The sequence below is a fragment of the Harpegnathos saltator genome, unplaced genomic scaffold, assembly GCF_003227715.2.
Source record: "Harpegnathos saltator strain DR-91 unplaced genomic scaffold, Hsal_v8.6 scaffold25, whole genome shotgun sequence".
Classification (NCBI taxonomy): domain Eukaryota; kingdom Metazoa; phylum Arthropoda; class Insecta; order Hymenoptera; family Formicidae; genus Harpegnathos; species Harpegnathos saltator.
The window spans coordinates 405,409-477,497 of NW_020230039.1; the positions used below are offsets into that span (position 1 = coordinate 405,409).

The 72,089-nt window shown below is 40.0% G+C and overlaps 1 protein-coding gene across 1 annotated transcript; it reads right to left on the minus strand.

Moving 5' to 3' along the window:
* Nucleotides 1–10,529: 10,529 nt before the first annotated feature.
* On the minus strand, nt 10,530–15,608 carry LOC112588589 (uncharacterized). Its single transcript, XM_025298976.1, has 10 exons — nt 15,152–15,608; nt 14,699–14,915; nt 14,403–14,570; nt 12,830–14,259; nt 12,592–12,750; nt 12,305–12,478; nt 11,937–12,143; nt 11,393–11,738; nt 11,057–11,176; nt 10,530–10,823 (listed from the first exon to the last, which is right to left on the minus strand). The coding sequence occupies exons 1-9, from the start codon at nt 15,383–15,385 to the stop codon at nt 11,145–11,147; spliced, it is 2,967 nt and encodes a 988-aa protein (XP_025154761.1). The 5' UTR covers nt 15,386–15,608; the 3' UTR covers nt 10,530–10,823; nt 11,057–11,144.
* Nucleotides 15,609–72,089: the final 56,481 nt, after the last annotated feature.

Here is a 72,089-nt window from a genome sequence, read left to right on the forward strand (position 1 = left end):
TGTGTGTGTGTGTGTGTTTGTATACCACAAGGATAAGGACCCCGTGGTTCGTCAGCTCCACAGTATTTCAAGATTTCACACCCTCCTTGTGGTGTGTGTGTGTGTGTGTGTGTGTGTGGTGTTACAGCAGAGATAAGGACCCCGCAGTTCGTCACTCCTGCAGTAATTAATGTCTCCAAACCCTCTCTGCTGTGTGGTGGTGTGTGTGTACTAATAGTGGGTATGACTGCCTCGTGCGCGTATTACCTCATTCATACGATCAGGCATACTCCTTATTAGTCTTTTAATTTCATCCTGCGTAATTGTATTCCATTCGTTTTCGAGAATTATTCGCAGTTCTCGCAGTGACTGAGGAGCAGGTACGTGATTTCGTACTTTCCTGCCGAGGTTGTCCCATAAGTGTTCGATTGGATTTAAATCTGGACTATTTGCTGGCCAATCGAGTTGATTTATGCCAACTTCATCGGAGAAATCAAGCACTCTTCTCGCAGTGTGTGGTCGAGCATTGTCTTGCATAAACAAGAAGTTCTCTCCGATGAAGGGTGCGTACGGAACAACATACGGAATGAGTATGTCTTCCACGTATATATCTGCGTTCATATTCTTGTCAAAAAAGTGCAGATCTGTATGAGCATTAGCTGAAATTCCTGCCCAAATCATTACAGAGCCTCCATTGTAGCTATGCCTCTCACTTACCGTACAGTCTGCAAATCGTTCTCCACCGCGACGATAAACTCGTTCTCGTCCATCTGGAGAATAGACACAAAAACGAGATTCATCGCTAAAGAGTACTTTGCTCCAGTCTGCGTAAGTCCAGTCTCTATGCTCAACTGCAAAATTGAGTCGAGCTACGCGATGGTGACATTTAAGCAAAGGTACAACTGCTGGCCTGCGCGAAAGCAGATTTTGTTCCTTTAATCTTCTCCGAACGGTGTTAACGGATACATTAATGTTGCGGACATCCCTTAAATTGTTTCTAATTTGAACAGATGTTCGATGTCTGTCTCTTAACGAATTTGAAACAATAAATCGGTCATCATTGTGATTGGTACATCGAGGACATCTTGAACCAGGCCTTCTATGGAAAGAATTGGTTTGTAAGTACCTGACATAAGCACGTTGCACAGTTGACACTGACAAATCAAGTGCCTGAGCAAAGTACCTTCGACTTCTGCCATGTTCAATTAAAGCAATAACTTGAGCAGCCTTTTCAGGATTTATCGTCGCCATAATCGACGCAATAATTTCGATGCGAAACAATCAATTATGGTTTAAATTGATGAAGTTGCACGAAGCAACGCGCCTCGAAAGGAAAAGATCACGGAAAAAGAAAAGTCGCGCGAGGCAGCGCTTATCGGAGTGAACACGTTCGGAAAAGGGAAATTGTTTGTCTTTGTTTATTGTCTTGGCACATACATTTAAGAAAAATCCAGTCAAGCCAGGCGTTAAAGCCCGGCGCACCGACAGAATCTCAGTCAAGCCAGAACGTAAGCCCGGCGTACTGACAAACTCGCGAAGTCCAGTGTACAAGAGATAGTGCCACTATCGGCGGTGGACCGTACGAAGGCCAAAAGCTGTACGAAGGCAATCTCTGATCGTCTCCGCGGGCACTCTTATATGCCCTGGACAGCTCGAACTCGCGTGCGAGCCGAGGGGCTCGCGCGCGCGACAACCCAGATCGCCGCGTCGCGGCGGCTCCGTGGACTAGGAGCGCCAGGGAATTTCGACGTTCAGGTGGCGTCTAGCGACTCGGCATCCCGCACGCCGGGTCACCGCGAACTCAGGCGCGATCCTGAACAGCATATTCAAGCTGTGTACCATAATGGCCAATCGTACAGAGAAGGTAGTGAGCTAGGGACAGCTTCGCGAACTAAAGTGTATACCACAGTGATCATGCGTAACTGAAGGGTAAAGAATGATAACTTTTGATAAAAATTAAATTTCCAATTCGCAAAATTGTGTAAATTATTGTATAGAGAATAATGAACGCGGCTATTGAAATTATGAAAGAGCCAAACGAACCGCAGAGCCTCTTAGCCCCTTAAGCCTCGCTGAATCGACATTTATTGCAAATTCGAAATTGAATATCTCGACACCTAAATATCCTAGCAGCAAATTTCAAAAACGGTTTGAAAGCTTTGAAACCGTACTTTTCGAAAGATCTATAGAAATTGTGCGCAACGATATTTTTTCAAAATGGCGGGTGATAAAAAGGAGAACATGAAAAGTTGCTAAAAAAAGGTTCGAACGTGCGACGGCGCATGGAGCAAAGTAAGTGTCGCAGCTCAATTGGACGAAAAGTACCTAAAAGTATAGAATGTTTTCTTTAAAATACTTCGTTATAGAGCTTGATGCGATACTTATTCACTGAATTATGCAAATTTAACAAGAAAACCGCATTTTTAGCAAAATTTGGAACAACTCAGTGAAAAATGATCACATCGAGCTCGGTAAAGTAGCATTTTAAAAATAACACTCTATACTTTCATGTGCATTTGGTCCCATTACGCTGCGATACCTGATGCACACCATGCACCATCGCAAACACGGACTTTTGATTATCAATTTTACATCCTCTCACTTTATCATTCGCCATTTTGAAAAAAATGGCCGAGCATAATTGCCATTCAGATATTCTTAAAGAGGACGTTTCAAGCTTCATTCTGCATTTCTGCGCATATTTATATCTTCATTATTTACCAAGTTATTATCATTTGAAATTTTGTAATTTTTTCCCAAATTTTTAGTGTACCGGGTTTTTTGCGTTTGAGTGTATGTAAAGATATATTTCATATGTAAGCAGTAGTACAAGCTAGTGTCGCAGTAAGTATCCATCGTTTCACGACGTATCATTTGTGAGTGCAAGTTTATAAGTACATATTGCTTTCTCTCTATATGTGTGTTTAAAACTTATTTTAATATATTCTTTGTTAAATACATAAGTATTTATTACTAACTGATATTATTATTTTATATGTATTATTATTATTTATTATTATTACTAACTGATATTATTATTTTATATTTATTATTACATATCTTGTCACTCTCTATTTTATATTATTAGAATTGCAATAGTTTGTCGAGTTATCAGTAATGTGATAATATACGGAAAAATGGAGCGAAATTGAGAGTTAAATTATAAATTATATATAATAATGATTAATAATCAAAGAAAATTTTACTAATTTGAAGAAAAAATATATGTAGTTATTTCAATTTCAGAATATCTACATACGTAAATATAGAGCTGTCTTTCCGTTTTCACGACATTAATTTATTCTGGATTCACTACATATATTTGACAGAGACAAAAAGCGGCATCAGGATTAACATAAGAAAATCACTGCATTAATTATAAAGCGTGTTTTATTTTATATATTATTTTATATATCATGGTTCGAGAAAAATATTTCATTTTAATATTTTTCAGAATGATGCAATTTAATCCCTTGAATGTTATAATGTTATTCTATACAACTTTCATTGCTCTTAACTTTCCACAAAGTCCGATAACTCCAAAAGAAGTAGAAGTGAAGGAGAAGATTGAATATTTGTTAAAAGAAATAGAAAATGAAGAGGGATTTGAAATAGAAGAGGAAGAAACTTTAGATCTTTACAATACATATGAAGTTCCAGAAGCGGAAAATATTGATTTATTAGAGGAAAATGAAAGAAAAGAATATCTCTCGGAGAAAGTTATTTGTAGCTCCGTCGAAGCAGGAATATCAAATGATTATGAAAGGCAAGCTGTGGAATACTGGAAGAGCGGCAAAACAGGAGCAAGATCGCTTGAAGGAGTTAAAAGAAGATACAGAAAAGTAACATTGATGCGACAATTATGACGATGGGAAGACCAAATCAGTGCAGGTGGCAGCAGAGATGAAAAATTAAAAAGAATTTCTGAATATACAATAAACCGTTTTAATGAAGCGCTTGAAAATAGAATAATTATTCATGACATTGACATTGCTCGATGGGCTTCTCAAGCACAAGAAGAGGAAAATGTGATAGGATTCAAAGCTTCCGAAACGTGGGTAAAAAGATTCAAAACTTCATATATCGTCTCTCGAAAAATAACAAAATTTGTAACAAAAAAATAATTGTTATTGAAAACAGATTTAGAAGATAAGTATAATACATTTATTGAAAATGTAAAATATTATATTGAACGATACGGCGTAGATAATGTTTATAATTCGGATCAGAGTAGATTCTAACTTGAATTTCACTCTGGTCGTACTTTATCCCAAAAAGGTCTAAAAAATATAGAAGCTGTAATACGATCTACATCAGCAACCACACACAATTATACTATGCAGCCGACTATTTCTGCAGATGGTAGACTTTTTTTTTGTTCACGCAGGAGAAACCCATCATGGGTACCCTCGACCCTTGGAGGGGTCGAGGGTTATGTCGGACTCTTACCGACTAAAACTCCTGCGGGATGTCTACCGTTTGGATCGGTGTGGGGGGAGTCAGGGGAACTGCTCCCGTATTCCCTCCCCAACACCCCGGCCCCAGGGCTCGTTATGGGAACCCCACGCCCTAAGTATCGCGCTTCCAAGCTCCCCTCCGCAGGGAGGGGGTCAGAGCGCGGTGCCCCGATCAGTGACTGATCGGGTTGGCCTTCTGGCTCCCGATTACGAGAGAGAGAGGACATCCACTTTCCATCCCCGCCCCCCTCCAGTGTGCACACCGGTCGAGGGGGGCGGAGGAGTGAGGCCCGTCCCCAAACGGGCCTTCACTCCTCCCTTCCTTCTTGTCCGAGGCGCGCGGGGAAGGTCAGTTACCTCCGACCTCCCCCGCGCGTATGGAGTCGAGCCCGAGGCGGCCGAGGGAGTTGGGGACTCCCCAAGGAGTTGGGGGCCTCTCCTCGGCCGGTGCCACCTCTGGCTCGCTGCCCAACCCAGGGAAGCGCCGCCCCGTCCGCCGCTCCCTTCGACGGACTCCCGGGCGACGCTCCCACTCTGCGGTCTCCTTCCGGGACATTACATCCCGCGCGAAGGAGGCCACAGCTCCCCACCCCTCCTCGTTCCCGCACATAGTCCGGACCAAGTGCGGGAGCGAGATGTCCCCCTCCCGGCACCCCACCGCCCGGGAGAGGACACTTGCGGAGCCCACTCCTGACAGTGCGTCAGGATGTGCTCCACAGTGTCCTCAAGCACCGGGCAGTGGTGGCATCGTGTGGTGGGTTCCTTTCCGATCCAGTGCAGGTACGACCCGAAATAACCGTGTCCGATCAATACCTGCACCAGATGGAACGTTAATCCACGCCCAGCCCTGTCTGCCATCTCGGCTAGACAGGGGCGGACAGCTTCGGCCGTTCGACGCCCGAATCCCCGGGGATCGGACAGCAAGTCCGCCCACTTTCCCAGGGTCCGGGCTCTGGCTTCGGACTTCAGGGCTCTCACTCCCCTGGCCGTTAGCTTCCCCTTCTCGCGGAGCTCACGCACCCGCCAATAGAGAATATGTCTCTCCTCGACGATGAGTTCCACGGGAGGGGAGCCGGCCAGGGCTCCCGCCGCCATATGGGGTACGGTGCGGTACCCCCGAATGGCCCGTATGACCACCGGCCGCAGCGCCTGGCGCATCAGGCGCGCAGATGGTAGACTATTATTTGCCTCTTTTTATTAATTTAAAGGAAGTAACAGGAACATTCGGTCCTAGAGTAAAAGAAACTATGTTCAAAGCACCTAATATTTTTGTTACGGCTTCTAAATCAGGCAAATTAACATCGAGTCATATAAAAACTTGGTTGAAAGAAGTATTTTTTCCGAATGTTGGTCCACAATCCGTATTATTTTAGTCCGTATTATATCCGTAATAATCCGTATTAGATTCTTGGAGTGGATATTGTCCCAACATAATTGAGGAGACGAGAACAGATTTTGCAACAGATATTGTTTTCCTAACAATTCCAGCCGGTGCAACAGGAAAAATACAACCGTTAGATGTATACGGCTTCCGATTATGGAAAAATTTTATTAGGCATTTTTCTGATACTATTATGTTATTAAATCTTGCAATTGATCTTCATGCTAGAAATAATATATTGAAATTGCAATCATTAACGCATCATCAATTCTCGTCGCCCAGATTTCAAAATTTATTTAAATATGCCTGGTTTAAAAGTGGATATATACAGACTAGACCAACAGAGTTTCGAACACCGGTTGAATTTTGTTTCCAAAGTGATTTAAACATAAAATGTGATATTTGTGGCCAAATTGCTATAATTACTTGTTCTTGGTGTAAAAATTCATTGTGTATGACACATTTTTTCCATAATCATCACCTTTGCAACGAATGAATTTGTATTATTTTTATGTACCATAAAAATAATACAAATTCATTATTCGCGCATGTGTTCATATGCAAATTGTGTACAGTTTCTTTATCACATATATTGTTAAATATATATTATTGCCAGTATTATTCTTCAACAATTTATTATATTATTCCTCTTTATCCTGTTCTTCTACATTATTATTCCATAATTAGTATTAAGCTCTTCGTTATATATTGTTTAGCAATTGTTAATACTGTGTTATATTTTCATATCGCACGCTTGTTCTTTCTTGCAGAGGTAATAGAATCTGTGTTTCCTTATTTCATGCATTACGACTTTATTTTAATTCGTCTTGATCGTGTGTCGACTTGCCATTACAATAAACATACTTATTTCAAGAAATATACAAATATACATTGGAAATTTCTGTACAAATAGCGACGCTGCACACGCATTTACTACTGTTGCCACATATGCACATTTATCTGTACTCACTGTTTTTCTTGTATAATACATGGCATATTACAATTAATTCGTTTTCATCTTGCAGTAGGATAAATTATGCACAGATAGTTATTAAGCATAGCGCAACTGAAGAGAAAGAACGCCACGTAACAGTACGTACCTACTCGCACAGTGCAGTGCCTACCACGATGTCATCGTACTGTTTTTCTAAAAATTAAATCGAGGAATCATACTATTGTTATATATGGATGGATTCGAAATTCAATGCTCTTTAATTTTTGTTCTTACAAAATTTTTAAAATTTGCGAAAATAATGAATGGAGAGGGAGGGTAAATTTGATATTTTGAAAAATTTGAATTGACAGGTACAAAGAGCATCAAATACTGTAAAATTCTTACATTTACTATGTTTTCATATCTCTCATATTTTAGAAGATATTTGATAAAAACGAAAAAATTTTTTCAAGGGGTGATTTCAACCCCTAAACCTCGAGATAAGCACATATAAAAAAATACGTGTCTAATATTTTTTAATCTTCTACAACATATCCAATGCCCATTCAAATCGGTGAGGGACGCCCCCGACAGTTCCCTTGTAAAAGTATGAAATTTCGAAATTTGAACGGCCGCCATTTTTAATGGGGGGATGTAGCGACTTAAAATTTTAAGGGTGTGTTTGTTATGAAAAGAACTTTCAAATGAGCCCCCACTCGACCCTTAGTCCAATTTAAAATTTTCAACCCCCTTTTACCCCCGCGTACCAGGGAGTGGGGAATGGTCGGTATCCATGTCATAAGGTAGCTTTTATGAAAAATAAAAATACGTGTTTTACTGTTTTTTGACATTTTCATTTTTACAAAAATTATTTAAAGATTTCCACATTTTTGACAAATCCTGTATATTAATTAATGATATTGGCTATAAATAAAATGTTTTCTTCTTCAAAGATCTCTTTGTAATTTAAATATAATAATAATTCTTTTAAGTTCAAGTCAGCTAGACATTTCGGATGTGAATGTCAAATTAACTCCGATTTTATTTTTCAGTTAATTTTCCTCGGAAGGCAGTCCTTTCCGAGGTAGAAATAAAAAATTTTATGGCGTAGATCGAGCGCGAAGCGCTGTCTTAAACGAACATAAAACGTTTCAATTACGTTAGTTAAAAAATCGGGTATGATTGAATTTGACACGTTCACAATTTTTCTCGCAGCTCTTCTAAATTTTCGGACCTAGTCTCATAGACCTTTATTTTCAAAATTATTGCAATTTGCTAAGAAACCAAGTGATTACCGGCTATTCAAGATATTGCTGGAGAAGCTTTCCACAATGTTTGGTTTCAGCGGGATGGGGCACCAGCTCATTTTTCTCTGCAAGCTCAAAATATTCGAAACAATGTTTTCACTGATCGATGGATTGATAGAAGAGGCACAATAGAATGGCCACCGAGATCACCAGATCTGATCCCATTAGACTTTTACTGGGGGTATTTGAAAACAAAGGTCTATGAGTCTAGGTCCAAAAATTTAGAAGAGCTGCGGGAAAAAATAGTGAACGTTTCAAATTCAATCACACCCGATTTTTTAACTAACGTAATTGAAACGTTTTACGTTCGTTTAAGATACTGCCAAGTTGTCGAAGGACATCAATTTGAACATTTGATTAAATAATTAGTGTTTTTATTCCTTCACATACGCCAGTGTTCCTATCTCGGTCTTGCCTTAGTTGGCCGAACACGCGCGCATACACACACACACACACACGCACGCACGCACGTATGCACGCACGCACACATAGGAACGCGCGTGCCCGCGTGAAGCCTGACCTTTCTTCTGTTGTCGCTGTGGGCCCTCGCAAAATCTCAATGTTCAAATGATCATAACTCTGTGAAAGAAATCGTAGAGACCTCAGCGACCTTGCGTTGTTTTCGTCTCGGAAAGCCCTTTTGAACGAGTCCTCACTCAACCCAACGTGCTATTTGAGATTTTTTGGCTCCCCCCTCCCCCCAGCCCCCGGGGGTGTGGAGGTGGATGTTTTTGTGATTAAATAATAGACTTTGTGATCCCATTGAATCCTTATAAATTTCAATCCTATATTTCAAACCGTTCAAAAATTATTTAGGTGGCCCCGAACTTTTGGTAGGCACTGTATATATACAATATTTGTATTTATGTACAAGTGTAGAGTGTGTCAGTTTAGATTTAATTTTGTGCGTATTGCGTTCCTTCATATGCGGCGACGTGTGGCCGCATTCAGAAGGTGCCTTGGACTTCTCTTATTGAAGCTGACCGGCCCTTGGCGTTCCGCTTTCGATAACGTCCGCACAACCTTTGGCGATGTCTGCGTTCCCTGTATGTGTGCCGTGGAGTGATCATCGTCGCTAGAATAATGCGGGGATCGTCCCATGCAAGAGCCGGCCCGGGCTAGCCGGAACAACGGTGGTCGAGTTAATCGTGGGAGTGCTACCTTTAGTCGTGGTGACATTCACGGTGGTGAGGATAACCGAGCCTTTTTCAGTAATGCTACATCTAGTACCGACATCCGCCAGCCTTCGGGAGACGAAGCTCCTTTTCTCGTCGGCGATAGGATTAGAAGACGTGGCGACCTCCTAACGATCGTCGTAACGGATTCTGGCGTCGATGATCTCGGCTTGTCCGGAAAGTCGGGACTGAACAACTCCAGTAATACTCACTTTACTCTTTGTCGCTTTCTCGTCTTTCGTTCCGCCGCTTTTTCTTGTTCTTACTCCGGGGAACCATTGATGCTTGGCCGCAGGGTGTCTTCCGATTGACCCTCTCGGGGCCGCTTTATTTGGCGCTTTGCAGCGCGTACAGCAAGCGCTTTGCAGCGTGTAGAGCGCGTGCGTTTTGCAGCGCGGACGCTTTTCAACGTCGTAGAGCGTTTGGTACCACGGTCTTGAATATAGGTCGGGAAACTCCTACCTTTTTTTGGTGGTGGGGGTGACTCGCTTAGTGACGATATTTTTGGTTCGCCTTCTAACCGCGCACGCCGCTGCGTTGCAAGAACTTTTTGTCACGCATGCGCGTTATAATAAATGTAAAATGAAAAAAGTATATGTATCTTGTTAGCTGAAAAATGTGAATGAGTGGTAGCATGAGATCCTTGCACTCTTACCGTTTTTAGTTCGATTCCGGTTACTGTATTTTTAACAAATATTTTACGAAAAGTAAGAAAATGTGTTATTTAATTATTACGTATTGTAATTATGTAAAAGACATATATTATGTTTACGCGAGCGTTACTTTTGTAGTATCTTACTTAAATTATTGTAACTTATGATAATTTACTCTGCATAAACGGGATTCTATTCAATAAATCTCCGTTTACGCGGAGTGAATTATCGTAAGTTGCGATAATTCGAATAAGTTATTACAGAAGTAACGCTCGCGTAAACATAGTAGTAATAGTACTATCCCGCGATATTCGTAAAGTGAAATAAAATAATAAATCATTCCCGTTGTACATAGAAATAATGTTTATTTATCATATTGAGGTAAATGCAGAGGTAATAAATGTGAATTAATGAAAGATGTGATTACTTTTTGAAATAGCAATCCGTTTCCGCTTTTTATTCACAGAGTAAATGTTAACAATTATAATTACATTTATTTATCATGCAATGTTATAAACTTATCGAAATAGTTCATTGATTTGTAAGTTTTGATAATTTTTTTTATGTACAAATACTTTTTTCTTCTTTTCGTTTTCTTGAAATGTAAACTGTCTCATTCTCATTCGAATGTAATATTGGAATGTGTATGACAGGAGATGTGAGGCATGTGTTTTGCACGGGAATGAAAAAATGTATGAGTCCAAAACTTCATCTATTGTTTCATCAAAGACATGTTTGCTTGCAGCATGCTTAGAAAAACAATCCTCGATAAAACGTATCAGTTTAAAAAAGGTTGTGTTAGGATGAATCAGCCTTCCGTTTGATTTAAGGTCGACCAATTTCGAAAGCGAACTGTGATTGTTGGGATCTTGTATTAACGCTGCATGACAATTTACACATTCACCATAGCACCGCAAAACTTGTTTGCATACGTAGCCTAGAAAAATGTTAATCATAACAACATACTTAAACGATTGGTTTCATATAAACGAAGAATGTGAAATGTAGAAAATAAAACGCTTTGCACAACTATGTAAATAACATATAACACATGCTTTTCAAACTCCAGGCGTACAGCAACCGCATGCAAATAAGGACAGGACAGCTGAAAATTTAAAATAAGTGCAATTAAGTGTGCAAATATATTTTAAAGTATTATTAGGAACATACGATTTTACGTAACCGGATACCAAGTCATGGGCATAGTAAATGCCCAATATTATCGTACATGTAATCTTGAAGAATGTTTTATTATTTTTCACCGACTTGATCCAAAGATTCCAGCATCACCTGCTCAATGTCAATTATTAGTAGACAAGTAAAACAACACATGTGCAATTTTCATAATGGTAATCTAGAATGTTCATAATTCACATTTCTGTTTATGCATACAGTAGTGTGAAAGTTGTTTCTGAAGAATGCATTTCGTGTTGTTTTTTCTTTCAAGGACAAATTTAGGGGCGGAAAGAATAAAATCGGGAGATGTTATTTGTTAGTTTAGGATACCTGTTGCATAATAAATGATACAATCGACAACACTAGGAAGGGTGTAGTTATGGTCGTCTGCGAAAATATTTTGATCTTCGACGTATTCGCTGTTTAAAATCTCGTCCAACCTATTTCTTATTTTTTCACGGCTTTGTGTCATTTTTGATTCCGGTTTTCCGCTTATCTCTTTGAAGTCATTTACTATAATTAGTATCTTTTGCTCAGGTTCAGATACAGTACAATTTCCGTACTTCGGCGGCTTCAAAATACTATATATCGAAAGTAATTTGTATATGTGCAGAAAAGTCGAACAAGTCGGATGGTCATTACAACCCGCCGCTTGGCGGATGGTGCCGAAAAAGTTCTGAAAGAAACATATTTATTTATTTATTTTTCATCGCCGTGTTATATAATGATAAAAACCAAATATTTTATGAATATAACTTTGATTATGTTTTTTTTATTTAACTTTCATTATGCTTAATTTTTATATGGATCCAGCGGCCCTCATATAGTCATCAGGAGTTAAACAAAGTATTAAAATATTATTGAGCAACTTTACCTCCAAATTGTCCAAGTTCACTTTCCCAGTTAATAGATATTTGAAATCGTAGCGCGCCTCCAAATACTGACATAAATCCATCGTAGATTGGAGTGACAAACGAAGACCTCTTGCGGTCTCCTGAGTCAAAAACTCATGCTCGTTAATTTCCCCCATAATTTGAGCGGTCTCCCAGTCGTTCAGCCATTGTATTGAACTTCGCAGAACCTAATAATGAAAACGTCTCAAATTGTATAAAGAAGATAATAAAAACTGGAAGTAGGCAAAGGTCTTGAACAGAAACGTCTATGAATTCAAACTGTGGACGCTACTTATCAGTTAAATGACGAAACCGAGAACTACATTGGATGGTGTGATAGAACGTTTACCTGGAAATCGTAAGAATTAGAAGTAACTCCTTGATTCTGAACTTTCCGATTTAGAGCGTCGAACAAGTCGTTCATTCGCTTACAAAACTCAATAGTCGCTTCACAGCCTTTTAATTCTTGACACTTTTCAGATACGTATAACTGAAGCCCATTCGCCACTGAATTGCTGAATATCTGATAAAAAATAATAAAAAAATCTATACCACAAATAATATCATAATATATCATAATATATCATAATATGTCATAATAAATATTAAAAATTATTCGAATCGTATCATTTACACCTGTGTTGCGAGCCTAACACGCATTTTAGCTGTGCTATCTAATTCTACGTGTCTCAAAGTCAGCCGAGGACATGCTCGAGCGTTTCCTAATTGGTTACTGTCCAATTTGTGTAGAGTTTTAAAATATTCCCATTTGATCGGATCATTCCTTGCGTTCATCTACAACAAAATATATATGCAAAAGGAGACGTAGTAGTGAGAATTCTATCAATGCATCAATATAAATTCATATACATACTCGTAGTATTTTCTTGTTGTATAAACGATTTTTCACATTCTTGACAAGATGAGGAACGTCAGAGAATATAAACACGCGGCGATCATTATCCAAGGGATGGGTAAACCATATTCGAGTCTCATTGATCGTGCTTTTTATACCCAGATTTTTTCCCATCTTCGTATTTGTCGCAGCTCCATCGGAAACAATTCCATGCACTATGGCCCCAGATTCCTCCAACAGAACGATTGCTTTAACTGCTATTTTTGCTAGTTCGTCGCCCCTCACGGGATTTTTTGATGCAAAGACTGCCACTGGCTGCGTGTAGGTGTCTGCGAGTGGTTGAAACATTAACACAAGTCCGTGAGTCGCTTGATCCTCTATACTCGTCGCTTGAGGTCCTTCGTCACCAAAATCAACTAATCCAGAATAGGTGAGGGTTTTCGAGCATACAGAAATCGATTTTAGGAGATTGATTTCATCGAGCAACAAAACTCCGTGGCGTTGCATCGGTTTTTTGGAAGCAAAACTTTTTTTGAGCAGTTGTAAGAAATTGCTATCGAAGCCACATTTTGTGTTGATATTTGTAAAATAACTTCGAATAGTTCGGGTGCACGGTAATGGGATAACGTTGTTTTTACGTAAAAATTCGTAATATTCATGCGAACGTATGTTCATTAACATACAGAGCATTATCCATTCTTCTGAATATCGGTGACCTCTCTTATAGGTTTTTGCTGAAGTTATTATTTCCATCAACGTATTTTGCATTGTTTTTGGTATATTCAAGGAAACACATTTTTTCTCCAATGTTTCGTCCTGAATATTTGCCAGCTCGTTTTGTTTAGAGATAAACTGATCTTGCAATAAGGCGATTCGAATTTTTGATCGATTTTTCATTCGACGCGTTACGCTCAATTTTTTTCTCAAGGCATTTATTTTCTTAAGATCAATTGGATTTGTGGTTCCCACGACTCTTTTTACTTGATCACGCTTTTTAAAACGTGCCTTTTTTTGCAGCAACGTGTTTTTCAATATTGTGCAACGTTTGCACCTTTTCGTTTTGGTGGTTAATTCACAATCGGTATGATGCCAAACATTGCAAGAAGTTCGATACGCGATGTCTCGTTGAATAAGACATTCTTCAACTGGACCAACTCCTTGACAAACTGGCATGCTTTCGAATTTCGACAAAACGGCATGTAGCGACGTTACATCGTTCATATTTTGCAAGATCTTAATTTCTTGAATGTCGACCGATTTTCCAAAAATCTTGTAATCAATTGTGCCGTCTACGTCGTCGATTATGACACTTTTGTCTATAATAGGACCATCTGTGTCATTATTGGTCATCAACCGTACGTGTGAGAATATCAAATACCGTTTTGTTCCTCTGTACGACTCGGTGAAACTCCACGACTTTGGTATTGTGATTAACGAATCTTTGTACGCTAAAACATATAAAATATATATGTAATGATATTATTCGTATTATCAGACCCTAAATCTTATAATCCTGCAAACGTTCGTACCAATACTATATTTGTTCATTTTTATATATAATTAATGTAGATATAATAATAGCAACACTTACACGCCATGCTGATACTTTTCATGAGCTTTAGGTCAACCGAGTCCGATATTCTCTCACAATCAGTGAAACCATTTGTTTCTTTTTTGCTTTGCTGGCAATCAATTGCACTCAAATTCTCTGTATTGACATTCGTGCTTTCAGAGAGCAAAAACTCGTCAATGTCATCGGCTGTAACAGAGTGTATAATATAATAGCTATTACGAAAATAGCATCATGGAATGGCTGCATACAGTAGGAATCAATTGCTGGATTGCTATTTGAATTCGTGGAATACAATAAAGCATGATAATATTTACTTGTCACATCAACAGACTGTGGAATAGGCAATGTGATTTCGATGGATTTTGATAGTGTATAATGCACGTCTGAGTTAAGCGATCCATTACTCGCAGCATCTACACCCAACTTTTCTTCCTGCAAATCCTCGTCCTTGGAAACTAACGTAGTCGAGGAAAACTCATAGAAAATCGTGGGCACAGCAGATTTAGATAAACGAGTTCGTAGGTACTTAGCCTGAACAAATTACATAAAATCAACTTATACAAATTGGGTATCTGATTTTTAAAGTCTGGAAATCGAGATACACTGAGACTACTATATCTAGCTCTTAATTATCTTTTTTAAATTTCTTTAAACCTCAGGATAAGATTACTAGTCACATAAGTCTTGAATTATAGTGTCAATACATAGATATATTATTAAAATTTCTTTTGATGCGACAGAATATTTTTTTTCATAACTGAGCTTACCTCGGTTACCACGTTTCCTTGTGCATCGCGCATTACGAGCTCCCTTATTATACTTGCTTTATCAAAATGTTTTTCATATACGCATTGGTTGGGTTTCAGGTCCTTTATGCCAGGGATTGCAGATATCCATTTTTTACGCAATTCGTCGCATTTTGGCACTTTAAAAACTGAACACTTCACTGCGACACTTTTGCATCCAGTCTTGCATTTCGGCACGACACAATACTTTGTCATTGTTAATTCACTACGACTTTGTGCGCTTGTTACACTATATTTCGCTGGGTAAACCCAAGTTTGCAATGACCAAATTGCGATAACCTTCTATATAAATTATCATTAACTCCGCAATGACAGCCGCTCACGAAGTTAGCGCAGCGAGATAGCACTCTTAACTTACAGCGCTCCAAGTGGTGATAGTGTCAACTAAAAATGCCTTCACTAAGCGGGTCACCCCCTCCATAGGAGTTTCCCGACCTGTATTCAAGACCGTGTTTGGTACTTATGCAATGCTAGGGAGGTGGCTCTCAATAGATCTGGGTTCCAAGTCTGTAAATCCCCTGTGGTGCTCGCCTTATATATTTTTCCGTCGGATTTTTCACTTCGGGGGATATCGGGGGTTGTTGCTTCGCCGTCTAGCGGCGCGGCGGCGAGGCTTCTTATGACGTTGTGGGTGGCTCCTGTTCTCGTGTCGCTTGCGTCGGTATCGATCCGTTTGGTGGTGCTACTTGGTCACCACACTGTACGCTATTTACACTGGGGAGTTGGATAAAATCAATTCTTGTAAAATCATCCAATATGTTGATGATATCGCCTTATTCACTGATATCCCTCCAATATTTTCTGAAACTAGGAATATAGAAGAGGACTTAGTCGCCACTACCAAAATCTTGAGCGACCTTGGTTTGGGGTTTCCCTGACCAAAGTTTTATATTTTTAGAAAATATGTACGTCGCTCTCAGGGAGATGTCCAATTCATTAAAATCTGTTCAGTAGATATTCTTCATAGTGCGGCGGTGAAATTCTTGGGATTAAATTTCTTCTCAAATTTAAACTAAGATACCCGGATCTGACATATAGTCAATAGCTGTCAGAATCCTTTCAACGTCATTAGGTGTTTGAGAGGCACTTGGTGGGGAGCTGACCCGGAAATTCTCATTCGGATTTATCAAGATTTGATGTAAGATGGAATATACAGGTTGGCTCTTTCATGACTTGAGCATTGAACTCACGTCGAAACTAGAAGGGTAACAGTACAAAGCCTTGAGATTGGCACTTGGTATGAGACAATCCCTCCTGAAGAATGTAATTTTGGCAAAAGCTGGCGAACCTTCTTACTACCTGAGAATGGAATATCTAGGCAGGAAATATCTAAGCTCAGTAATTACTCAGGAAGGTCATCCTTTGAACGAACATTTGGGGAGCATTATAGATCTTAATGAAAAGTCCACTTTCGTCCCTCAGATTGGGGATCCTTCTCTTTTATCACATTTCAAGGTAGTTCTTCAGTATAGAACCCATCTGAGGGTAAACGAAGGCTCTTATATATTCAACTATGACTTCCAAGCTCTGACATTCCAACTAGATATTGACTTAGAGACGGGCTACGCTCTTCGAGATTCAAAGAATCCGAACCATAGCTTTGATGAGCTCTACAACGGGGAAACATTCGAAATCTTCCATATTTTCACAGATGGGTGAAATCCTCAAAAAAGGAATACACAAGGATAGGCATCTCTACTGCTAATGTAGAAATTTCTCGCTCTCTCAAGACTCCTGGATATCTGTCCATCTTTCTTGAATCTATGGTCATAACGGAAGCTCTAAATTAGTTTCTGACATGACTACCGCAGTTATAAGATTTTTACTGACTCTAAATCTGTTCTCAGTGCCTTGCTATCCATTGATTTGAAAGGTAAAAATAACCATCACGTTTTGTTTTTAGGAGGGGAATTTTTCAACTTTTACAAAAAAAGGCATTAAAATCGAACTCATCTAGACCTCTGCTCATGTAGGAATCCAAAGAAATGAAAATGCAGACCAACTTGCTAAGGTTGCATGTGATTCAGGTAGAATTTCTCTTTTTCCACTCTTCCTGGAGGAAGATCTCACCAATATCTGGAGCGAGGAATTGCGTAAGAATACTCGGAAATGGCTCCTTGAGATGGCTACTGGAAAGGGAGTTTATTACTTTAAACTACTACTCCAACGACTTCCGTCCTTGCTTTAATAAATTCCATTTCAACCGAAAAGCGGTTGTGTCAATTTGTTGACTGAAATCGGGACATGCTTCTCTCAGGGAAAGCTTTCACAGATTTAATATAGTCAACTCACCCAATTACGAACTTTGTAAATTTCCTGAAACGCCAAACCATATTTTCTGGCAATGTGATAGGTTTAAAGAACAGAGGAAAAAGCTTATTAGTAGTGCATTTACTTAATGCTTAATTTTGCTGTTTCCCGTAAGATCAATAATTGATTTAAATAATTCCGAGTTAATTAAAGCTTTAGCGTCTTTAATCAACAATATTAATATATCCTTTTAGTTTGTATGACATCCTGATTTGAGACGTTGTTCGCGCAAGATCGAATTTGCGATCGGCTCGCTTGGTCAGCGAACGCACGTAAGATAGGTGTGCTTTCAAGCTCGCTAGCTTAAACGCTCGTTAATATTTTGGGTCATAGTTCAGACCAGAGGTGATCACGGCTTGGCGAAACCGCCGTAAGAAGCGTGTGCCAAACATGTGCGCGTAAGCCTAGTGAGAACAATTAAATTTATACGCGCGACATAATATTCGAAACTATTAAATCAACTTTCGAGTCGTCTAGTGTTGCGCAGGGGTTAACGTTTGTGACTCGTATGTTGCCAACTTACGTTCAGGTTTCGTTACTTTTTTTATTAAATAATAAACGTTCAATTAATAAATTTTGATATTCTCAACAAATACATTAATAGTAATATTGATTCAATTTGTTATTAATCAACTTTTACAGTATAGCAGTCGATTTTAAATATAAATTGTTTTATATTCAATGTTTTTAGCATTGTTTTACTCTTCATATTTTGATGGAGACTTTATGCTAGAAGTTTTAACTTATTTCAATTTTCTTGTTGGTTTTTTGTTCAAATTCGACCTGAAGCTTAATAATAAATCTTAAATTACGAGAATTTGACTTTGAGAGACTGTCAGCTTGTACCACCAGGTACAAGTAACAATGCCTCTCTCTGTAGTCGCCGTGCGCTCGGGATAGCACTAGAGATGTCGCTTCCGAACGACATCTCTCAACGTTATCTGGGGAGGGGAGAGTGTCGTGAGCGTGGAGCGTCAGATAGCTCAGTGGTCTAGAGCAGTCGCCCGGCAAGCGAAAGACCCGGGTTCGATTCCCAGTCTATAGCGACTACCGCGCTCTCGATATTTTTCTCTCTTCGGAACGAAAATAAGATGCGGCGTCCCGTCGCTACCTAGTACGTCCTCCTTCTTTCATGGTGAATACCCATAAATAGCCATGAATCATCATGAAAGGAGGGCGTACTAGGTGGCGACGGGACGCCATGCTTTCGGGACCTGCATCTTATTTTCGTTCCGAAGAGAGAAAAATATCGAGAGCGCGGTAGTCGCTAGACCGGGAATCGAACCCGGGTCTTTCGCTTGCCGGGCAACTGCTTTAAACCACTGAGCTACCTGACGCTCCACGCTCACGACATTCTCCCCCCCCCTCTAGATAACGTTAAGAGATGTCGTTCAGAAGCGACGTAAAAGACTGTGGTATTGCAGATATCTGATTTAAGGAAGAATGAAGACGTCTGTCTTTACTTATTATCTAGAAATTCGGTTGTAGACCTTCACTACGGCCACTCTCATTCCAGTCCTTAAGCCTTAATACAAGGGGTTCTATTGTCTTGCTTCCGCATGTTTAGTTCCTACAAGAGCCGGACATTTAGTTGCTACTGGATCATATGAACTTTGCTAGCTATTACAGCTGAATGCTTCATATTCACTTGTCATATCCTAACTCTTATTGATTCATATATATGTGGGGTATGTGAGCGTCTTGTGTGAAAACAAAAGACACGCGAGTGCAGGACTCTGGATTCGAGAGTCCTGCGCTATTAGCCAATGCGAGCGGCGAATATGTGTGTGTGTGGGTTTGAGGCGCGCTAGTGAGCGAGCCTAACGGCAGAGACAGCAAAGACGGCAGAGACAGCAGAGACGGCAGAGACAGCTAAGACGGCAGAGACGAAAGAAGCGAAAAGCGTATGTGCGTAAGAGAGTTCTTGAGAGTAAGTCGATTAACGAATAAATTGTTACTCGTTGTTTGTTTGAGACAGGAGTTGTGATCTTTCTGTGAGTGTTGTGAGCTACGAGGTAGGGAAGAGAGACAGAACCCTACATATATTTATATATAACATAAATTTGCAACTGTTCCAACGGTACAGAGGATAAAAGAAGTAAATTGACAATTTGCGTATGGGTTTAAAGATAGGCGGAACTAGTATCTAAATTATCTATTTTAATTTACTTCAGCTAGTTGACTGTCGGTATAAATACCCTATCACATCTATTAGATTGTTCGGAAAGTTTGCTTCATCTTTCACGCGCTCTATGTTGCTATTAGTAAGAGTAAGGTCGCTCTAGACGATTTTACGTTTGTGAACGATCTTTCTCGGATCTGTGAGCTCGCTAAAAGAACTTTGCAAGCCTTTCTAAGTGCAAACATTTCGGCAGAAATCATGTGACAAGATGGAAAACAAGAAGGTCCACTTCGCTATGTGATGCTCTATTATTTTAAGTGTAGCTTCATGGCTTTGCAACTATGAATGAGATGTCCTCTGTGTATAGAGATGCCTGCGTCACCCACTTGACAGTTCGGAAATATTATCGAGACTTCGAAATTGGCCATCTGAAGAACCTGGAATTTTCAACTCGACTAGATATTTGGGTGCCATACGAAATGGTTGGACGATAGTTAATAGAACGTTTAAGCATTTGCAATATGTTGCTTCAACGGCTCCAAAAGAAATCTTTTTTAAAGAAAGTCATAACGAGTGATTAAAGCTAGATTTTATACAATGTTGTCAACAATGTTGTCTGTAACAAATAATGCATGAGTAAGCAGCGCGTCTGTTTAAAAGTCAAACCAGGTCTTCTCCCAAAGAAGGTTCTTTTGAGTATCTGCTGGGATTTTACAGGTATAATGTATTATAATTGTCTTTAGCTGAATGAGACTATCAATGCGACGAAGTACAGCCTGCAACGGACGAATTTAAGCTATTATCGCACAGAAGTGTCCTGAACTGGCCAACAGGTGTAAAGTTGTTTCTTATTGTGATAACGTCAAACGTGATATTCATCCGAAATAGGAGGTTACTGGACTTTTAATAAGACGTTCTTTCTCATCTTTCATATCTTCCCGATCTTGTTTTATCTGACTATTATCTATTTCTCTCTTTGAAAAATTTCTTTGACAAAAAGTTCAAGTCTTTAGAAGTCAAACTTCACCTCGATCGATTCTTTGCGTAAGAAATCTTTTTGGAGAGAATTATGTTGCTACTCGAAAGATGGGGCAAGGTCATTGAACAAAATAATACATATTTGTTTCAATAAAGTTACTCTAATAAAAGTAAAATATTATGTTCTAAATTTATATAGAAAATTTGAAACGAATTTTGCAAAAAACCTAATATTTAAAACGATATGGACAGTTCGCGCAAAAGTTAGCAATTTGTGTTCATGTTCGGAAGTGCTGTTTGCTTTAGACACTTTTGAGCACTTAATGAAGTGCTTTTAAAGAAGCGAATGTCACCACGAAGCTTGTAATCGAGTACATGCGTGACAGAGACCGAAAGATCCAGCAGCTTTCTTATTTATTGTTCGTTACAACTGAGCACTCTTGACTTCTACTGCCTGATTTTGATATTTAAAGGATATTTCGATCCTAATGTGGAAAGGAGGTTGAGCGACGCAGAGCCATCATTACATCGCCAAATTTACAATCCCGAGAGCCAAGATATACCTGCGAGGTATATCTTGTGTAGATCCACGACGGCGCATTTTTATAGTTCTCGCAGCCATTTAGTTTTTGCCACAATATCTCCCACCTGGGCTTAGGACTTTTGGTGCCAGAAAAACTTGCATAGGAAATAGCATAGATTAATAAACAGTTGTCGCAGAGATAGCAACGCGCAGTAGGTTGGATAAAGACCTCTGCTTCCTTTTCACGCATTATGATACATGAAAAGAGGGCGAATGAAGGACAAATGTCCCTTTAAAGTATGGAATAAATATATTTTAAAGGATAAAGAAATTAGATATACAAGGATCGTGACAAATTATCACGAGACAGTATTACTAGGATAAAGCAAGAGTATGTCTTCTGACTTCTTAGACGTATTCCATTTATACTTATTTGTTTATATTATTGTTAGTGTATTTGTCACATATGACCTATTATTATGTCCGTGGTAACGATGTGTCCAATAAAGAAGAGGAAAAAAGAAGAAAAAGGGAATAAAGATGAGTAAATGATGCAGTTCCATGCTATCTTTTGGATTCCAGCGTGTTTCTCCAACTGTCTTAGCAGATTTTGTGACATTCGAGCCATTGAAACATGCCTTCTATATCCCAGCATTAAAATGTCACTTGTTTCACTCTCTCTGATAGCGAAAAAATCAGCATTTCTTTGACTCCATATCTTACCGCGGACAAAATATATGGGCAGTTTCATGCCCATAAAGCATACGACCAGAGAGAACCCGTCAACCACTAGGTAGATCGACTGGATTAGGGACATTTAATCATCCCAGCCTTACCTAACCGACTCTCACCATAAAATAGTGGGGTTGGCACATAAGATGCAGTAGTGTCCTTGTTGCTTTATTCAACATAGTCTTGGCGAAAAAATGGGAGCTTTAACTGGTGTGGGAGAAACCTAAAATATAGGCTGGAACTTACAAAACATATACTTGTCTAACCTTTTTTCATCTTTATAGTGAGCAGAATTTGCTCTTAAAGTTTGATCATCAATTTCTGCAACATCCTATATAATAATACCAAGTACGATAGCACAGGTGTCTAAAGTGCTTCGAAAAGGTTTCTTTGCTCTAACAATTAGTAAATAACTGTAAAATTAAGATTATATTATAAAACCCCATTTATTGTATTCTTCCCTATTTCCCTATTTCCCTATTTCTTCTGATAATATCATCACGTTAATTTTTCGTCTTATTTTAATTATTATCCGCAGGTACGTAACTTTAACATTTTCTTATTTTTGACGTCACACATTCAACATGGCGGCGATGAGAATGTGGGGGCTTTAATTGAGGTGGGGGAAACCTAAATGGAGAAAACGTAGTTGATTGGGAGAGAGTACATGGTGGGGGGAGGGAAAGGTGGGGATGTAATGCTCTATATAATTCGAATAATCGCAATGAAAAGTCAATTTTTTGGCTACCTCCGGTACGAACAGAAATGGAAGCATTCAGGAAATTGCTAGGATTTATATGTGGACCGTGCACTGTGGATTTTATAGTGCAACTGCCAGTAGAAATTGCTCATTTAATATTAAGCTTTTTAGATAAGGAGTCGTTCTATTCCGCAGTGCACACATCTTCTCAGTGGTCTAAGATATGTCGTAATTATGATAGACGCAATTTTCATATGAAAATCATTAGTTATAGGAAATACGAGCCCTTCCTATGGAATGGCACTAATGTCTCGGCAGAAATGTTCTGGCTTTCGAAAAAAAAATCATACGTATTATACTCGAAGATGTCTCGCAAAGTTAGTAAATATTATGATAGAAAATATTCAACGACAACATCTAGACACTGTCGGTTACGTATATAATTAGGTCTGCGACATAACTATAAATAAATTGTAAGTAAATATATGTAACAGAATATAGTTGCAAATAAAATTGTGCTAAAATTAACCCCGACTTTTGTTTTTGGAATTAGTATGACATATAGCAACAGATGTAAGACCAACATATATTTGCGTTAATATAGCCTTATATGGGACTTTGCATATATTCTTTGAGATTTAAAAATATATACCAATGAGATATATGTAAGAGCTGAAGCTCTCAGTGAAATATTATACTAGATATACCCCACGTTAAAATGTTAATCAATATTCTCATTTTCTGGTCAATATATATTGGGTCTGGGAAAAAGTTCGTGACGTTCTTTTTAGTAAAATTCAACTGGTTTTCTTATAGTGTGAAAATAAATTTATTTAAACCAAATATGCTCCATTATTATCGACAATGTTTCGCCATTTTTCGGGTAGAGCCATAACTCCATCGGTGAAGAACTTCTGTGGTTTCTGGTTGAAAAACTGAATCAAGTGGTTTTCACAGGCTTCTTTTGAAACCAGTTTAATTCCATTGAGAGAGTTCTGCAGAGATCGGAACAAGTGATAGTTAGAGGGCGCTATGTCTGGACTATACGGAGGATGCATCAAAACTTCTCAACCAAGCTCTCGCAATTTTTGACGGGTTATCAAAGAAGTGTGTGGTCGGGCGTTGTCATGATGGAAGACAACACCTTTCCTATTATTCAATTCGGGCCGTTTTCTTTCAATTGCCTGGCGTAATTTCTCTAGTTGTCCACAGTAGAGTTCAAGAGAATCAATGGTCTGACCAACTGGAAGTAGCTCATGGTGGACAATTCCCTTCCAGTCCCACCACACACACAGCATCACCTTTCTCGGCGTCAATCCTGGCTTCGCGAACGCTTGTGACGGCTCACCATCCCTTATCTACGATCTTTGACGCTTTCGATTGTCGTACGTGATCCATTTTTCATCACCGGTTATGACACGTTTCAGAAATGGGTCGATTTCATTGCGTTTCAGCAGCGCATCGCAGATGTTAATTCGGTCTATCATGTTTTTCGTGCTCAACTCATGAGGAACCCATACATCGAGCTTTTTTTTGTAGCCAGCTTTGTGTAAATGGTTCAAAACAGTTTTGTGGTCAATGCCTAGCTCCATACCAATATCGAGAATGCTGATATGCTTATCTTGCTGGACTTTTTCAAGAATTTCATCAGCTTTTTCAGTGATTGGACGACCAGAGCGTGACTCATCTTTCACATAAAAATTACCAGAACGAAAGCGGGCAAACCATTTCCGCGCAGCAGATTTTGATAAAGTACCTTCACCGTACACAGCACAAATTTTTTCACAAGCCTGTGCAGCGTTCTTCCCTTTGTCGTAATAATATTGCAAAATATAGCGCAATTTTTCATTACTTTTCTCCATTTTCAAACGCAAACAACTTTCCAACCACTGCACCAATTTCGATGTTTATACACTCAAAGTAACGCTCGAAGTGTCACCTTTCCAACGAGTGTTTAGTAGTGTCGCTGCGATCTGTGTTTCCTGAGTTATTTGCAATTGACGCCATCTATCGGGAAAAACGCCACGAACTTTTTCCCAGACCTAATAATCAATATCACTCGAAATTCTTTTCATTTAATTGATGTTTGGAACATTTATTTATTTTTAAATGACAATCATTTCTATTCGTATTAATTTTCTCCTTAGCCACTCTACTTTCATAGCATCAAGCTTATTGTAACGACGCAGTAGAACAGAAAATGGTAAATAGGGTAGGTTAGAAACAAGAGCAGGCAGTTGAACCATCGACGAATTGCTGTTTTGAAGGAGACGGCATGAAGATGTCGTCGAAGCAAGACACTAGGCGTAAAAAGAAATAGCAGGAAACAGATCTGAAACAAACTTGAGTCGAAGGCTCCTTAAGACTTGCTAATTACTGCTCTAATGATAGACGAGGACCGTAAGTTAAGAAGGTTCCCCAAACGCGTTGTTGCGCTGAAATATCTTGTGGCCTTCTTATTCTAATTCACAGGAGCTCCACGATGATGACTTGAACTCACGAGATGTCCACTTACGAGAAAATCTGTAAGATAGTTTTATTGCGACGAGAAAAGAAACCTCGGCTATCTATTTATGCATACCTTTGCTACGGCAGTGTATTATATAGAAGAAGAATCGTGGAATCACGACACTCAATTTGTTGCTATATATATATAACAGATAAGTAAAAAAAATTGATACATATCGTGTTCAATCACTTTTTTAACCTTTCTTAGTTTTTTTACCTTTTTTAGTTTTGTAGTACTTTTTAAGTATTAAAGTAATTAAAGTAATTTATTGCCTTTTAAATATTAAGAATAGCAAAGCATATGTTTAAATAGTATATCAGACTGGCAAAAAAGTCATGTCGCTTTTTCTATGTAAATAAAAAGCGATTTTTTTATACAAAGCAAAAACTTTATTCTGTAATACATTGTTCGTCTAATTCTGACTTTTTACCATCTAGTGTGCTATTTGGTAACTTCATGATTCCGGCCTCACAAAACTTCTCCTTATCGACGGAGAACTAAACCAAGTACCGTTTGATAGTCTTATCAGAATCGAATTTCTTTCCCTTCAATGGTAATCTGATGAAAGTTAGGCAACTATGGTGGTGTGTAGTAACACATCTTACCCATCTGCAACAATTTCTAACGAGTGACCAACGATGTATGTGGTCTGGCGTTCAAAGACAACACCTTTACGATTTACTAGTTCTGGGCACTTTTGCTTGATTGCTTCGTATAATTTGTCCAATTGACAACACTACAATTCCGAATCAATCGTTTGATTTAACGTTTAAGCAGTCCAAAAAACACAATACCTTTGTAATCCTATCAAACAGATCCAGCAAAATCTTCCTTTGGTGAATGTCTGCTTTAGAAGTAGTTTGTGGCGGCACATCATGTTTAGTTCATAATTTTTTTCATTCCATATTGTCATAAACAATTCATTTTTCATTGCCAGTTAATATTCGTTAAAAAAATGGATCATTTTGCTCACATTTCAGAAGAGAATTGCTGATATTGATACGTTTGTTGAGATGAATTTCTTTGAGCTCATGTGAAACCCAAATATGGAGTTTGTTGACATATACAAGTTACTTTAAATGGTTTTCAATGCTCGCATGTGATATGTTTAACTTCTCAACGATCTCTCGTGTCGTACAATGACGATTGGATTCAAGCAATGCTTTTATTTTGTCACCATTGACCTCAATTGGTCGTCCTAACTATAGTGCATTTTTCATAGAAAAATCTTCTGAACGAAAACGAACAAACCAATGCTAATTAACGAAAAACCAACTGGTATTCTGTTAAGAATTTCCCAGCATACACAGCACATAATTTTTGACGGGCTTGCACAGCTTTCTTTCTTTTTTTGGAAATAAAAAAATAAAATATAGAATAGGAAATGTTAGTTTTGATTTTCCATTTTTAACTTAATGCTAAACAAAAAATTCGTTACCCAATAACGTACACTTTTTTAAAAAAAAGCTTGAAATGTCAGTAGTCAAGTGATATAAAGGTTATAGAATTGAGAGTGAAATTAGTTGCATTTAATGACAAGTAGTCATCTATCCGTGAAAAACGACATGACTCAATTGTTAACCTGACATACTGAGTTATCTGACAAGGATATGGCAAGACATGTAAAATCGATAATTGAATGAATCATATTTTATTCGAATGGGGGGGTCGAGTACATAAAAACTCTAAAAGGATTTGCGTGCATAGGCCTTCGTTTGCGAGAAATTTGCAATTAAAAAAATAACTACACGTTAAATGTAGTAACTTGGAATCAATAAGCGTGAAGCACAATAGCCGCGGAGGCTAAGACACACGCTAGTATCTTGTCGTCTACGTCCAAGGAGTGGTTCGAGTCTTCGCAGTGGTAATTATTTTTTTATAATATTATGTATTACTATATTTTATAATATTTCTATAATATTTTTAATATTTTTATTATTTTTTATAGGACAAAAATATAATGCCCATATACAGGGTGTCCCATTTAACCTGACGTAATATCTGGAAAACTACATGTCGGATCAAAAAAAGTGGGTAATAAAATTTGTTCATCTCGAAGGGGGACATCCAATAATATCAAACTCGACCTCCCACCCCACTTCCGGGGGTGGGGGTGGCGGGCAACTTTGAAATCTTAAGTGGGAACCCACATTTTTATTGTAGATTCGGATTCTACGCCACAAAATACGTAAGTTTCGTTCGAAACTTTTTTTTTTATTCGTGATAGATGGCACTGTAATCGCAAAAAATTAGATTTTCTGCAATTCTCCAGAAATGACCATTGGATTTAAAAATAAAAAAATAAAAAAAATGTTCAATATTTTTAACAATATTTTTAAAAAACATAATAACAGTTATTCCCCCTATCCCCTCGGGGTAGAGTGGGTGGTAACGTTCAAATCTCAAATGAGAAGAGAAGAGAATGATAGTGGCATGGAACACTCTTCAAAAATTGATTAAGCACCTCTCCTGATTAGAAAGGTAAGTGTCTAATAATGGTCGTCTCTTAAGTTCTATGGGCGCGGACGATGGAGAGATGCCACTAACAAATTAATTATGCAAAATCACTCCGATGGTGAGAGGCGAGGGGTCTCACCTAAAATAAGCACCCCGAAGGGAACAGAAAGCTACTACGTTCTCGTCGTTGTTCCTGGGTAACGCTAAAAGTAGTTTCTCTGAAAAATTCAACGCTATCTATCACGAATGAAAAAAATTGTTTCCATAAAAACTTCACGTAAAATCTAATTCTGCAATAAAAAATGTGGGTTCTCATTTGAGATTTGAACGTTACCACCCACCCTACCCCAAGGAGGTGGGGGGAATAACTGTTATCATGTTTTTTAAAAATATTTTAAAAATATTGAACAGGTATTTTTTTATTTTTCAATCCAATGATCATTTCTGGAGAATTGCAGAAAATCTAATTTTTTGCGATTACAGCGCCATCTATTACGAATAAAAAAAAAGTTTCGGACGAAACTTACATATTTTGTGGCGTAGAATCCGAATCTGTAATAAAAAATGGGGGTTCCCATTTAAGATTTCAAAGTTGCCCCCCACCCCCACCCCCCGGGAGTGAGGTGGGAGGTCGAGTTTGATATCATTGGATGTCCCCCTTCGAGACGAACAAATTTCATTACTTATTTTTTTTATCCGACATGTAGTTTTCCAGATATTACGATTTGTCAGGTTAAATGAGATACCCTGTATAGCATGCAATTCGTACGATCCTTCAAGAATCGTAATTTCTTCGTCGTTAGCACCATAATAAAATTTATTATTTGACGAATTTATGTTTGGTATCGTATTGTATGCTTCGAAATCCGTTAAACCGAGCTCGTAATCACCATTGATCAAATCTATAGCGGGAAAGTAGCTTACCGTAAGGATGCTACTATTGTCAGTCAACGTAAGCGTTAGTGACATGTTCGCAAACTGTTAAACGAATATTGACTGCTGTTAGTGGAATGTCATCATTTAAATCCATATCGATCCTCTACTGTTTGGAGAAACTGTAAGCAATTGTCCGTAAATACTCTGGCTGTAATGTTGATAAGACGTGCGATTGTACACAATTTTCACTACATCCGTCTCAAGATATCGAATCAATTACTTGGGTGGTCGAAGATTACCAAAACCATCAAAATATACTACGCGATTTCCCCTTTTCGCATCCGTCACTCAGTGAGTACCTAGCCCCTCTATGTTGTCTAAATTTATAATACCACTCTCGTTTTGACATACTTCATTTATCGGTAAGGCGTCACGCATGTGTTACGTCCTGCTGACTCAGCGGACCCTAGGCTTTTTTATAAATAAGGGAAATCGAATTTATTATTACTTATCATATGGCCGAATGCGCTCAGGCATGATACTACACGACGATATCTCTGGAATTTTCGATACCCCGAAAATACTAACAATCTTGAACCAACTCCTATCCTGTTTCCCACGCACTTAATCATTGATAACAGTACCACGACAACGTTCTTAGAAATATCGATATTTACTTCTTAAGAGCTGCCACGTTTTTTTTATTTACAAAAGACTTTCGAAATCCTCTTATTGCCACATGCATCTTATCTCCTATAAAATAAACTTCTGGAACATTTCCCCCAAAACCCCACTCTCTCAACCGAGCTGACTTTTTGAGAAAAGTCAAAAGCCTCACTCACTTCTCGCCGATCCAGCACTCAGGACAGACGCTTCTCTCCAGCACCCCTTCAGGGTTTCTTAACACTCAAGCCAACTTGTGGCTTAGACCGACCAGTATTCTTCACTTGTTAATTATTCGGTGCAACGATCTTGTGCCTTCTTGGGCCATTGAGAGCGATCCTGCCGAAACCAGCTGCCTGTCCTTGGCGCAAAACTTGAGGCATCTATCCTCACAGAGACGCAGCAACCACACTTTTCATTGTCTACTAAGATCAGAGAAGTCCAGCAGTAAGTTATTTATATTTTCTTTTACCTGAGTGACCTCTTTCGTTTCATTTTTTTATCTTTTCTTCTCTCTCTTTTCTTTTCCTTTCGTTTTACTTCCGTTTTCTATCCCCCTTGGCATTCCTCCTTAATTGTTAAATCAGACTCCAGTGGCTAATCTTTTCGATCACAGTCGGACATAACGAACACGGAATTTTGCTCAGACCGCGATTGTTTATACATCTATGTATACGTACACTTTATAAAAGCTTGTAAATTTTATTTCATTGTGAACATCCGTCTAATTACTAATAAAACAAGTTGTTTGTAATTGTAAGCCAATCACGGTTTCCAAATAATTATTCTCAACCAAAAAATTCTCCCTTCCCTCAACCGTCGCTCACGGTCCTATCCCAGGTAAAAGGATTCAGTTCCTTGACCTAAATAAAGGATCACCGACGTATGTCCGCGCCAGATAAAGGAGTCATTCCGATTCTTGATCTGCACCGCAGACTTGCGAGTACGTCGGAGCTTGCGAAAGCAAACGTCAAGTTGCATTCCTCCTCCAGCACGTAACACATGAAAACACCTCGAAAGAAAGATATACGCATATGCTTCGCTAGTCTTTCCAACTATACGTTAGTCATTGCATCCATGGATAATTTTAGCTTCTCTTTGACATTTTTTTCCCTGCTGCGCCTCGCTCACGCTTGTATGGGACAAAATAAATTCCGCGACCTTCCATAGCGCGATGATGACGTTTTAATTCTTCCAGTTGGTGTTGCGCGGCTTTACTATCATTCACTGCTTTTGTGACACCCGCCGCTTCACCGACTAGTGAACCGGGAACTCCCAATAATGGTAGAACTGGTAAAATACTACCCCGTTTTGCTATTGGAAGTGCTCGTTTTCGGATTGCTTTCTTGAACGACTTCTTTTTCTTCAAACCCATGCTGATTTTCGTTTTGGTTTTCATGATAGCCCAAATGGCTGCAGCAGCAGCTCTCTCGCCTAGAATTGACTCTTTCGAAGTTATGCGTTTCCGCGCTTTCACAACGAGAATCTCATCCGCTATGTGCCGATCAGCGAGATTGTTACTACGCGAGTAGGCTATATCATGCTCACGAAACGCCGCGTCCAATGAATTAATGCCTTAATCGCCTCTGGCCAATCGTTTTACCAAGCGAGTTCCAGGACCACAAAATTGATATCTGGGAATGTGTAGTTCGATAGGAAGCGCATTTATCGCACGATTCAACAGAGCACTGTCAACTTTGACTTTTGTTGACGACATTTACTACAGTACATGATCAGCCGTGTTGGACCGTATGCGTTCGCTGCCACGGACGATTGTAATGTTCCAAACATCGACGATACTGCTGAACCTCTGGATCGTCTCTTATATGTTCAGGGAGTCTGTCCCACAAATCGCCAATATACTTTGCAAATTCGCGTAATAGAACAATCTTTGGTATGTATTTCAATTGTTCGGAGGTTACCTTTCGAATATCATGAGTATCTGTCAGAAGGAGCAACATTTTCTAAACTGGGTGTTTCCAAGATCAACGCTCTTATATATTGCGACGCGACTTTCGCTCGCCGTCGGAAAACGGCCGTCGGTCCACGCGCCTCGGTCGTCCGCACTCGCACCAAAGAGTTGGGCGCCAGGTGCAGCTACACCGTTCACCAACACGAGACGGTACACCACCCAAGGCCGAGACACGCGAATCCGACGGGACCGGTAGCTCCGCGGTATTTTACAGTCGATAGACGGGAGGGTTCGATCGGGAGTCCGGGATTTTATCGGGAAAGAAATTGCAAAAATGTGGTATGCTATTCAATACTGCGATTTATTCGGTATCGGTATTCACCACGCTCCGGAATCCCGCGCGCTGGTACAATTACTCGCCGCGTTATTTCCGCGGGATCGGTACTGCTTGCGCTCACAATCAATTGACGGGGCGAGACACCGAAACGTTAAAGCAGGTAGACGGTCTTACATGTACGGGAACCTCCCGGCGGCGTGGCCCTGGTCGGTCGTCTCTGCGCTCGTCGCTCGGTCCCTCGGGCGTTCTGGGATTTCGTTCTCTTGTCCGGTAGCGCACTGCACTCCGTGCCTCCTCTGGCGTTTGCTCGCGGTATATACTTCTCTTTCGCCGGCACTATCCTTGCTCGTCGTTCCTCGGTAACGGACGGTACACACGAATTTTGTTCTGTCCGAGAGGGCGGAACACGAATCAAAACCTTCTCAACAGAGCGATATCGAATCTCAAAACCGTCTAGAGCGACAACGCAAATCTTATCGACTTAGCGCCAAGACGATTTTCTCCTCGAGAGCGAACAGCAGAAATCGGCTTCGGTTTAGCGTGGAAAACGGAAGCTGAGGATCTTCTCTACGCGAGGCCAAAATCGAATCTAATCTTCTTTCTCGAGACGAGAAACGAATCTTCTTCTTCTTCCAACGGCAAAAATTCTTTCTTTTCCTCCGTTTTTTTGCGTGGGGTTCTCCTCTCTCCGTTCCTCGCCTTCTCCAGCGGTACCGCAATCCGTCCGCGGATCATTGTTGTTACTCCGCGGAACGGAAGCTTTGTCTCTCTCTCTCTCCATATCTCTGTCTCTCGCTCGCTCCCTCTCTCTTTCTCTCTCTCGCGGCATCCCGCGAGCATGTCTCTCGGTCTGTCTAGCCGTTGTTTTTCGGTTAGCAGTCCATGCGTCGAGAACGTGCTGGACGGTATCCCGCCTCGCTTCTCCCGTCTCCTTCAGCGTGGTCTGACAACAAACACGACAACCGGTAATCTCGATCGGCGACACGACATATATTTTTCTAATAAAAACGATAATCGAGAGCGATCACCTGATTTACACGTGCCTGGCGACGAGCGGAGTCCTGTAAATTCCTCCTGCTCCTCCTGTTCTGCTGGTCGGCTCGGGAGGTCCAGGGGCACAAAATTGCGGGACGCGAGACCATCGCACCTGCGCGCTCTTAACTCTAACTTCTAATTAATACGGGGGGGGCAATGCGGCTACTCCCCCCTGCAATCCTCGCGCGATGTACTGTTCGCCCCCCCCCCCGCACCCTCGCCTAAGGGTCGAAGGTTCGGCCTGGCACGGGCGCCTTCCCGGCTGCCACGTCACAATATAGTTCAATCGTAACGATCCGTTAATGAAATCAATTTTGCAACTTACAGGGGAAATATGTGGTTCATGAAGCAACCGACGTCGGTACGTGTGACAAATTTCGACAATAGAACGCAATCAATGCTTGAGCAAGAGGCGTGCAGCATGGAAACATGCTTCCGAACACCATACGCGGCATAATATGCGGTCCCTCGAATTGCGGCAAGACAAACGTTCTCATCAGCTTGTTGAAAAGTCCGCACGGTCTACGTTTCGAGAATTTGTACATGTACTCGAAATCGTTGCAACAACCTAAATATCGATACTTGGAAAATCTCCTGACACTGATAGCTGAAATTGGATACTTTACATTCTCCAATAACGGCGATATGATTCCAACGACCGAAGCGCTAAAAAATTCCATTTTTATCTTTGATGACGTGGCAAGTGACAAGTAAGATACGATTTTGCCATGGGTCGTCATTCGAACGTTGATTGTTTCTATCTTTGTCAGACGTACGCAAAAATACCCAAGCATCTTATCCGGGACAAGCAAATCTTCTGATTCTCTTTAAACGGAATGGTATCAACTTGAAACATGTATACAACGATCATGTAAACACTGACATGTCATATGAGGATTTCAGTGCATTGTGTTGCAAATGTTGGAAGCATAAATATGGTTTCACAGTGATTGATAAGGACAGCTCAATGACCAACGGACGATACAGGAAAGGATTTAACGACTTTGCCGTGCTGTGAGATGCACAATCGTCATTGTAACCTCAACATGGTAACATCTTCAACGTCCACGAGACAAACATATCAATAATGAATAGTAGATTGAAGATCCAGAATGGTGCAAAGGTAGTGAAAGATATTGCGAAAACAAGCGAAATGATCCACAAGAAGTATTGCACTTTGAAAACCGGTAGAATGATGGAAAATGCCTCATTGGAGAGATACTTTAAACCTATTATTGAACCTCTCAAGCAAATCGCGGGAAGCAACGCTAATGTGGAAAGTAACGTTGATGTTAAAACTAAGACACCATCGATGAGTTCAAGCGTCGAAACAAAGAGTGTAATATTAAAACCCGAAAAAGAGATAAAGCGTAAGGCAAAAGTTTCACTAGTCGCATTGACTCTACCGAAACGGAAACTATTAAACGATCTTCCGATAGTTCTTACATCGACGGGAGCTCTATAATATGAGGAACTACATGGAACGTTACATGAACCTTCACCGATTGACAATCTACCCATTGATAATGATGATGAGAATGTTTTCGAAACCCCCGATGAACCGTTAGTGACATCCGTTAGATATCAGTTGCGAACGTTCAAAAGACAACAAACTTTACATGATCATTTTGGTCCGTTGGGTCAAAAATATATGGGAGCTGTGCTAAGTAGTGAAAAAGATAACACCATAGATTATGTTTACGGCGTACGTCTTAGTAACGTTGGAGCGATGCTCAGTGATAAACGTATCGATGTGGACAGAAACGATAATATAATCATAGGTGAAACAGGATACATTGGAATACCAGGTTTTTATGAGCTAATATTCAAAAGAATCCCCGACGATGCCGTGTACACCGAAACTGATACGTAAAAATACAAAAATATACCATTGGCGACGAATACTCACAGACGCGGGTACCTTCCGCAAAATCCTATACTCGGTAACAAGGGACACAAATATAAACATGTAATCGTTCCCCTAGTATTACGCATGTCAGGCGTTGAAAGAAGGAGGGCGTACTAGGTGGCGACGGAACGCCGTGCGTTCGGGACCTGCATCTTATTTTCGTTCCGGAAAGAGAAAAATATCGAGAGCGCGGTAGTCGCTAAACCGGGAATCGAATCCGGATCTTTCTCTTGCCGAGCGACTGCTATAACCACTGAGCTACCTGACGCTCCACGCTCACGACACTTTCTTCTCTCTAGATAACATTAAGAGATGTCGTTCAGAAGCGACATCTCTAGTGCTATCCCGAGCGTACGGCGACTACAGAGAGAGGTACTGTTACTTGTACCTAGTGGTTCAAGCTGGTGGTCTCTCAAAGTCAAAGGTTGCTATCCTTTAAGACCTGCTGTCCATGTATGCCCGCCTCCACCGTTGCCCCTCCTTATCCGGTGCAAATCATAGAAATAAGCCCTGGGATCGACGCCATATTTTGGCTGCCCCTGGGCGCTTGGACACGTTTTTGCAACGCGCCGAAGGGGGATCCATCATGAAAGAAGGAGAGCGTACGTGGCGATTAATTTGTATAATATATTTCCCAGGCGGAACTCTTTCAGTATGGATCGCGAAAACATAGAGCATGAAGAAGTAGAAAACGACGAAGTAGAAAACGAAGAAGACATAAATCATATATTTACAGACGATAGTAATTATGATAGTGACAATAGTGATCAATTAGTGAGTGAAAAAGTGAAGAAATTGGAAGTTCCAAAAATTAATACTTTGAATGGTCAAACAAAAGTGTGTTGCATTTATTTTTCATATAATACTGGAGGCCGTCTACGATTCTGCACATCATGTTTTCTTAGCGACATACGCGATACAGTGACAGAAATATTTGCAGTGCGAGAATACATCACTGAAAGACACGATGCGATTGATGGTGTATTTTGTTCAAACTGTAGAAACCCCGTTTACCAAATAACACCATGCAATCTGTGTCCAATACGTATACACTAATATGACATATTTAAAACAGAATTCTTATATACGGTACAAAAACTGCGTCCAATACACTATACAAGATAAAAAGAAGCAGGAAGAGTCATGTACGATCGTTCCGATACGTCTCGCCGATAAGAACGAAAAGTACGTGTCCCACCTTGTGAGCATGCAACTAAGTAAAGAAAAATACAAGAATATCTATGTGATCGTAAGGATATTCTATGAATACAATGTGTAACAAATATGATATAAAAGAAGAAACTCGTAATAATCATTTTTTTTTTGTTTCAATTGTTTGCATTATTTTCGTTTCCAACGAAAAATTGGAGAGACACACTATAGATTGCAACAAGTTGAATAACTGCGCAATCATCCTGCCAACGGAGGAAAACAAGTGGCTCAGCTTTACAAATAACAGCGGAAAAGGAGTTGGTGCCATTCGTGGTGTCGCCGATCTGGAATGCATTCTGAAAAAAACGTCAAACGAAATGAAAGGGGATAAACGTGTTGGAAGAAACATCTGTACATTTTGAAATAAATGTTTTTATTAAGCGTTGTACAATATTGTTTTTATTTATTGACAGCTTCATACCATACATAATGTCTTTTATAGCGCACACTAACAGCTCGCAATCGATCAGTGATTCACAATCAAAATCACTTCTTTCACGTATCGCTTTTGTAGCTTTGCATATTAGCTGTTGTATATTAGTGATGTTCATCTCGCGAAGAACATTTACAAAATTATTGAATTTAATACTAACTGTATGAATATTTTCTGAGAGCCATAAGCGCATATGATTAATACAATTTTCGAAGGTGAATGAAACATTTAGCGTATCCGGTTTTAAAAACAAACAATTATTAGCAATTGTAAATTTTATGATATCAGAATTATACATTTTACACAATTCAATTGATAAATTTTCTATACGCATCGGAGAAGACGATGATTTGTAAAAATTGACCTGCAGATATCTTTGGATGTCAACACGTTGTCCCATTAGCGCATTCCAAGTTTTGAGCGGTAATAGCAGTTGGTTGCCACGATTATCACCAATGAATATATTTACGACTGACTCAGTTCCTACACTGATCCCGATGTCCAAATATTTATAAGCAGTTGCAGTCAAAGCGTATCGGCGTCCTAAGATATGCGTAGCAGGAGGTCGTGGAATGTTGAAAAGATATAATAGAAAATTTACAGATCTGAATCTCAGAAAAAAATTACTACGAATAAATTAAAAGAAACAACATTATGATACTCACCTCTCACACTTTTTTACACGATAGAGCCTCGTCCTCGTGTTGAATCGGTGTGTAATATTTCATGTCCATAGCGTCCACTTTAGCACCGGCAGCGTACATTTTTACTATGTAGACACACTTAAACTGTATTATGTAGACACACAACCGATGAATCTCGTCTTCAGAGCGACTGAGAAAACAGAAGTTTTTTTCTGAAGCTTAATATTATAGCTATTGTATTATTATAGCTATAGTGCATCCCCTCCTCTTACTCTTCGGAGTTATCAACATTTGTAACTCATGCGCAGCTGCATTCTTAAAACGAGAAAATAAATAAGATATGGTTATTTTTGGTTTCGATCCATTTGACTCACGCATGTCCAAACCTGAAATCTATGAAAAATGTTCACACCATATCGAAGGTTTTCTGTGTTTGAGGATCTATGTGTCAGCGTTGGAAAAATGTTGGGTTATATCGTAGATCATATCCTCTGAACAACTTAGTGTTGCGTTATGTGATAAGATATGGCTAGAACAATGTTCACACCACATCGAAGATTTCGTGTTTGAGGATCTAATACATCGATCAATAAGTTCCAGGAATAATTACTAAAACAACATTTGTTTGCCAAAATTCTTCTTTATTCATTAACATAGTCTCCTTCAAGAGCGATACATTCATTCCAACGCTTTCCTAACTTTTCTATGCCAGCGTGTAGAACGATCTTTGGTTTCAAAACGCGTTAGTTTCGGCAATCACTTCTTCATTGGAGCCATCAGTTCCTGAAGCATCTTCTTGAGGTCTGCGAACAGCCAATAATCGCTGGGGGCCAAATCTAGAGAATACGGTGGATGCAGAAGCAATTCGAAGTTCAACTTATGCAATTTGGCCATCGTTACTATCGACTTGTGACACGGTGTAGCGTCACTAAAACCACTGTAACTCAATGACACAATGTCCGAATGTCATGACAGTTTGACACGTAACTTCTAAAGGTTAGTACTAACTGAGAATGGTATGGATTTGTTATTAGAGGCGCCTTTTGTTGGTTAGTCCTGGGACTTATTGATCGATGTGTTATATGTGTTGGAAAAATGTTGCGTCATATCGTAGATCACATCCTCTGAAGAACTTAGTATTGCGTTATGTGATCAGATATGGCTAGAATAATGTTCACACCACATCGAAGATTTCGTGTTTGAGGATCTATATGTGTTGCAAAATGTTGCGTCATGTCGTAGATCACATCCTCTGAAGAACTTAGTGTTGCGTCATATGATAAGATATGGCTATTTTTTGGATTAGACTCATCTGATTCACACATGCCTAAACCTGAAATCTTTCAAAATATTGATACCATATCGAGGGTTTCGTGTTTGATATAAGTTATATCTCTAAGAATCTATACAGGGTGTTTGAAAGCTTATCATGCAGACGAAAGTTGGAGATAGATTGGGTGTAGCCGAGAAGAAAAGTCATGTACCATAATGTCAAATTGGCAATAGTTACCGAATTATTAATTGAAACATGTGAGCCAATGAGCGCGTAGAGAGCGCTGGGCGGCCGCCTCTTGTCGCTTGCGCTCGCTCGCTCCTCGTCGCGCGCGCTCGCCTCTGGTCGCTTACAGTTGCTCCTCGCCGCGTGAGCTCGCCTATGGACGCTCGTTGATTCCGCCTATACCAAATGTCTACGTGCTTACCGCGGCCGCCCAGCGCTCTCTACGCGCTCATTAACTCATATGTTTCAATTAATAACTCGATAACTATTGCCAATTTGACATTATGGTACATGACTTTTCTTCTCGGCTATCCCAATCTATCTCCAACTTTCGTCTGCATGATAGGCTTTCAAACACTCTGTATATATTTTTCTAGTGGAAAGAATATAAAGTAAAGCATTCTAGAGAGCAGAGTTTTCTCTGTAGTTAAAAAGATCTCTATAGTTAAAGAAATGGAAAACTTCGCTCAAACCGAACAAGAACTGTTGGAGCAATCCACTTGTCTGAATTCGCGAGAGGCTTACGACGCGTGGGTGCAAAAGTGTGACAAGTGTATCAGATGTTTGGAAGAGCAAAGTCGAGCAAAACGACCGCGATTGTTGATCGGTACCGCGCAATCAATGGTGGTTCGTATTGTGCAACTCGGGGGATTGAAAATCTCTATACAGAACGCTTCATACACGTGGGTGCTAGACATGCATCAAGAGCTGTAGAATTAATATGGAGAGAAATTGATACGGCGTTCGAAAACCGCATATCAACCGGCGCAGTTATCAATGAGAACCATATTGAACCTCTTCGATTTCTCCAAGATGCGAAAAGTACGGTGTTCGAGCATGTGCGAAGTACTATGGAAAGACACAATAATCTTAAGGTGAACACTGTGTTCAATGGCGAGTTCATCGCAGGTGACAATCACGCGTTCAAAAGCATTAATACGAGAAACCGTGAACTTTATTCTGCTTTGGATTTGGAAAAGTGGTACGAGCAACGCGTCATCGAGCCCACCTTAGCATATTTGGAAGAATTTCAAGAATCACGTGATAGTGAGTAGGCACTGTTGCGCATACTTGATCTCACAGTCAATGTGAACAAGTACAATCCATTGCATGCGGAGTGCAACATTGAGTTGCCACACGACATAAAATTAGAGAAAGCTGTGATAAACGTGCGAACTAAAGATAACGCATGTTTCGCATGGTCGGTGGTCGCAGCATTATATCCAGCTGAAAGACATGGAGACCGGCAATCTTCATATCCACACTATACCAGAATATTCAATCTTCAGGATATTGAATTCCCCATGACAATTAAACAAGTTACAAAATTTGAACAGCTAAACAATATCTCTATCAACATATACACTATACAAAATAAAAAGAAGCAGGAAAAATCATATGCGATCGTTCCGATACGTCTCGCTGATAAAAAGGAAAAGCACGTAAATTTGTTATATATGTAAGATCCACGAGACCACAACGTGGAACACTTCATGTGGATTAAGAATTTGCCCTGCCTTGTGAGCTCACTACTAAGTAAAAAAAGATGTAAGAAATATATACAGGGTGTCCGGAATGTGATCATTAATATTTTGTGTACTGGTAGAACTCGTTAAAACAATTAAAAAAGTCCTGTGCCATTTTATAATTTTTTCAATATTTATTCCGTAATTAATTAAAATGTGTAAACGAATGAGCGCACAAGAAAGCGATAGGACAGGTTCTATGAATAAGAAAATGGCTTACTTCGCGCGGCGAGAGGCAACCGTAAGCGACAAGAGGCGTGCGCGCGCGACGAGGAACGAGCGAGCGCGAACGACGAGCGAACGAACGCAAGTGACAAGAGGCGGCCGCCCAGCGCTCTCTACGCGCTCATTGGCTCACATGTTTCAATTAATAACTCGATAACTATTGCCAATTTGACATTATGGTACATGACTTTTCTTCTCGGCTACACCCAATCTACCAGCACACAAAATATTAATGATCACATTCCGGACACCCTGTATATGATCGTTAAGGATATTTTATGAATGATATTTTATGAATACAATATATCAAAATACAATGTAAAAGGAAAACTCATAATAATCATTTTTTCATTACAGTTGTTTGCATTAGTTTTATTCAAACGAAAAACTGGAGAGTTACACTATAGGTTGCAGTAAATTGAATGACTGTACAATCATCCTGTCAATAGAGGACAACAAATGGCTCAACTTTACTAACTATAGCAGAAAGGAGCGGGTTCCATTCGTGGTGTACGCCGATCTGGAATGTATTCTGGAAAAGACGTCAAATGAAGAGAAAAAATCGTATTTATATCAGCATCATAAAATACATAGTATAACCTATTATGTACGATGTTCCTACGACGAATCATTATCCACGTATCAATGTTGCCGCTGAATTGTATTTCATGGTTCGTTGAGGAACTTGCACAATTGGCGCATCGTGTACAAGTTATTTTGTCTACTAATATCCCTATGGAAAATTTATCACAAGAACAGCATTTTATAGCGCGATGCATTGTTACATATGCAAAAAATCATTCACAGCTAAAGATACACGCGTACGCGATCATTGTCATTTAACCGGACGGTACAGAGGCCCTGTACATTACAATTGCAATTTAAATTATAAAGATTCTTACTGCATTCCGGTGGTTTTCCATAATTTATCAGATTAGACGCCCATTTTATAATTAAGGAAATAGTCACCGCGTTCGAAGGCTCTATCAACGTTCTACCAATAACAAAAGAAAAATATATTTCATTCACCAAATATGTTAAATATACAACGAATAAAACATCAGACTGGCGAAATCATATTAAATTGCGGTTCATCGATTCGTATAAATTTCTCAGTACCAGTCTCGATAAATTAGCATCGTTTCTTAGCAAAGACAAGTGAAAATTGTTCAATCCGAATTTAAAAACTTATCCGCTGAATATTTCGATTTATTAACGCGAAAAGATGTCTTTCCGTATGAATATGTGGATTGCATTGCCAAGCTGCAGGATCAATGTTTGCCACCGCGCGAGTCATTCTACAGTTCGTTGATAGATGATACAGTATCTGAGAGCGATTACACACACGCTGTCTACGTATGGGAACAGTTTTCTATTCAAACCTTGGGCGAATATAGCGATTTATACTTGAAGACTGATGTTTTGTTATTAGCTGATATTTTCGAAAATTTTCGCGATAGTTGTATCAAAAGTTACGGTCTAGATCCCACATATTATTATACATTGCCAGATTTCACGTGGGACGCAATGTTAAAACATACAAAAATTAATTTTGAGCTGCTCACAGATATTGATATGGTAATGTTTGTCGAATGCGGTATACACGGTGGTCTGAACCAATATTCCGGTAGATACGCAAAAGCCAATAACAAATACATGCAATCTTACGATCCATCGAAACCATTCTCATATCTTATGTACTTTGATATAAATAATTTGTATGATTGAGCAATGTCAACCATTGCCATATGCCGAATTTGAATGGGTTGATGATACGTCGAATTTTTATGTATCATCAATCCCACCGGATTCGCCCACAGGTTATATTCTCGAGGTCGACTTGGAGTATTCACATTTACATGATGTACACACAGATCTACCGTTCTGTCCAACGCGAATTAAGCTACCGAGCAAAAAGTAAGAGAAACTCCTTGCAATTTTATATAATAAACAGACTATATAGAAGTAAATACACAGTTTCGAACGCATGCAACAAACGATTTTGAGAAGAATTTATACAAATTGATGAACAACGCAGTATTCGGCAAAACAATGGAAAATGTTTGCAATCACGTTGATGTAAAACTTTTGACAAAATGGAACGAACGATACGGTGCAGAGGCAATGATCGCGATGCCAAATTTTCATAGCAGGAGCATCTTTTCAGAAAATTTATTTGCCGTTGAAATGCGAAAACTTGAAGTAAAGTTCAACAAACCGATCTATGTGGGTATGTATATTCTCAACATATATAAGACCTGCTTGTATGAATTTCACCATGAGTACATGTCACCTCTGTATCGTGAGAAATGTAAAATAATGTACACAGACACAGATAGTTTAATTTACCATATAATGTCCAACGATGTGTATGAGCTAATGAAACGTGATATTGCTAGGTTCGATACGAGCGATTATTCTCAAAATAATATATACAGTATACCACTTATGAACAAAAAAGTTCCAGGGCTTATGAAAGATGAAAATAATGGAGCTATAATGACAGAATTCGTCGGGCTCAGAGAAAAAATGTACGCCCTGGGAGTAGAAGGTAAAAAAGATATTAAAAAGGCAAAAGGTGTCAAAAGCAATGTCATAGCGCGAACAATAAATTTTTGATGATGATTAGACGCATTGTTTGAGAGAGGAAATTGAAATGAGTCGATGTCAATCATGCATAAGATCCAAGTTGCATGAGGTATACACAATATTCGAAACTAAAACCGCTCTGAGTCCGTACGATGACAAGCGATATATCATATCTGACTCGATAAATACATTACCATGGGGGCATTATAATATACCACTATAATAAATTAATAGCTATAATAGATTAAGTTAGGACATATGTATATTTTTTTTAATACAATAAAGAGCATTTCAAGTGGGATAATAAATATATTTATCTTACAAATATAATTATAAATTAATAAATATATTTATCTTACAAATGTTTTTTCTTATTTATCCAATAAAATAATTTGATATAGTATGATGGCGGTTTAATACAATATAATAATTTTTTATTGACTATATTTTTAAAAACAAAAATGTTATTAAAATGTTATAATAAAACTGCATTATTTTTTCTTTACAATACTCCCATTCCCCGCTCAGGTAATGAGGGGGGTCAGGAGAGAGGGTGGGTATCCCCCTTCTCCTTAACTGTAACCGGAAGGCCAACCCGGTCGGGCAACCGGCCGGGGTACCGCGCCCCGACTCTCTGTGTAGGAGGGGCGCGGTGGTCGGGCGTGGGGCTCTCGGTCAGATCCCTGGGGCCGGGATATTGGGGAGGGAATGCAGGAGTACATAGCCATATATAGGGTGTTATAAAAGTCCCGGAAGAGCAGAATAACTCGAAAAATATGAGTCCTAGAAAAAATGCGAAGTACTGGGTTTTTATGATTTTTTCTTGGCTATCTGACGGTGACCTTGGATTTGACCTTCAATGACCTTCAAAGTCGTTTCAAGGTCAGGTCAATTTTTTAAAATAGGACTCCATATTTCTGACCCCAGAAATGAAAAGAGCGGAAAATTTTACGTTCGGATATGACCTTGAACACTGCCAAATTTGACCTCTGAAGGTCACATAAAGGTCTAAGCTTGTTTTAGGCTGAAAACGCGAATATCTTCGAAAATGCACCTGCTAGGGAGCAATGTTACGCATAAGAATAAGAATGTAGAGGTCAACGAGGGACATTCAGCCGTGATCTTGCTCTTATTCCCAAGACCATGAGTTAAGATTATTATTAAGGTCAAACCGGACTTTTTTAGGGCTGAAAATCCATACTTTTGACCTAAAAGTGTCAAGATTGAAAAATTTTACGTTCGGATATGACGTTTTCAACCTTGACCTTGTTCTCAAAATTGTGCGTTTTACGTTACTTCACTGATCGTGAAGTCTATTGAAAGTAAAGCGTCTCGGAACCCGATCACTGAAGGTAAGGTATCTCAAACCCGACCACTGAAGGCAAGATGTCTCAAACCCGACCACTGAAGACAAGGTGTCGCAAACTCGACTACTGAAGGCAAGGTATCTCAAACCCGACTACTGAAGGCAAGGTGTCTCAAACCCGACCACTGAAGGCAAGGTTCAGTTAGTCCCGACCACCGAAGGCAAAACATCTTGTAACTCGGCCTGAGATTACAAGAGATGTTCAAAATGTTCCTCATTGACCGTTGGACAGTGTGCTAAGCCGACAAATTGTCACTCGCACTCCTTATCATTTCTGGAGGTATTGCAGCACATTCGTCTATGATCCGTTGTTGAAGCTCATCCAGGTTACGAGGTTTAGTGAAATAAACTTTATCTTTTATGTAGCCCCAAAGAAAGAAATCAAGTGGTGCAGTGTCGGGCGATCTCGGTGGCCATTCGATTGTTCCTCTTCTACCTATCCATCAATTAGGGAAAGTATCGTTTAAATAGTTCCGAACAATGCGTCCATAATGTGGTGGTGCCCCATTTTACTGGAACCAAACATCATCAAAATTATCGCCAACAATCTCCTGTATTGATGGAACAATTTGGTCTGTTAGAAGCTGCAGATAGGTTTCTGAGTTCAAATTCCCATTAAAAAAGGCCCATAAAAAAAGGCCCAACCACTTGATTATCATAAAGACCTGCCCAAACATTCAATTTTTGAGGTCGCTGCGTATGTGCTTCAAGCATCCAATGAGGATTTTCGTTGTCCCAATATCTAAAATTATGACGGTTTACCTTACCAGTTCAATTTCAAAAGACGCTTCGTCTGAAGAACGATATTATGCAAAAGGTTCGGTTGCTGATCAATTCTTTGCATCATAACGTCTGAAAATTGCACCCTGCGGTTAAAATCATCCTCATTCAACTCATGGTGGAGATGAATTTTGTAGGGGCGGAACTTAATGGTCTTTAGGTCTTTGGAAATTGACAATACATTCATTTGAAGCTGTTGAGATGCTTTTTTAATTGACAATCTGGGATTTTCAACAAATGATTGGGCTACTTCAAATTGTTGCTCTTCTGTCATTTGGGACCTTGGCCTTCCAGATTTTTGGGGGTTTTTATTACTCCCAGTTTCTACAAATCGTTTGATGGTGCGAGATACAGTCGATATTGAAATACCTTCGCCTTCATTACGAAAGTTTTCATTGAACAGCAATCTCACTTCACTGTATGACCTTTATCTATCCCCCCATCCTCTCATCATCAATAGCGAAACTCTCTCATGTTCTGTAAGAGAAGCCATTTGGAATTGAAAACAAAAAATTTGCATAAAATTAATAAAAAGAATTTGGTATAAAAAATTCGGTTTCTTTACCTTTAAATAAAAATAATAAGTAATATACCATTGATCGTTAATAATAATATGATAATATTTCAAAACAAACTAGAATGACATCAAAACTTGTTAAATCGATGAAAACTCAAAAACAATCTATTATCTGTTTGACAGTGATAGAATCGAGACAAATAAAAACCTTGAAGCATACACTTTATCGATGGTGAATAAATTTTTCGGATACCGATCCTGGGATTTTTGAGCTCTCTAAAACCGAATCCGACGTCGGATTTTGCAAATTCAAGATGGCCGATTCAAGATAGCGGCCGATATTTAAGAATAACATAAATTGGATCTCGTTTAAGGAGTTTTTGAAGTCGTTTCTGAAATCGAATCCGACGTTGGATTTTACAAATTAAGATGACCGGTCCAAAATGATGTCCGATATTGAGGAATTACACATAATCGGAGTGTGACCTCGTACGTAACGTAAAATCTCACTCTTCACATTATTGGGGGGGGGTAAAAGTATGTGTTTCCAGCCTAAAAAAATTAATTGACCTTGATATGACTGACACATAACCTTAAGAACAAGGTCAAGGTTGAAAACGTCATATCCGAACGTAAAATTTTTCAATCTTGACAGTTTTAGGTCAAAAGTATGGATTTTCAGTCCTAGAAATTTCCGGTTTGACCTTAATAATAATCTTAACTCATGACCTTGAGAATAAGGGCAAGATCACGGCTGAATGTCCCTCGTTGACCTCTACATTCTTATTCTTATGCGTAACATTGCTCTCTAGCAGGTGCATTTTCGAAGATATTCGCGTTTTCAGCCTAAAACAAGCTTAGACCTTTATGTGACCTTCAGAGGTCAAATTTGGCAGTGTTCAAGGTCATATCCGAACGTAAAATTTTCCGCTCTTTTCATTTCTGGGGTCAAAAGTATGGAGTCCTATTTTAAAAAATTGACCTGACCTTGAAACGACTTTGAAGGTCATTGAAGGTCAAATCCAAGGTCACCGTCAGATAGCCAAGAAAAAATCATAAAAACCCAGTACTTCGCATTTTTTCTAGGACTCATATTTTTCGAGTTATTCTGCTCTTCCGGGACTTTTATAACACCCTGTATATATATAGTGCCTACCAAAAGTTCGGGGCCACCTAAATAATTTTTGAACGGTTTGAAATATAGGATTGAAATTTGTAAGGATTCAATGGGATCACAAAGTCTATTTAACCATAAAAACACCCACTTCCACACCCCGGGGGCCGGGGGGAGGGGGGAACCAGAAAATCTCAAACGGCATGTTGGGTTGAGTGAGGGCTCGTTCGAAAGGGTTTCCCGAGACAAAAACAACGCTAGGTCGCCGAGGTCTCCACGATTTTTTTTCGCAGAGTTATGATCATTTGAATATTGAGATTTTGCGAGGGCCCACAGCGACAACAGAAGAAAGGTTAGGCTTCACGCAGGCACGCCCGTTCCAGTGCGTGCGTGCGTGCGTGCGTGCGTGCGTGTGTGTGTGTGTGTATGTGTGTGTGTGTGTGTGTGTGTGTGTGTGTGTGTGTGTGTGTGTGTGTTCGTGTGTGTGTGTGTGTTCGTGTGTGTGTGTGCGCATGTTCGGCCAACTAAGACAAGACCGGAATAGGAACACTGGCGTATGTGAAAGAATAAAAACACTAATTATTTAATCAAATGTCCAAATTGATGTCCTTCGACAACTTGGCACTATCTTAAACGAACATAAAACGTTTCAATTACGTTAGTTAAAAAATCGGGTGTGATTGAATTTGAAACGTTCACTATTTTTCCCGCAGCTCTTCTAAATTTTCGAACCTAATTTCATAGACCATCGTTTTCAAAATTATTGCAATTTGCTAAGAAACCAAATGATACCAACTATTCAAGATATTGCTGGAGAAGCTTTCCACAATGTTTGGTTTCAGCAGGATGGGGCTCCAGCTCATTTTTCTCTGCAAGCTCGAAATATTCTAAACGATGTTTTCACTGATCGATGGATTGGTAGAAGAGGCACAATAGAATGGTCACCAAGATCACCAGATCTGACCCCATTAGACTTCTTTTACTGGGGGTATTTGAAAATAAAGGTATATGAGACTAGGTCCAAAAATTTAGAAGAGCTGCGGGAAAAAATAGTGAACGTTTCAAATTCAATCACACCCGATTTTTTAACTAACGTAATTGAAACGTTTTACGTTCGTTTAAGATACTGCATTTGTCGAAGGACATCAATTTGAACATTTGATTAAATAATTAGTGTTTTTATTCTTTCATATACGCCAGTGTTCCTATCTCGGTCTTGCCTTAGTTGGCCGAACACGCGCACACACACACGCACGCACGCACGCACGCACACACTGGAACGCGCGTGCCCGCGTGAAGCCTGATCTTTCTTCTGTTGTCGCTATGGGCCCTCGCAAAATCTCAATGTTCAAATTATCATAACTCTGCGAAAAAAAATCGTGGAGACCTCGGCGACCTAGCGTTGTTTTTGTCTCGGGAAACCCTTTCGAATGAGCTCTCACTCAACCCAACATGCCATTTGAGATTTTTTGGCTCCCCCCTCCCCCCGGCCCCCGGGGTGTGGAAGTGGGTGTTTTTATGGTTAAATAGACTTTGTGATCCCATTGAATCCTTACAAATTTCAATCCTATATTTCAAACCGTTCAAAAATTATTTAGGTGACCCCGAACTTTTGGTAGGCACTGTATATATATACAGGTTTTCCAAAAGTAACGGTCCCCCCATCTCCGAATCTATGCATGATAGGGAAAAATGACCCGAAAGTTTTAAGGTTCATAAAGTTCTGTTATTTTGTTACCGCAAATTTGACCTTGACCTCGATCTTGAAAGTCATTTGAAGGTCAATTTGCGTTTTTTAAAATGGGAATCCCTATTTTTTATCCCGGATTCGGAAAGCGCGGGAAATTTTACGTTCAAATATATGATCTTGTTGATGGTCAAAATGACATCCAAGGTTAATTTTCAAGGTCAAACCATAGAAACGTGGATTACCACCACAAACAAAGGAACCGTGAAAATTTTTTCAAACAAAATTTGTAGGACTCAGGCAGGGACACATTCGTGACCTTGATCATAACCTTCAAGTCGGTTTTCAAGGTTATTTAGAGGTCAAGTTGAATTTTTCAATTGGAAACCTCCATTTAACCCTTATCAAATCACAGTTCTTGGTTTCTCTCACTCTTAGTCTTATCTAGGGACAACGAACGTGGACATAGTGATAATTTGCCCTCTTTGAGATGCTTGATTAACATAAGTCCCCTTGCTTTTCACGTTTTAGGGTACTTGATTAACATGAGTCCCCTTGCTTCTCACGATTTGGGGTGCTTCTCGAGATTCATTATTCAGATTGACTGAAGCATCTCACAACAAATGTTCGAATTGTTGCCCTTGAACTGCCTGGCAATGTGCCAACCTATGAAAAAAACTTGAAACCGAATTCCTGTAAGTTTCTTCTGGTATGGCGTTTATTTCACGGGTTATCCTTTTCCGCAAATCATCTAAATCTTGAAGTTTCATGGTGTAGACCTTTCCTTTTAAGTACCCCCAAAAGAAATAATCAAGAGGATTCAGGTCTGAAGATCGAGCTGGCCATTCAATGGCAGCCCTATGCCCGATCCATCTGTCAGGAAACATTTCATCCAAATATCGACGAATGTTAGCTTTATAATGTGGAGGAGCTCCATCCTGTTGAAAGTAAATGTCATCGAAATTATCATCTGCTAAATTCCGTATGGCTGATATAATTTGTTCTTGAAACATGTTCTCGAAACATATTTTCATACGTCTGAGCTATTAAATTGCTCTCGATGAAAAATGATTTAACTGGTCTACCATTGAAAATACCAGCCCACACATTAACATTTTGCGGATTTTGGGTGTGATTGTCTCTCATCCAATGAAGATTAACATCACTCTAGTATCTGCTATTATCCCAGCAAACACAATATTACATGGAATGTGCATGTTAGTTGTAATTTCCTACTCAACAATATAACTGTTATATAACACATATGTTATATAACACATGTATTATATAACAGTTATACACATGTGTTATATAACAGTTATATTGTTGAGTAGGAAATTACAACTAACATGCACGTTACATATAATATTGTGTTTGCTGGGATATCTATTCACTTGTTTATTTAACTCAAATATGGCCTCATCGGAGAAGATAAAGTTGTTGAGGAGTAAAGGATCATCGATAATCATCTTCATCATAACTTCACAAAACTCCACTCGTCTGTCAAAGTCATCTTCAGATAGTTCCTGAACTAAACGGATTTTATATGGATGTCATTTGTTGAACTTTAGAATTCTATGTATAGATCCAACCCCAATTTCATGCTCTTGTGAAACGCGAGGAATGGAATAATGAGGATCCTCGACGAATGACTGTAAGACATCTAACGCTTTTTCATCATTCGCTGCTGACTTAGATCTACCAGGTTTTTCACGATCTTTAAGACTACCAGTTTCCTCAAAACGTTGAATTGTATGTACAATAGTACTTTTGGGGATGGGATTTTCTCCAACTCTGAAAGTTTCATTGAATAGTCGCAATACCTGTCTATAACCCCTTTATAGATCACCCTACCCTCGCATTATCAACAGAGGTATTCGTTCTCGTTCAATGAGGTGTGCCATGTTTGAGTTAACTATCGGAACTGAAAAAATGAACTCAATTATGAGTGAATAGGGGAGCAGAGGGAGATAGAAAAAATACGAACTAGTCACCTCACTGAACTATCGCAATAGAATGAGAGTTGGGTAGGAGCAGTTCTAAATGAAAGAAGCAAAGGTGTCACGGAAATATTAATAAAATGCTGGGTATAATCCTGGGAGTATTCAATTATTTTATATAATTGTCAAAGACGGCGAGTCTGCATGCTCCAGGTTCAATGGTTACAGAGTTCCTCGATCTCTAAGTTATGTGGTCATAGAAGCTTACAAGAATGAACATCATATCCAAATGCACAGATTCCGAATATCCTATCTATCCAATACTGCCTCATTATTTGACCCACAAATGACCGATGAAGGTCATAGGATCATCAAGAGGCACGGTAGTGCCTATTATTACGCGAAACTGCGAGTTGAAACGAGGTGAGATATTCATATCTCAGGAATGGCTGAACCGATCGACGTTTTTTAGTCCCAATCGATTCAGCCTTAAAAAATAGGAAGAAAAGTGTTCTTGTGCTTTTTGTGTACGTTGTCTCTAAGTGGAGATATTTTAAGATTAAAGTCTGAATCACAGAAATTAGGATTCAGTAAGAAAGTAAGAAAGAAACGCTAGACCGCCGAGGAGAGGGGATTTGTGCTTCTCGTTTTTCCGACACCAGAGGCGTTACGAGCGCGCTGAAGATGCAAAGAGCAGCGAGTGCGAGTGAGCAAGCGATAGAGAATAAGAGAGAGAAGAATAGACCGCCGAGGAGAGGGGATTTGTACTTCTCGTTTTTCCGACACCAGAGGCGTTACGAGCGCGCTGAAGAAGTAAAGAGCAGCGAGTGCGAGTGAGTAAGCGATAAGGAATAAGAGAGAGAAAAATATTGGTAGAACAGGAGGTGAAATAAAAATAAAATATTGCTAGTTCATTTATTTTATATATATTATACAGCACGTGAATTCGAGTCGAACACGAGCAACGTGATTGCAACGTTGGTAGTTTACGTCGAGCAATGAGCGACAGCGAAGGTTTGACAATCGCGCATTTCGGTTTTGAAGCTTCCTAACCAAAGATATCACAATGCTGCGCTCACATTTTCGACTGAAAGTTGACTTGTCCAAGTTTTTTCACGATGTGCGTCGGATCTGCTAAATTTTTATTGATTGATCACTAAGATATTTGGCGTAAGAGAACCATTTCATTTGTTGTTGAACGATGCCGAATATCTGTCACCGATGGAGGATATTCGCATTTTCATCGAAAATGAGACGATTAAGTAAGTATAATTCTTTTAATATAAAGTTTTAAACTTAACTTTTCATATATTTTTAGTTCAAATAGGTTTTATGTGTTTATTCATTAATATTATTTGTATGTCATTGATATAATAGATAGAGTAATCCCTGGATCTGGCATATAGAACGAAGTTTTAAATGCATTAGTTACTGTATATCAGATCCCTGGATTTGGCATATAGAACGAATAAGTTTTAAATGTATTAGTTACTGTACATCAGATAATTATAAAAATTTCTCTAAGGTTAAAGCATGTCACAATATTTCACATGATAAGGTTGTCGAAACAACAAATGTTATGACTGAGAAAATAAGAATAAATGCAAGTAATGGATTGGATATATCTGACGATCTTTTGAATGATACAGATTCAGTTTTGATATGTTAGTATATTTTATAATACAAGAAATGTAATGTTTACTACTACAATTGATTATACAGAAGCAGATACAGATTCATCTCTTCAAAGGTTACAGATTACAGTAATATAAATGAAAGTTGTAATACATTCAAATTACAAAAAACAAATTATATGAAAGAATATTAAAAATAAATAAAAGATAAGAAAATATATATTTCAATAAGGTCGTCGGCCCCTACTTTCTCTTCATGCGCTATATCTGGACAATTTTTCAATTGCTTGTATAACAGATAATATAGTTTGTCTGCGATATCTGCCACCGATGGAGGGTATTCACATTTTCATCAAAAACGAGATGATCAAGTATAATTTTTTTTAATATAAAGTTTTAAACTTAACTTTTGATATATTTTTAGTTCAAATAGATTTTATGCGTTTACTCATTAATATTATTTGTATGTAATTAACTTATAATCTTATTCTTATAGAGTAATTCCTAGATCTGGCATACAGAACGAAGTTTTAAATGCATTAATTACTGTATATCAGATTAATAATTACAAAAATTTCTCTAAGGCTAAAGCATGTAACAATATTTCACACGATAAGGTTGTCGAAACAACAGATGTTATGACTGAGAAAATAGGAATAAATGCAAGTAATGGATTGGATATTGTAACGAGGCGCAGATGCACCTCGTTACTACCGGCCCGACCGACCACCTGTCGGGCCGAAGAACGGCGCTTTGCGCTACCTTAAGCTATCGAAACGATCGCGCCGCCGCTATCTCGCGCCGCCGCTATCGCGCGCCGCGGCGATCACGCGCTGCCGCTAGCGCGCGCGGCTGCGATCACGCGCCGTCGCCGTGCCTCGCGCCGACAGGTGCGCCGCTCGATCGCCGCCGTATCAATTATAGCACGATCAACTATAAAACGGCGGCGATCGAGGTTCTAGGCACCAAACCGATCCATACCGCCGTTCAATCCAGACGCTCTATGCTGAAGGAAAGAATATCCGGACCGTTTCGCTCTGCCTTCCGCTTTCCGACTACCCGATCGGCGACTAAGAACACGGGATTGTGCGTCCGCAGTCTCGATCGAGCGTGCTCGATACTTGGCCGTCTCCCATCTTCCTGGGCTCGTGCGTGCGCGTGCTCAGTCGAACGTACTCGACAGTCTCTCGCCTTTACCCGCCACCTTGAGTCAGGGGTTCGTCCGTCGGCGAACTCCGCTGAGCGTACTCAGCCTTTAGACGATCCGTCTAGCGACCAAGAACCCGGGACGATATGTCTGCCGTCTCCGTTGAGTGTCCGCAGCACTTGGTCGCTTTCCTCCGCGAACGTAGGGAAAAGGGAAGGTGCGTACGCCTTCTCTGTCGAGAGTCCTCGACCCCGACGGACGAAATCATTTCGCGTATTCCGCGACTTGCGTGCGTACGTTCGACCGAGAGTCGAAATCTCCGGTCCGGCGACCATCTATACGCGAGCGACTGCGAGACGAGTATTGGGCGATAATTGTCCGAGACGCCCAGCGTCGCGAAGCGAGACCGATCACCGCGCCGTTACCGTTGTTACCGTCGTTACCGTCTACACGCGTCGCGCAATAGACCCCGTCTTCCGCACGGCCTATCCGTCCGTACGCTCGCTTGTATCGCTCACTGCACCGCACCGTACCGTATCGACGCGCCTAATAAACGCGACCCGCGACAACGCCTTCGGGGCCGAACTCTTGTATCTCAGTAAGCATAGAATAAAGTTAAGTTATTTCGATTGCCATTTTCAAGTGTCTCGCTGCTTTACTCCTCCTCGAACCCGGACTCCGACGAGCATTATCCGCGCGAAACGTGTAGCGACGACCGAACCGCGGAGTTCGGCCGTTACAATATATCTGACGATCCTTTGAATGATACAGATTCAGCTTTGATATGTTAGTATATTTTATTTATATTGCACTAAACCAAATATAATAATCTTTATAATATAATTAATGAATTATATTTATTTTTAGATAATAATACAAGAAATGTTATGTTTACTACTGCAATTGATTATACAGAAGCAGATGCAGATTCAAAGGTTACGGATTAAAGTAATATATTAAATAAATGAAAGTTGTAATACATTCAAATTACAAAAAACTAATTATATGAAAGAATATTAAGAATAAATAAAAGATAAAAAAATATATTTCAATAAGGTCGTCAGCCCCTTCTTCCTCTTCATGCGCTATATCTGGGCAATTTTCCAATTGCTTGTATAACAGATAATATAGTTTGTATCTGCGATATCTGCCACCGATGGAGGATATTCACATTCTCATCGAAAACAAGACGATCAAGTAAGTATAATTTTTTTTAATATAAAGTTTTATACTTAACTCTTAATATCTTTTTAGTTGAAATAGGTTTTATGCGTTTATTCATTAATATTATTTGTATGTAATTAACTTACAATCTTATTCTTATAGTTAGAGTAATTCCTGGATCTGGAATACAGGACGAAGTTTTATATGCATTAGTTACTGTATATCAGATACTAATAATTACAAAAATTTCTCTAAGGCTAAAGCATGTTACAATATTTCACACGATAAGGTTGTCGAAATAACAGATGTTATGACTGAGAAAATAGGAATAAATGCAAGTAATGGATTAGATATATCTGATCCTTTGAATGATACAGATTCAGCTTTGATGTTAGTATATTTTATTTATATTACACTAAAACAAATTGAATCTTTATAATATAATCAATGAATTGTATTTATTTTTGATAATAATACAACAAATATAATGTTTACTACTGCAATTGATTATGCAGAAGCAGATGCAGATTCAAAGGTTACGGATTATAATATTCACTTATATATGATATATTATTATTATATAGTATTTACTGTTTTTTGCAGACTTTGAAACTTGTCGATGACTATATACCTCAGATATCCAATTTTATTACAGGCGAGGTATTAAGTTCCTGTATAAGATAATGCCTCTTGATAAATATTGGAAACGTGTTAATATATTATACGCGTATAAATTATTATATATACAGAGTGATTCAGACCACTCATTTCGCCCTTTTATTTCGGAAATAAAACATTTTAGAGATAAATATTTCAGACAAAAGTTGTAGGTCTTCAAAGGATCTATTTACTGACGTTGAATTTAACCTTGGTCTTAAATGGATATTCCAATTTTTTATTATATCGTCTTTTTCTAGCAATTAATTTGAACAACTTTTGTCTGAAACATTTTTTAATTTTATTTAAGGAAAATTTAATAACTTTTTCAATATTTAACTCACGATATCTCGCTAACTATTTGTCAGAAGAAAAAGTGGTACTAGAGTTTTTTGCTCTATTCAGTCTCAAGAATATATTTTTACAATAGCGCTTGACTTTTGGTTGCTGATTTTTTGAAATTTCAAAATCATCAAATTAACCAAATTCATGGCGCTATTGGAACAATATATTCTTGAGAATAAGTAGAGGAAAAAAATCTAGTACCATTTTTTCCTCTGACAAATAATTAGCGAAATATCGTGAGTTAAATATTGGAAAAGTTATTCAGTTTTCCTTAAATATGTCACAAAATATTAGTTAAATAAAATAATGTTTCAGACAAAAGTTGTTTAAATTAATTGGTAGGAAAAGACGATGTAATAAAAAATTCGGGTATCCATTTATAAGATTTTTATGTTGATCTTGATTGGACTTTTCAAGGTTATCTCAAAGTTAAATTCATAGCATCAGTAAATAGAACCTTACAAATAGAGCCTTACAATTTTTGTCTGAAATATTTTTCTCTAAAATGTTCTATTTTCGAAATAAAAGGGCTGTACGAGTGGTCTGAATATAATATTATATAATATTATAAAACTTACTTTTTAAACAAAAAGGTAAAAAAAGGCGCCAAGTACAAGCGCTATGTGTACATAACATAAGTTTTTACAAGTAAAACTTATAACTATAATAGAACTCTACAACACTATTCTACTGTACAAAAGAAGTGATATATTAGACAATAGCGCCAACTGAGAAACCTAATATATATTGCCATACATTTTTACAAGTAACATTTATTATATAAAACTTACCTTTTTAAACAAAATGGTAAAAAAAGGCGCCAAGTACAAGCGCTACGTGTACATAACATAAGTTTTTACAAGTATATTTTTATAACACGATATCATTTTTACTTGTAAAAACTTATGTTATGTTCATAATATTAACATAACTTTTTATAAGTATAAAAATGATTACCTTGACAGGGGACACTAGAAGACCAACCGGCGGGGGGTAACCCTCGTCGGGGACCGCGCCCTGGATTCCCTTCGTGGAACAGGGCGCGGTACACAGGTGGCGAGGGGCTCCCGGAAGGGAGCCCTGGGGTCGGGGGGTTGGGGAGGGAATACGGGAGTAGTTCCGCCGACTCCCCTCCTCACGGTCCGACAGGTAGACATCCCGCAGGGGTTTTAGTCGGTAAGAGTTCGACATAATCCCCTCCCTCCCCCAAGGGGAGGGGGTATCCATGATGGATTTCCCCTGCGTGACCAAAGAAAAAAAAAAAAAGGAACCCTCTTCCCTTTCCCCTTCTCACAGAGAAGCCGGTCCGGACGGCTCGGTGGCCCTGATGGCAAACCCTGCGACGGGGGCCCCACCCTGTGTATTCAGGGAATCGGGGCCGTCGTACGTGGCAATCGATTGGGGGCCGGTTACTGTGGTGGGGATATATCCTTCCCCACCGCAGGAACAGGGCCGGTCTCGGACATCCTGCCCCGATTAAGGCGGTCCTGGACAGGGTCGGGGAGCTGGTACGAAGATGCCATCCCGGACCAGTCATTGCCGGGGACTTTAATGCCCACTCGAAAGGGTGGGGTTGCAGTCCCCGGCAACAGGACCGCCGAGGGGACACCGTGATCGACTGGGCGGCGGGACTGGGCCTCATTCTGATGAATGAGGGCTCAGAGAGCACCTGCGTGCGGCCGGGGGAGGGTGGAGCCTCAGTCATTGACTTGACCTGGGCGACCCCCTCGGCCGCCGGGTTCTTCCACGAGTGGAAGGTGGAGGCGGAGAGGGAAACACTGTCTGATCACAGACACATAGTGTGGACCTTCCGCCTCCCCAAACCCGAGCAGGTGCTCATCCGCCGTCCAGGGGAGAGGGAACTCCCTCTCCCCAAGAGATGGGCCCTCAATCGGCTAGACGCGGACAGGTTTCGGGCGGCTGTCCTTGTGGCATCCTGGCACCTGGGATAGATGCCAGGAGGGCGGGACCTCGACCCCTGTAAAGGGGCCGGGGAAATAGTGGGCATTGCGACGTCGCGATGCCCCGATCCCGCCCCCGTCGCCGCCGGGCCACGTATTGGTGGAGCGAGGAGCTACGGCGGCTCCGATGCTCCGCCATAGCTGCCAGGAGGCAGCTGACACGGGCCCGGCGAGAAGACGGGGATGCCGCAGGGGCGAAAAGGGATTACCTCGTTGCGAGGGAAGCCCTGAAAGCCGCCATCGCCGAGGCAAAGCGAGCGGCCTGGGACCAACTAGTGAGCTCCCTGGACGACGATCCGTGGGGGCGTCCTTACAAAAGGGTGACTGGGAAGATTCGCCCTTGGGCGCCCCCGCCGACCGAACAGTTGGACCACCAATGCCCTCAATGGGCTCCTGGACGCCCTCTTTGCGAGAGCAGAAGGGGGCCCACCCAGGATTCCTCCTCCAGAAATGGAGGAGGGAGACTGGTACGAGGGTCTGGAGGTCAGTCCGGAGGAGCTCACTGGGGCCGGGAAGAGGCTCGGGGTCAAGGGCAAGGCCCCTGGCCCCGACGGAATTCCTGGCCGCGCCTGGGCCCTCGCACTCGGCGAGGGAAACCTGTTCGCGGCCACACGCAGGATACTGAGCGGGTGCCTTAGGGATGGGGTATTCCCCCCAGAGTGGAGGAGGGCCAAACTGGTCCTCCTCCCCAAGGAGGGCAAAGCACCCGGTAGTGCGTCGGCCTATAGGCCGATATGCCTGCTGGACGAGGTGGGCAAGTTGCTAGAACGCATCATTGCCGACCACCTCGTCCGGCACCTGTCCTCGGAGGGGCCGAACCTCCACGATCGCCAGTATGGGTTCAGGCCCGGGAGATCAACGCTGGATGCAGTCCAGTGCCTCCGGGGCCTGACTCAGGCGGTCGTGGAGAGGGACGGCGGGGTGTTGCTGGCAGTATCCTTAGATATAAGGAATGCCTTCAACACCCTGCCGTGGCCGGAGATAGGGCGGGCACTCGTGCATCACGGTGTGCCCGCTTATCTCCGGCGTATCCTCTCGGCCTACTTCGGGGGCAGGGACCTCGCCTTCCCAATGGAGGGCAGAGTCCAAGACCGGCGCACAATGGAACGCGGTGTTCCGCAGGGGTCCGTCTTGGGCACCCTACTGTGGAACATCGCGTTCGACCGGGTGCTGAGAACTCCGCTCACCCCGGACTGCCACGTCATCTGCTATGCGGGTGACACACTAGTAGTGGCCGGGGGGGAGAGCTGGGGGGAAGCCCGCCTCCGAGTGGAGGCGGCACTGTCATCTTGGTGCGCCAAGATTTTTTGTATTAAATATTTTTTATTGCATTGTTATAATAATTAATTTGTTATAATAACATGTATAAAATAATCATATAACTCAGTGTTCTAATAAATAATGATAAATTTTGTAAAAATTTATGTTATTGACATCTTTTGTAGTTAGTTTTTCTTGAATTTTCTTTAATAATAATAACCTTTAAAAAGATATCTTTTTAAAATATTGGACACTATTAATAAACGTGTTAAATTTTTATGACACGATATAATTTTTACTTGTAAAAACTTATGTTATGTACATTATAATAACAAGTAAAATAATCATATAACTCAGTATTCTAATAAATATCATTTTTACTTGTAAAAGCTTATGTTACGTACATAATTAATATATATCTTAAAAAAAGGAAATAATTTGAATTTGAGATTTCTAAAAATATTAATTTCTAATATGATTTCTCAGTTGGCGTTACTGTTTTAATATATCACTTCTTTTGTATAAGTTTTACTTGTAAAAACTTATGTTATGTACACATATATACTTAAAAAAAATAATTTGAATTTGTAATAATAACCTTTAAAAAGATATCTTTTTTAAATATTGGACACTATTAATAAACGTGTTAAAATTTTATAACACGATATCATTTTTACTTGTAAAAAGTTATATTAAGTACATTATAATAACAAGTAAAACAATCATATAAATCAGTGTTACAATAAATAATGATAAATTGAATATTGGACACTACTAATAAACGTGTTAAATTTTTATAACATGATATCATTTTTACTTGTAAAAACTTATGTTATGTACATAATATATATCTTAACCCCTTGGGTACATTTGACGTCTGAGACACGTCATTCACTTTTTTTCCCTAGGAGCGGATGACGTGTTTAAGACGTCAAACCAAAAATTAAACTCTTGGGTACATTTGACGTCTGAGAGACGTCATTCACTTGTTTTCCCTACGAGCGGATGACGTGTCTAAAACGATATTTGAGGTTAGGCACAATTCTGTTCATTTCATTGTAGCTTGTATCAGTCATAATAGAAGAGGCAATTACAGTATTTCGGTGAACATTATTTGCGATACACTGCCCCATTATGTCAAAAACAAGGAATATATTTTATGATAGTGATAGCGAAAGTAACTTTGAGAAATCTGAAGAAGAATTGTTTAGTGATCCTGAAATTGACAATTACAATGAAATACAAAGCGAAGGTGATGAAGACGATATTGAAATAGAAAATGATGACAATTTTAATATAATATCAAGGTTTCGAAGACGCACAAGACGTCTATCGAGCAGTGATAGTGAATCTTCTCGTGAACCAGAAAATGATGACAATTGTAATATGAAACCGTTCCACATGCAAATATTTTCTCAAATAAATCCGTACCCAAGGGGTTAAAAAAAGGAATTAATTTGAATTTGAGATTTCTAAAAATATTAAGTATACGATTTCTCAGTTGGCGCTACTGTTTTAATATATCACTTTTTTTGTATAAGTTTTACTTTTAAAAACTTATGTTATGTACACATATATACTTAAAAAAAATAATTTGAATTTGAAATTTCTAAAAATAGCACAATACGTGTTGCGCTTGTACTTGGCGCTTTTTTTACCTTTTTATTTAAAAAGGTTATTATAATAAATTTTACATGTAATCATTTTACTTGTAAAAAGTTATGTTAAGTACATTATAATAACAAGTAAAACAATCATATAACTCAGTGTTCTAATAAATAATGATAAATTAAATATCGGACACTACTAATAAACGTGTTAAATTTTTATAACATGATATCATTTTTACTTGTAAAAAGTTATGTTATGTACATAATATGTATCTTAAAAAAGGATCAATTTTACATGTAATCATTTTTATTTGTAAAAAGTTATGTTAAGTACATTATAATAATCATTTTTACTTGTAAAAACTTACGTTATGTACATAATGTATATCTTAAAAAAAGGAAATAATTTGAATTTGATACCATATGACCACATATCTAAACGTAAAATTTCCCCCTTTTTTCGAATCTGGGGTCAAAAATAAGGGTTCCCATTTAAAAGTTGACCTTCAAATGACCTTCAAGGTCGAGGTCAAGGTCAAATTTGAGGTCACGAAAAAACAGAATTTTATCAATCATAAAACTTTTGTTCAGGTGATTTTTGCCTATAATGCATTAATTCTGAGATAGAAGGGGTTCCTTACTTTTGGAAAACCCTGTATACAGGGTCCTCAGAAAGTCCGGGAACGCTAAAATATTTCGAAACATATGAAAGATAAAATATGAAAAAATGTTTGATACAAAAGTTGTAGGGCTTAAAAAGATCTATTTAGTAGTCAATTAGTTTGACAATAGGTAGCATTGTTAAGCTCGTATGAAGGTCAACTTTGTTTTTTTGAATAGAACCCCCTTATTTTTTATTAGAAATTCTTGTGGCTTATCTCGAGTGCTTTCCAAAACACTATAATGAAGTCATTTTTTATTAAGTTCTTTCCGAGTTATGACGCTTGAAAGTTACAGTACCGCCGGCATTAGCATTACCCAAAGTGTACCGCGCATGCGATCAGAGATACTTCTCGGTCCACATATTCTAAAAACGAGTTGCTTTCGTTCGTATCTCACTCTTTGTCTCTTTTGTTTTTTTTTCGATTATAATATCACATTTTTCTCTGAAAAATGTTGACCGAAAAAGAAAGAATATTGCTACTTATTTATCGAGGATTTGGTGACCGTATTAGATCATATCAAGAAGTAGCTGATCTATTCAATCTTACACATTCTGATCTCGAATCTATTTCTAAATCCACCGTTTGCAGAACAGTGACTCGTTTTTTTGAAACGGGAACAGTTAAGGACCGATCTCGCAGCGGAAGGCAAAAATCTGCAACTATTGATGATAAGACTTTGGATGTTCTCCAATCATTTCAGGAAAATCCTCATTTGTCCATATCAAAAACAGCACAAACCCATGATATCAGTGAAGGCAGCGTTACTAACATTTTAAAAAAGTATAAATATTATCGGTATAAAATTGTTATCGCTTAAGAACTTATGGAAGATGATTTTGATAGAAGAATTTAGTTTTGTGAAGAACTGATGCATCGGTGTGATGATAATGCTAACTTTTTGAATTTTGTTATTTTTTCTGATGATGAACACAAAAAGGAGATTTCTTAATCTACTTTTAAGTTTTAAATGAAAAATCCAAAAATATTAAAAATTGTTCAATAATCAAATCTGTTACATTTATTATCCACATTTCAAATAAATGGTGCAGTTAATCGCCACAATTGTAGATATTGGAGTGACGGAAATCCACATTGGATAAGTGATCTTCACACACAATATCCACAAAAATTGAATGTTTGGACAGAGATCTGTAGTCGCGGTATTATAGGCCCATTTTTCATAGATGGTGATTTAAATGCTGAAAAATATAAAAATTTATTGCGAGATCATATCATTCCTGAAATTGGAAATTTATTTGACGCAAACATGCAAAACGTTTGGTTCCAGCAAAATGGAGCAGAACCTCATTTTGCGGTACGAGTTCGAGAATTTTTAAACTGTTCTTTTCCTAATCGATGGATAGGTAGGAGAGGTGCCATTGAATGGCCTGCTAGATCACCTGATCTATCTCCTCTTGATTTCTTTTTTTTGGGACACATCAAAAGTAAGGTTTATGTGACGAAACCATGTAATTTGGAAGACCTAAAAAATCGAATAATGTAGGAAGCATCTCTAATCACTTTAGAACAAATAAGCCATGTGATCAATAGTTTCTATGAACGTTTAGCTCATTGTTAAACAGTAGAAGGAAGGCATTTTGAACATTTGATTAACTGAAAAAGTAAAAAACAATAGCTTGAAAAATGTTACCTACGTACACACACACACACATTGCGGAGAGGATTTGGAATCTTAAAATACTGCGGGAGTGACGAACCGTAGGGTCCTGATCCCTGTAGTGACACATATATACACATATACACACGCGAGGTGTAAATCCGACCGTGCAACCTCCTTGCGGTACACTTTGGGTAATGCTAATGTCGGCAGTACTGTAACTTTCAAGCGTCATAACTCGGAAAGAACTAAATAAAAAATGACTTCATTATAGTGTTTTGGAAAGCACTCGAGATAAGCCACAAGAATTTCTAATAAAAAATAAGGGGGTTCTATTCAAAAAAACAAGGTTGACCTTCATACGAGCTTAACAATGCTACCTATTGTCAAACTGATTGACTACTAAATAGATCTTTTTAAGCCCTACAACTTTTATATCAAACATTTTTCTCGTATCTTTCATATTTTTCGAAATATTTTTGCGTTCCCGGTCTCTTTGAAAACCCTATACATATACAGAGTGTCCCATTTTAAGTGTCTGCCCCAAATATCTCTCTTATTTTTTATTTTAGAGAAAAATGGTTCAGACATGTTTTGTATGGTTTTGAGGGGGCCATAACATGGTATCATTGATTTGACTTTGAAGAGTCATTTGAAGGTCACGTGAAGGTTACCTCAATTTTTTTAGATGGCAACCTCTATTTTTTATTACATATTCTTGTAGCTGACCTCAAGAGCTTCCCAAAACACTATAATCAAATATTTTTTGGTGAAGTACTTTTCGAGTTATAAAGCTCCAAATTTACAAAATTTTGATAAAAATACAAAATATTTCGTAAAACATTCACTTTCCGATAGTCTTACCTTACATGATCCAACCAGTCAAGGCAAGATCCGAGCATGATCCAGCCAGTCAAGGCAAGATCCGAGCATGATCCAATCAATCAAGGCAAGATCCGAGCATGATCCAGCCAGTCAAGGCAAGATCCGAGCATGATCCAGCCAGTCAAGGCAAGATCCGAGCATGATCCAGCCAGTCAAGGCAAGATCCGAGCATGATCCAGCCAGTCGAGGCAAGATCCGAGCATGATCCAGCCAGTCAAGGCAAGATCCGAGCATGACCCAGCCAGTCAAGGCAAAATCCGAGCATGATCCAGCCAGTCAAGGCAAGATACGAGCATGATCCAGCCAGTCAAGGCAAGATCCGAGCATGATCCAACCAATCAAGGCAAGATCTTCTTTTGTATACAATTACTTAAAATGTTTAAAAACTTGGCCATTTACTTGTATGTATAGCTCTAGTCTATGGTGAAAGTCGTCCTTAACTTTTTCAAGAACACTTACATTAATATTTCTGCAAGCCTGTCTGATCCGGTTTTTCATATTTTCAACGGTTGTAGGCTTTTGCGAATAAACTATATCTCTAATGTAGCCCCAGAAATAAAAATCTAGAGGTGTCAAGTCGGGTGATCTTGGGGGCCATTCTTGAACTCGGCTGCCCATACCAATTCACCTATTCGGGAAACTATTGTTTAAATATTGTGCAACAGCTCGAGATCTATGAGCCGGTGCTCCATCTTGTTGGAACCACATTCATCTGAGTAAATTATTGTCGACATGTCTCAAGAGGTTGGGCAGGTTATCTTGAAGAAATCTTAGATAGATTGCCGCATTGATTGCCGCATTTCTTCAAAAATATATGGACCAACAATAACATCTCCCAGGATTCCTGCCCAAACGTTAATAGACCACTGCCGTTGGAACTCTTGGCTTCTCTGCCAATGTGGATTAGCATCTGAATAATAATGGCAGTTATGTCTATTAATGCCTCCTTTATTACAAAACGTGGCTTCATAAAAAAAAGCGTATCAGCAATGAACCGGAGATTTTGTTGGATTTGATCTCGAGCCCAGTTACAAAAACATACACGGCGTTGGTAGTCCCTCTCTTCCAATTGCTGAGTTAGATGAATGTGATATGGGAAACTTATTGAGCTTGAGCACACGATTAGCTGTTGATTTAGATATACTGTATTGCTTCTCAATTTGTCTCATAGAGATTTGAAGATTCAAAGCAACGGCACCTATAACAGTCAATGATGTGACTTCATCAGGGCTCGATTTTCGCTGGTTTCTTCTAAGAAAACCCTGTTCAGCTTTGTTGCAGAGTCTTTTTATTACTTTCCTATCAGGATGGCGTCTGTCTGGAAATCTTTCAGCATAAAGCCTTTCTGCTGCCGAATAATTATTCCTGGCCTTACCCAAAATGCGAATCATGTCCACAATTTCATTTGGTGAACAGTTCATTGATTATCAGGTAATACAGGATCTCGTCTTGACTGGTTGAATCATGCTCGGATCTTGTCTTAACTGGTTGGATCATGCTCGGATCTTGCCTTGACTGGTTGGATCATGCTCGGATCTTGCCTTGACTGGTTGGATCATGTAAGATAAGACTATCGGAAAGTGAATGTTTTACGAAATATTTTGTATTTTTATCAAAATTTTGTAAATTTGGAGCTTTATAACTCGAAAAGTACTTCACCAAGAAACGTTTGATTATAGTATTTTGGGAAGCTCTCGAGGTCAGCTATAAGAATATGTAATAAAAAATAGGGGGTGCCATCTAAAAAAATTGAGGTAACCTTCAAGTGACCTTCAAATGACTCTTCAAGGTCAAATCAATGATACCGTCTTATGGCTCCCTCGAAACTATACAAAATATGTCTAAACCATTTTTCTCTAAAATCAGAAATAAGAGAGATATTTGGGATGGACACTTAAAATGGGACATCCTGTATATATTGTTACGTCTCAGCTCCTATTTTTTCTTTTTCCTTATATTTTTTTATCCTTATCGAGTGGTACACCTTGCAATCTAAACTTCCGTTTCTCCCCTCCCTCGTTCGATGTGGACTAGGGTCATATTATGTTAACATTCGTAACGGCGACCTGTAATTGTGACTAGCATTTTGTTTTAAGTTATTGCGTTAGCTTTAATATCTTTTACTATTCTTCTGTGTATGGAAAACTTTGTGTTAAATTTCCGACACAGGCGTGTGTTAATTTGATATATCGATTTTGGATGACACATTTTATGTGCTAAACTCAACACATGAATTGTGTTACTCTTTTCCGTTTTCTTTCTTTTCGGCACTTCTGTTTTATGTTAAATTGTCACATCGTTTTCTACAGCGCGCGTATGCTTTATCATTGTTTACGTACTCTCAAGGATAACAGCCCGGTTGCGCAAGGTAGGGCTTGGCTACTATTTCTCACTATTATTCCAAATTATTTTTATCATAACAGACGGACAATGCAGTTTCCCCATCTTTTGTTTCTTAACAGTATTCTTCTTCCTCAACATTGTTAATTAAAACACTCCCTAATTAATAATAAGGACGAAGTGTGGGAAAGTTATGTTATAACCGTTAACAACTCTTCTAATCGCTATCTTTATAACTCCGCAGTATAAGCATTGTGATTCTACGAATCTCATAACTGTTTTGCGTCAGCAGTACAGTCCAGCTTTGCTCTCAGGGATCTCGGATAGAAGACAAGGTATATCGCGTCGTAATTCTCCTCCTTGCTTCCTTCATCCCTTGCTTCCGACATCTCACTAAACCTTTCGTATTATCCGGTTATTAAATCAAAGCGTTAGAAATGTAGTGTAACGAAAGTAAAAACCTATTAGGAGTACAAATAAGTTTCCGCCGTTTGACAGAAGATGGCCCCACCAGAAGGTTATATTGAAATTGTCAGATGTAAAACGTAATATCGTAAGTTTGGACATCTGGTAACAACATAACCTTGAAATATTAGTGACTCCGTATCAGCATCACATAATATTAGGAGCGCAAAAAAGTTCTGAGCCTTTTTTTGCAAAATTCAAAATTTATTTAAAAACAAACAAAACTATATTAATCAACGAAATATTCCCCGTTTGCATCAATGACCTTTTGCCATCTTTCGGGTAGCTTGCGAATTCCCTGATGGTAGAAGCTCACCGGCTTCGAGGCGATAAAGTCATCAATGCATTTTCGTATCTCTTCAAGTGTCACAAAATGTGTATCAGCCAAGAAATGCTGCAGAGACCGGAATAGGTAGTAATCGGAAGACGCCATGTCTGGGCTATACGCCGCGTGCAGGAGAAGCTCCCAGCCTAACGCAAAGATATGGTCCTGAGTCACTTTCGCAACATGTGGTCGGGCATTGTCATGAAGCAGTATCACTTTACGATGTCCTTTGCCAATAAATGGCCTCTTTTCTTCAAACGCATCGCTCAAATTGCTCAATTGTTGCTGATAGCGATCTGCCGTTACTGTTTCACCCGGCTGTAACAACTCGTAATACAATACACTTTTCCAATCCCACCATATGCAAAGCAAAGCCTTCTTGGCGTGGATATTGGTCTTTGGCGTCGATGTCGAAGGTTGACCAGGGTCAACCCATGATTTTTTACGCTTCGGATTATCATAAAGTATCCACTTTTCATCACCTGTAATGATTTGGTGCAGAAAATCCTTTTTCCGGAACCTTGAAAGCAAAGTGAGTGCCGTATCACACCGTCGATTTTTGTTGTCTTCGGACAGTGCATGCGGAACCCATCTGCCTTCCTTTTGAACTTTTCCCATTGCGTGTAAACGTGTGGAAATGGCTTGTCGCGTAACGCCAAGTTGCTCTGCAAGCTCCTTTTCAGTTTGTGCAGAGTTTATATCCAACAATGCTTGCAGTTCGTCCGTTTCAATCTTTTGAGGGCGTCCAGCACGCGGTTCATCTTCAAGACTGAAATCTCCTTAGCGAAATTTTTGATACCGCCTTTTACACGTAGCATAACTTACAGCGTTCTCTCCATATGCAACACAGATCATTTCAGTGGCTTCAGCAGCATTTTTCTTCAGGTGAAACGCGAAGTGGATGGAAAATCGAATATGTTCTTTTGTTATTGCCATCGTGAACACTGCTGATTTTAAGGTTATGTGCATCAAACGTCAAATCGCACGATGTTTCGAAAGACCAAGTGTCACTGCTTTAAAACCGCAAGAGGGCAGGAAAATTAATGCAATTTAAATTGTGGTTTCAGTAGTATGAAATCTAGGGCTCAGAACTTTTTTGCGCTCCTAATATTTTTCGTGCGAAAATGTCAAGTTTTGTGCCGAATAAGCGTCATTTGCGGGAACTTTTGATTTACTTCTTTAATTTGAAGAAATCTGCAGTTGAGGCGCGTCGATTGCTTGTGGAAGCATATGGTGAGACTGCTTTAAGTGAAAGAAGTTGTCGTGAGTGGTTTCAAAAGTTTAAAAACGGTGAGTTTGACATGGAAGACAAAGAACGTAGTGGAAGGCCGAAAGTGTACGAAGACACGGAATTGGAAGCATTATTGGAGGAAGATTCGTGCCAAACGCAAGAAGAACTTGCACTTACATTAGAAGTGACTCAACAAGCAATTTCACATCGTTTAAAATCGTTGGGAATGATTCAAAAACAAGGAAATTGGGTTCCATATAAACTGAAGCCGAGAGACGTTGAACGCCGATTTTGCACGTGTGAAATGCTGCTTGCCAGGCATAAAAGAAAGAATTTTTTGCATCGTATAGTCACTGATGCTGAAAAATGAATCCACTACGATAACCCAAAGAAGAGAAAATCATGAGGACCACTTGGCCATGCTTCAACATCGACAGCCAAACCGAATATTCATGGAAAAAAACTCATGCTGTGTATTTAATGGGATCAGCTTGGTGTCGTGTATTATGAGTTGCTCAAACCAAGCGAAACCATTACTGGAGCTCTCTACCGAACACAATTAATGAGATTGAGCCGAGCACTCAAGGAAAAACGCGCCCATTACTACTCCAGACATGACAAAATTATTCTCTTACATGACAACGCTCGGCCACATGTTACAAAACCGGTCAAAACCTATTTGGAAACACTTAATTGGGAAGTCCTACCCCACCCGCCATATTCACCATTGCCCCTTCCGATTATCACTTGTTCCGATCGATGGCACATGGCCTGTCTAAGCAGCGCTTTACATCATATGAAGATACTAAAAATTGGGTCGATTCGTGGATAGCCTCAAAAGATGAAGAGTTCTTCCGACGTGGTATCCGAATGCTGTCAGAAAGATGGAAAAAAGTAGTGGCTAGTGATGGACAATACTTTGAATAAAACGTAATGTACCGTTATTTCACAATAAATTCCTAATTTTTGATAGAAAACGGCGGAAACTTATTTGTACTCCTAATATTAAGATTGTACTATTCTGGTTGGTGCTCTCCGTTAGAATTATTAAACTTATTGTGCCGAATTCGCCAGGAACGCTTCCTTGACTTATCATTGTGTCGCGTTGTACCTAAATTCGCGACTGCCGAATTATTGTCTGCCCGCGGTTGATTATAAAATTGTAAACGTTTTCATTCTAATATAACCGAACTGTTTAGGCGACACTTTGGCGCGGCTCTTATCATTGTTGCATTCGGGTATTGAGTAACTCGCATCTTGCTCCGAAGAAGAAGAAGGACTCCTCGGCCCGCCGACTCTCTGAGCCGCCCGCTCCTTCATTCTCGTTGAGGCCGTCACATGTTTCGGACGCATGCTCACAAGTCTCTTCTTAACTATTGTACTTAGAGAATTTTCAAATTTCATAATCTCGTGACGGTCTCTTATATTCTCTCATATCTCCCTTTTTTCTTTTCTGTTTCTTTCTCATTACAATTGTTTTCCATCAAGTGTCTAACTCATAGTTTTGCAGTGTCGATTATTCGTGATTTTAATCAATTTCTCGATTTTCTTAATTAACTCGTAAAAGAAAAGAGAGTCGCAACTGTCGGAAGCTGGGAGTGCGATTATCGCGAGAATTCGCCGTTCCGCCATCTCTGCTGGGAGGAACGCAAGCACGTACGAGGGCTCCTTTTCCCGTTCCGTCGGACGCCTAAACAGTGACGTTCCAGCTATCCGATCAAAATAAGCCTTTCGATACCCAAGTGTATAATCAGTACCAGTAAGTGTATAATATTTACTTTCTTCTATGTTGTTCGATGTATTTCGCAAATTGTGTATTAGTCTCCGCTCAGAAACGCTTTTCTCATAGTCATATCTACGTTATCAAATAAATTCTTTTGAATCTAATATCTTATATTTCTATTTATTTAACATTCCATCAAGGTTAAAATCGCGTGTGCGAACCTTACCGTCAGCGGCTCCCTTACGGCGCGGGCGAGTGAGCTACTCGCGATCATAACAAATTTCTTTTTTTTCTTTTCCTCAAGTGATACGCTCGGCATATTATATTCTGTCTAGTTTCGCCCCCAAGAAATCCAAAAAATTCCATACGGGACGTAACAATATACAAGGTGTTATAAAAGTCCCGGAAGAGCAGAATAACTCGAAAAATATGAATCCTAGAAAAAATGCGAAGTAGCAGGTTTTTATGATTTTTTCCTGGCTATCTGACGGTGACCTTGGATTTGACCTTGACAATGATCTTGAAGGTCATCTCAGGGTCAGGTAAATTTTTTAAAATAGGACCCCATACTTTTGACCCCAGAAATGAAAAGAGCGGAAAATTTTACGTTCGGACGTGACCTTGAACACTGCCAAACCTCTGCCTTTGACCTCTGAAAGTCACATAAAGGTCTAAGCTTGTTTTAGGCTGAAAACGCGAATATCTTCGAAAATGCACCTGCTAGAGAGCAATGTTACGCATAAGAATAAGAATGTAGAGGTCAACGAGGGACATTCAGCCGTGATCTTGCCCTTATTCTCAAGGTCATGAGTTAAGATTATTATTAAGGTCAAACCGGAAATTTCTAGGACTGAAAATCCATACTTTTGACCTAAAACTGTCAAGATTGAAAAATTTTACGTTCGGATATGACGTGTAACGAGGCGCAGATGCACCTCGTTACTACCGGCCCGATCGACCACCTGTCGGGCCGAAGAACTGCGCATTGCGCCACCCTAAAGAACCGAGACGATCGCGCCGCCGCTATCACGCGCCGCCGCTATCGCGCGCCGCCGCGATCACGCGCTGTCACCGTGCCTCGCGCCGATAGGCGCGTCGCTCGATCGCCGCCGTATCAATCGTAGCGCGATCAACTATAAAACGGCGGCGATCGTGCTTCACCAGACCGATCCGTACCGCCGATTCAATCTAGACGCTTCATGCTGAAAGAGAGAATATCCGGACCGTTTCGCTCTGTTTTCCGTATTCCGACTACCCGACCGGCGACTAAGCAAACGGGATTGTGCGTCCGCAGTCTCGATCGAGCGTACTCGATACTTGGCCGTCTCCTGTCTTCCTGGGCTCGTGCGTGCGCGTGCTCAGTCGAGCGTACTCGACAGTCTCTCGCCTTTACCCGCCGCCTTGAGTCAGGGGTTCGTCCGTCGGCGAACTCCGCTGAGCGTACTCAGCCTTTAGGCGATCTGTCTAGCGACCAAGAACCCGGGACGGTGTGTCCGCCGTCTCCGCTGAGTATCCGCAGCACTTGGTCGCTTTCCTCCGCGAACGTAGGGAAAAGGGAAGGTGCGTACGCCTTCTCTGTCGAGAGTCCTCGGCCCCGACGGACGAAATCATTTCACGTCTCCCGCGACTGGCGTGCGTGCGTTCGACCGAGAATCGAAATCTTCGGTCCAGCGACCATTTATACGCGAGCGATTTCGAGACGAGTATTGGGCGATAATTGTCCGAGACGCCCAGCATCGCGAAGCGAGACCGATCACCGCGCCGTTACCGTCGTTACCGTCTACACGCGTCACACAATAGGCCCCGCCTTCCGTACGGCCTATCCGTCCGTACGAGCGCTTGTACCGCTCACCGCATCGCACCGTACCGTACCGACGCGCCTTATAGACGCAACCCGCAACACCGCCTTCGGGGCCGAACTCTTGTATCCCAGTAAGCATACAATAAAGCTAAGTTATTTCGATTTCCATTGTCAAGTGTCTCGCTGCTTTACTCCTCCTCGAATCCGGACTTCGACGAGCATTATCCGCGCGAAACGCGTAGCAGCGACCGAACCGCGGAGTTCGGCCGTTACATTTGGCGCCCGAACAAAGGACCTTAGGAGGAGTAAAGCAGTAAGAGGAATTACGGGCCCGATCGCGATGGCGTGGGTATATAAATTGTCGAAACAGGAGCTGACCGAGCAGCTGTCGCGTCACGACTTGCACACGGATGGGACATTCGAAGCATTGCGAAGGCGGCTCGGTCAGTTCGTGCGAAGGCATCCGGAGTTGTTCAAGGAGGACAACGGGACGGCGACTCCCGCAGCAAAGACCGATGAAGGGACGGTGGAAGTCCGCGACGAGACACCCGAACTGTCCATACCTCCCGAGGGGCCCGAACCCCCGATAGCCAAGGCCATGAACCAAATTAGGAAATGGGGTTGCTTCTTCGACGGACGGAGTCCTCACAAATTTCTAGAACGGGTCGAAAAACTCAGCGAAGTCTATGGCTACACGGGGGAATACGTTCTTCGAGGATTGCCGGAAATGCTGCGGGGCGAGGCCCTCGCGTGGTACCGTCTCAATCGGCACACATGGGCGACGTGGGAGGATTTCCGAAGGGACTTCCATGCGGAATACCTACCGCGCAAAATGCTAGCGCAACTCCGCCGCGAAGCACGGAGCCGCGTACAACGAGACGGAGAACCCTTCCGAGGGTTCTCCAATGAAGTATTAACGCTCATACGGCGCGCGGGTGGATGGAGTCCCGAGGAGCAGCTCGAGCTACTATATGAAAATATGCACCCGGAATACAAGAGGGGCATTCGCATCGACGATGTCACGAGCATCAGGGACCTCCGTGCGCGAGCCGCAGAGCATGAAGACATCGAGCGGCAGATACGCGACCGCCGGCGAGACCCTGCAGCGGACCGACCTCCTCGACTGTCGCGCGTCGCGCCGACCACCGTCAGCACGTACAGCAAGGACGAGTGCTGCTGGCGGTGCAAACAGAGGGGGCACACTCGGGTGGATTGTAAGCGCCCCCCGAAGAAATTCTGCTCGCAATGTGGAAAGGACGGAGTATTGACCCGGGAGTGCCACCCGCTGCCGGGAAACTACCGACGGGCCGAGACCTGTCACCCAGAGTCTCGGCCCTGAGGAAACAGCGTATCAGATTCACACCGCGGCCCCACATAACCGTGCGACTGAACGGACGTGACGTCAACGCTCTCCTCGACTCCGGATTGGAGGCATCATTTATACGCCCCGACATTGCCCAGCAAGTAGGGGTCC

What these genes read in the sequence shown, in the direction of transcription:
- LOC112588589 (XM_025298976.1), bottom strand. Translation starts at nt 15,385, where the DNA reads ATGACAAAGTATTGTGTCGTGCCGAAATGCAAGACTGGATGCAAAAGT. An exon ending in ACAACAAGAAAATACTACGA is followed by an intron (nt 12,751 to 12,829) that starts GTATGTATATGA and finishes ATTTTGTTGTAG; the next exon opens with ATGAACGCAAGGAATGATCC. An exon ending in GTGTTAGGCTCGCAACACAG is followed by an intron (nt 12,479 to 12,591) that starts GTGTAAATGATA and finishes ATTTTTTATCAG; the next exon opens with ATATTCAGCAATTCAGTGGC.